Genomic DNA, 71,326 nt, shown 5'->3' on the forward strand with positions numbered 1-71,326 from the left:
AAAACTACACCTATATTGTCTTCTATATTTACCTGTGCAGTCACTTTTATCAGTGCCTTTTATTTATTTGTGTGGATTTGAGTTACTGTTCAGTGTCCTTTCATTTAAACCACAAGAACTTCCTTTAGTATTTCTTATAGAGAAGGTGTTCTGGCAACAACTGTCAGTTTTTGTTTATCTGAAAATGTCCTAACTGCACCTTCATTTTTGAAGGATAATTTTGGCAGATATAGAATTCTTGGTTGACAACCGTTTTTCTTTCAGTACTTTGAAGGTGTCATTCCATTGCCTTCTGTCCTCCATAGTTTCTGATGAGAAGTCAGCTATTAAATTTAGTCAGGACCCCTTGTATATGATGAGTTGCTTTTGTTTTTCTTAATGATTTTAAGATTCTCTCTTTGTCTTTTGAAAGTTTGACTATGATGTGTGTATTTTTGACTGTCCTTGAATTTTACCTAAAGTTTGCTGAGCTTTTTGGGTGTTAGAGTAAGGTTCTAAAATAAATTTGAGAAGTTTTCAGCCATTGTTTCTTCAAATATTCTTTCTGCTTCTTGCTTTCTCTCTTCTCCCTCTGGAACTCCCATTACGTGTTTGTTGGTATGCTTGACGGTATAACACAGGTCTCAGACTGTTCTTTTTCTCCATTCATTTTTCTTTTTGTTCCTCAGACTGAATAATCTCAATTGATTCATCTTCAAGTTAGCTGATTCTTTTTTCTGCTAGTTCAAATCTTGTATTGACACCCTCTAGTGAATTTTTTATTTTACTTATTAAACTATTTTTACTCCAGAATCTATATTTGGTTCTTTGAAATAATTTGCTTCTCAATTGACATTTTCTATTTCTTATACTTTAATTCTTTAGATATGTTTTCCTTTAGTGCTTTGTAAATCTTTATATTTGAAATAATTTATTTCAAATATAAAGTGCCTTTGTCTACTAAGTGCAATATCTTGGCTACCTTAGGAATGATTTCTATTGATTGCTTTTTTCCCTTATACAAAAAGTTTGTATATAGATCATACTTTTCTATTTCTCTGTGTGTCTCATAATGTTTTATTGAAAACTAGACATTTTAAATTATATAAGATACTAACTCTTCAAATCAGATCCTCCACACAATGCTGCGTTTATTATTCTTGTAGTTGCTGTTAATGCTGCTTGTTTATTTAGTGACTTTACTGGACTAAATCCATAAACTCTGTATTCTTGGTCATGTGAAACCACTAAAGTCTCTGTGAAGTTTGCTTCATAGTCAGCTAATGATTAGGCAGAGATTTCCTTAAATGCCTCCAACCAATACTTCTCCTAGACCAGGGGTAAGGAACCTATGGCTTGAGAGCCAGGTGTGGCTCTTTTGATGGCTGCATCTGACTCACAGACAAATCTTTAATAAAAAAAATTAATAACATTAAAAATATAAAACATTCTCATGTATTACAATCCATTCATTTCCTACCACTCATGTTCATGGTTATGGGTGGCTGGAGCCAATCAAAGCTGTCCTCTGGGACACCAAATTTTTATTGGATAATCATAACGTACATGGGTCATTGCAAGGTCAAGAAGTAAACTTCCCTCCTTTTAATCAAGTAGTCAACTAGCTAATTGCAAAAACCCTTTTGACGAAGAAGATGGCTAAAGAAAAAAAGATGAGTATCATACTTTTCAGCAGGAATGGACAGAGGAATTCACCTTTGTGGAGAGAGCAGGTTCTGCAGTGTGTCTAACATGCAATGATAAAATTGCATCAATGAAACGGTCAAATATAAAGCGGCACTTTGACACACACCATACTATATTTGCATCAAAATATCCAGCAGGGGACAGCAGGAAGAGAGCATGTCAAGAGCTACTGTACACAGGGCAATCTAGTCAGCAGCAACTCCATGTTTGAACCCAACAAGGTGACTGGAATTTGGTCAGCTTTGCTGGTGCTTTAGCAATTGTGAGAAACAGAAAGCCATTCACAGATGGGGAGTATGCCAAAACATTCATGCTTGATGTTGCCAATGAACTTTTTGATGATTTTTCGGATAAAGGTAAGATAATCAAATGAATAAAAGACATGCCTCTATCGGCAACTTTTCACGATCATACCATCATGATAGCAAATCAAATTGAGGCAACACAAGTGAAGGACATAAATACAGCACCGCTCTTTTCTCTCACTTTGGATGAGTCAACAGACGTAAGCCATTTATCCCAGTTCAGCGTGATTGCAAGGTATGCTGTTGGTGACACACTACCTGAGGAAAGTCTTGCTGTTTTGCCTATGAAAGAGACAACAAGCAGGGAGGATTTATTCAAGTCTTTCACTGACCAAATTCCAGTCACCTTGTTGGGTTCAAACATGGAGTTGCTGCTGACTAGATTGCCCTGTGCACAGTAGCTCTTGACATGCTTTTTGCTAAAGAAAAAAATCTACCAATGGATAAACTTATTTCCGTGTGTACTGATGGTGCTCTGTGCATGGTGGGGAAAAACAGAGTATTTGTAGCGCTTCTTCATGAACATGAAAAGAGACCCATCCTAAGTTTTCACTGCATCCTACGTCAGGAGGCACTTTGTGCTCAGATGTGTGGCGAGCAGCTTGGTGAGGTGATGTAGCTGGTCATTCGGGTGGTCAACTTTATTGTTGCCTGAGCTTTAAATGATTGCCAGTTTAAAACACTGCTGGATGAAGTTGGGAATAATTATCCTGGTCTGCTTCTGCACAGCAATGTGCGTTGGTTGTCAAGAGGGAAGGTGCTCAGCTGTTTCGCGGCTTCTCTGAGCAAAATCCGGATTTTCTTTGAAATGAAAAACGTCGAGCATCCTGAGTTAGCTAACATTGAGTGGCTCCTGAAGCTCTACTATCTTGTGGATATGACTAAAATCTGAACTAGCTCAATGTAAAAATGCAAGGGTTGGAAATACAGTCTTACCCCTTCAAAAAGCAGTGTTTGCTTTTGAAAACAAGATGGAACTCTGCATCGCCGACATTGAAACAGGTCGTTTACTACACTTTGAAAAACTGGGAGAGTTTAAAGATGCATGCACAGCAAGTGACCCTGCTCAATATCTTGATCTCCAACAGCTAAAGGGCTTCACATCTAAACTTCTGCACTCATTCAAAGTGCGCTTTGGAGAATTTCGTGAGCGCACTTGTCTTTTTAAGTTCATCACCCATCCACATGAGGGTGCAGTGGACAGCACTGACCTGAGTTACATCCCCGGTGTCTCCGTCAGAGATTTTGAGCTACAAGCTGCTGACCTGAATGCCTCAAACATGTGGGTGAATAAGTTCAAGTCACTGAATGAAGATTTGGAAAGACTTGCACGACAGCAAGCAGAGTTGGCGAGCAAACACAAGTGAGGAGAAATGAAAAAAACTTCAACCCACGGACCAGCTGATGGTCAAAACTTGGAACGTGCTTCCCATCACGTACCACACACTGCAGCATGTGAGTATTGCTGTACTGACAGTGTTTGGCTCTACGTATGCATGCAAACAGTCTTTCTCACATCTAAATAACATTGAGTCCAACTTACGATCACGTTTAATCGATGGAAGTCTCAACGCCTACATGAAGCTTAACCTCACCACTTATCAACCAGACTACAAAACCATCAGCAAAACCATGCAGCACCAGAAGTCGCATTAATGGTAAGAAGTACTTCATTCATCATTGGTTAGCAACAGCATAACAATGTTATGAAAAAGAATTCAGAGACGTATTGTACTTTAAAAGTGTTGGTCTTACATAAAATGCACACATTTACTTGTATTTAGTGTTAAAAATATTGTATGGCTCTCACGGAACTACATTTTAAAATATGTGGTGTTCATGGCTCTCTCAGCCAAAAAGGTTCCCGACCCCTGTCCTAGACTTTTCCAAAGGACTGAATGTGTGTCTGTGTGTGCCTTCAGAAATGTGGCAGGCAGTTTACAAGTCTCCTTCTGTACCGCAGAGGTTCAAGGTCAGCTGGTGGTGAGTATTTAGGGCTTTCTCGGGTCTTTCCTGAGCATATGCATGTGGCCTTCTAAATTTTCAAAGAACATGTCTGAGTTTTTCACAGCCCTTATGGGAAAGCACATTTCCCGGTGTTTCATTTTAAGTTTTTAGATAGTCTCTTGTTAACCTCAGTGGGTATCACCATCTCAGGTAGTTGAAATGTTAAAAAACTGCCACTGATATTTTGGACAAACATGGCTGTTCTTAGAGAGCAAGCTCTGAGTCAGATCAGATAATGACAAGCCCTGAGAATGAAGCTTTTCCAGAGAACTGTTAGCATCAAATAATGACATTGCTCTGCCTTTAAAAAGGCATGAAACTTTGGGAAGGTGAAGGAACAAAGGGAAAACTTACAGGGAAAGGCAAGTCACAGACAATAGTATAGTCTGGTAAAAAGCAAGGCACCCAGTCTATAAGTGCAAAATAGGGAAAATCTTAAAATAGGAATGAGTCGTAAAAGTATCTAAAGCTACAAGGAGAACAGAATGCATTTGTGAAATAGAATATAATACTGACAGAAAGACAGAAAAATGGAGAAACTGTAATGATGTACTTTAAATGAAAAGAACTCACGCCGAGACGGGACCTAGCATCTTTAGTTTCAGGACTGCAAGGCGCTGTTTCCATTCTCACACTGTGCTGCCAGGCTGCGTGAGTGTGGGTGTAGGGAAGCTGCTGGCCCTTGGTTTTTTAAAGAAAATTGGATTTTATTTCCCAAATTTTAATTATTTGCTTACAATCTTTCTGATTTTTTCAAAACTATTTCTGTTTTTTTTGTTGTTGTTGTTTTTAGTGCACATGCATGAGAGAGAGAGAGAGAGAGACGGAGAGAGAGAGGGAGAGACAAGAAGCATTAACTCGTAGTTGCAGCATTTTAGTTGTTCATTGATTGCTTTCTCATAGGTACCTTGACCACGGGGGCTCCAGCTGAGCCAGTGAGCCCTTGCTGGAGCCAGCGACCTTGGGTTCAGGCCAGCAACCATGAAGTCACGTCAATGATACCACACTCAAGCCGGTGGCACACACTCAATAAGCTGAGTGAGCCTGTGTTCCAGTCGGCGACCTTGAGGACCTGAACCTGGCTCTTCAGCATCCCAGGTCGATGCTTTATCCACTGAATCACCACCTCATCAGGCATCAATACTATTTCTATCTAGCACTTCTTCAATTCAATTTTTAAAAATTGATGTCTTTTTCAAATTTAAATATCATTATATTTGTAAAATTATAAGTTTGCTATGTTACATTTTTTCTAATGCTCATTAAAATAAACTTCAAACTATTAAAATGTAAAATAGTCCTCCATGTACTAACTTTGGTAAATAATGGGTAAGGTTTCTTCCATTTCTGGGATTGTGTGAATGGGTTTTCCCCGGTCCTTCCTACTTAGATTACCTCTTAGTACATGTCTCTCTGAGGACAAGGTAAACTAGAGTTTAGAATGAAGTTGTTTGAGATTAAACCATGTTTGCAGCAGCCACTGAGTAACTGACCCACAAGGCTGGTAAACAGTGGGTAGAGACACCCCAGAGCTTAGGTCGGGTACAGAAATGTCAACACTTTCAAGAAGCATATGAAATACCTTAATAATTCCATGAACTCCTAGAGCTGAGAGAATACAACAAATAGAGTTTAACAATAATACTAAATCCCACTTAGCTTTCTTTCAGTGCTTACTGTATGCTAGGGCACTGTGCTAAGCACCCTACAAACATTTACTGTACTCCTTAAAACCACTCTGCTAGGTAGACATTCCCATTTTACATATGAAGAAACCAAGGCTCAGAGAAAAAAAACTGACTCATCAATCCCCTCACAATACTCCTGGTGAGTTACCTGGTACTTAATTTGGTTACTTAAGGTAACTCTTGCCATGTTGGGATGGACTGCAGAGAAAGCTCATTGTATGAGCAGAACTCTGCTTCCTTTCGTTTTTGTTTTTGTTTTTTTTAAGCAAGAGAGAGAGGGACAGATAGGGACAGATAGGCTATTAAGGAGAGAGATGAGAAGCATCAATTCTTTGTTGCATGGCCACCTTAGTTGTTCACTGATTGCTTTCTCATATATGCTTTGATTGGCGGGCTACAGCCAAGCCAGTGACTCCTTGCTCAAACCAGTGACCATGGGGTTGTGTCTATGATCCCACGCTCAAGTCAGTGACTCTGTGCTCAAGCTGGCGACCGTGGGGTTTCAAACCTGGCTCCTCTGTGTCCCAGGCCGATGCTCTATCCACTGTGCCACTGCCTGGTCAGGCCTTCCTCTTACTGTCCTATCAGAGACATTGGTTTTGTTCCCTGGAGTCACAGAACACAGATAAAGTATGATCATCCACAGTTTAATTTACTCAATGTATAGATGAAAAAAATGGAGCACAATGTGGGGGTTTTATTAATAAAAGCAGCCTCCAGAAGATGAAATAAACGTGTATTTCTTGTCTACGTAGGTAAGTCCTTCGTGGTACTGGGGGATGCTTGCTCTGGAAAAATGGGGTGAGGGAGGGACCACAGGCTTCATGTGTTCTGCTGTAACCATGGTGACTGCCAGAAGGTTTCTGAAGTTACTCTAAGTTGCTTTCTCATTAGCCTCACATTAAGAAGGATACCACACTTTAATATGAGTATCAGTGAACTATTTGGGATCTAGAAGAGGGTGGCCTGCTAGCAAGGGGCTAGTGACCAACTGAATAGCTGAAGCGAAAGGGTAGTCTAGCCTGGAGGAGAATGGTGAGGGGATGGCATCTTCAAATACCTGAGCAACTGTCAGCATAAAGAAGGGAAATGGCTAGTTCTGCCTTGTTTCAGTGGCCAGACACAGCATTTCTGGGCAGAAATTGCCAGGAAGAAGGAAGTTTGGGGTCCCTAACTAACTAGCTGAGTGACCTTCAGTAAGTTATTTAACCTTCCTGTCATCCAGAATCTTAATGGCACATGGTTCTTGGGAAGCTCCTCTAAGGCCAAGGACCTAGCTCAAGGTGTTGCTAAGTTTAGATGCTGCTTAATCATCCTGTTCAACCTAAGAAAGCAACATACAAACTTAGAATTGATAGATGACGATGGGGTCAACTCATAAGATAGGAGTTCTCTACCAGAAATATTTGAGCAAAGACATCATCGTTAGCGACGTTCTAAAGGGGTTCCTCTGTGGACAGAGGTGTGGACTAGGAGACCCATAGGATTCTTTTACAACCCTAAACTGGAGTATTCTCAAACAAATTTTGCCCCAAGTTACACAGCTTGTGGCATAACAGAGACTAGAACCCATATGCCCTACCCTGAGTCCAGTGCTTACCTCCATGACACCATATGCCACACAGTTAAAAAAAAATGTATAGAACAATGTCTGGAACCTATCCCAAATGTAATTGTTTATTAGCTTTTACAATTTTCTTTTTCTATTAGCCACGCTTTAAGAAGGAAGCATAAACACATTCATTTGTATAGAACATAATTTATATCTTTTTTGCTAAAAATATATTTTAATCATGGATATGATATTCAGCACGTCATCTAGTGCATACTCTTCAACTATTTAAATTTATGATAAAAATTTAAAATGTCGACTCAAAAACAGTCTTTCAACATTCTCTCATGTAGTACAAGTGCAAAAACATTGAAGCCGCCAGTCTAGCTAATTCTTTCCAGGTCAAACTACATGTAAAATTTCTAGGTCTCTTTTCTTCTTCCTTCTCACCAGCCCTATCCCCCACTCTCCTAGCTGACTGTGTTCTCAATCATTATACTTGATAGGAGCCTTTGTTCTTAGTGTTTAGTATTCCCTTTTGGCTTTCCCCAAAATAAAACACACCTAAAAGGCAGAACAGCAGAGAGAGAAACTGTGGGGGCCAGGCATAAAAACCCCAAAGTACTTTCCAAATATCTTGACCATTGTACAAATGAGAGGACAATAATGGATATCTAAGTGAGTTTTACTGGAATACAAAGGACCCTGATTCATGAAGTTTCTCACACATTCAAGTAATGAAAAGTGGGGCACGGCAGAAAGCGTTACTTGCCTGTCCCTAGTCCCTAGAACATGCCAGAAAGTAAGCAAGGATATTGCCTAAAGTTGGGACTCTAGGAAATTTGCCTTTACTCCATTTTCAACAAAGGAGCCATCTGATGCTCCATGAGTTCCATGTAGCTCAGGATGAGCCTCATTTAACAAGTCTCTCACAATGGCTCTGAGCTGTCACTTAGTCACCTAGAGGAGGGTCTGCAAATTAGGGTCCATGCAAAACTGAATGTCAAATGTGCTCTATTGGGGCTGAATTTGAGTTGTAGGTTAGTTTAACGTATGTGCTGGGATTGCCTTAAGTACCCTGGAACAGTGATATATTCCATCTAGTCTTATGTTTCATGTAACTTTGAAAACTGCCATCCTATTCTACTGACTTAAGATAAGGGAAACAGCATTCTCTTTCACCTGACAACATGCACTGTGTCTACCTATGGAAGGAACTGAATTTAAAAGGTTCCAACCTATGATGAGTTAGTATTTCCCAGATTCCTAGGGAGTGAGAGTATATCTAAATCCACAATTTAAGAATCGTTATGTAAAACGTAAAATATATGGAGATGCTGTAAGATGTGATTCCTATTTTTACGATGATCGATAAAGCCATTTGGAACTTTAGAAATCTAGAGCTGAAAGGGAAGTTAATGTCTTTTTCTACAGCTAGTTATATTTTGTAGATGGAGAACTTCAGAAATGAAAGCATTTAAGCTCTCTCCAGGTCACAGTGCTGGTTGGTGGCAGAGTAGGAACCAGAAAGCAAAGAGTCTGACTTCTAGCTTAGTGCCGATTCACCAGTGTGGTGTCAATGACAAGGACAGTATTTTCTGCATCAGTTTTAGAAGACATCCAGGCAGATAATCAGTGGTCTATACTCTGCTCTGCCAATGTCTGGGTGACCCAGGACAAGTAAATGAGCTACTCTGACATTAGCTTCCTTAACCAAAGGAGTGAAACACTAATCAATACCTGTCAGATTCAGGGTGGGTTCGTTCAGACAAGAAACAGATGCTCTGGAAATACAGCTCCTCAAAGAAAGGAATGCTCTCGCGATGGTGGATAGAGAAAGCTGCTCTATCTTAGGCTACTTTAAAAAATCTAATAACAAACCCCAAACATGTGACCCAGACATCCAACCACCTGGTAGTTCCAACAGATTATAAACAAATCAAGGACATAATTTAAGAACATAATAAAAATACTAAGTAATCCAAGTAATAATTACTTGATTAGACTAATTTTAAAGAGAAGAAAAATTTCCATGTCCCTGGTTGAAGGTTGATGGTGTAACATAGATAAAACATAGCATCTCATTCTATGCCCTTTGTTCTTTTTTTGTTTGTTTTTAAGCCTTTGCTTATGGCATATTAATTCTTTCCCATATTAAATCACTAAACAATGTACTTCTCAGGGACAGGGAATGCACTATTTCATTCTTTTTCCTTCCTGCCTGCCTTTTAAAGCATTCATTAAGTATCGAACTACGTGCCTACTGCATCCCCAATGCTTAGCACATTGTTTGGCATATGTTAAGGATTTAGTTTTGATCAAATAAATGAATAAAGCACAAAACCAAAGGCATTTTCAAAGCACAGAAATCTCAGTGTATCTGACTCCTCTGTCAAAACCACTTAAATTGTATCTTACAAATCTGAAGTCTGCCCCCAGCATGGTCTGATGGACCTGTGTACAGACCTGTGATATTGTTATCAGTTTAGCATGTATGTAATCGCTCAGCATGAATAACCTTGGTGTATATCATACAGAATTTCAATCTCAGACTCCAGGACACAGAAGGCATTTCTATGACTGGCCAAAATGTCATGGAGTTTTACAGTCTATTCCCCTGTTTCCAAACATGACCGCACCTACTTACTTTATGGCAGAGAATAAGGCTTTCCTAAATCTGAAAGATTTTTACTCAGCAAAACTTACAGGTAGCCTAAGTAAAATCTTACATATCTAAATGAAAGGTCAAACTTTGATTTCTTAAGGTACATATGGTTTTCACCCTAAGTGTAGCAAATTTCACTGGAGTTCCATTACCAACTGACTTAAATAATTTTCTAGATGACATAAAATTGCTGGTAATTACACTAGAAAGAGTAATTTTATGAACTTTTCTTGTACAAAGGCAAGTAAATTTAAGCTTTATTCAATATTTTGTTAGGGAAATTTTATATTAGATATACGATTTTATTTAAAAAAAAGAAAAATTTGAAGAATATATCTTTAGAAGTAGGGAGTAGAAAAACTTGCTATTTACCAGTTAATTGGTATCACACAATAGAGATCTCATGTGCTGCTCCTTACACAACTAACTTTTCTGAGTTTAAATGATTTCAGGAAGACCCCCAAACCAAATGGCCTGCACAAATCTAACCTATGATCTAGACGCCCCTCTCCCAAAATATTTTTCAAAAATAATGTTTCACAATCCTGAAAGAATTGGTGTCCATGGGATGCCAGATGTAAGGCATTTCACCTGAAACCTTATGTAAACTAATCCAAACCATTTGTTTCAGACATTTTCCTTGACACCAGGAGAGAGTTTGGGTCTTGGGTTTACATTTGCTTGAAGGACTAGCTTCTCTCAAAAACGGAAACATATGTGGGCACGATGAAGGCAAGAATTTGGAAGTTAGGCAAAGAAATTCTTTTGTTCTTTTTTAATCCTGTGTGTTTTTTCTTCACCTAAGCAATGGGTATATTAAATTTTGGTGACTTGTTTTCAAAAATGCAAAATTGAGTGCTTTTAGTATTATTTCCCAGGACAGAAACCTAACTTTAGTATCTGTACTTTCTTTACAAGTTGATGACAATTTTTAAAGAAAATTAAAGTGAAATCTCGGACATAGACTCACTGAAAAAAGAAGATAGAGGAATTATCACCATCATCATCATCATCAAGTGGGGTTTGAAGGAACTTACCTCTATACATCATAAAAAAAGAATTATTTGGTTTCTAGCTGATGGGATCACAAGGAAAGTGTGATTGAAATGGCTAACAGCAGAAATAAATTAGATTCTTTTGCTCTATTTCACCTTTCATATAAACCCCTCGGCTCTGGATTTGTGCTTTTCTAAGTTGTTTACATAATGCATAGGCACACACTTTGTTTCAAGTTCATGGAAGAGCAGATGAGATGCCCTTACTTTAGGCTGAGCAAAGAGGAAATGCATTCCTCTTAAAGAGCCTAAACCCAACCTAGCTGATTGTCTAGCATACTTATACAAACTGCTTGCTTTCAGGTAGATCCTAAAAAAGAAGGAACATATCTATCCAGAGGTGCATATTTTGAAGATTATAAAACTTTAAAAACAATCTGTTTCACATTTCAAAACTCATTCCTTTTAATGCCAACAAAAGACCACCAAGAAAATAATTTTAGAAAATTTTCAAACTGCTTCCTGATATTTGCCACCAGGGTTAAAAAAAAAAAAGACTCAACAAGAAAATTGTTTCTCCGGTTTTTGTTAATTAGTTTTTTAAAAGTTTGGAGAATATGAATTCAGCATGTTGTTGAATTATGTTACGAACTGTACTAACAGATGCTGGCAATCCTTGTGTTTAGATATTGAAAAATAAAAAGGAAATAGGAATATTTATTAGAAATATTTTATATTCCTTCAATTTGGCTGTAACGGATATAAAGCTGAATAAAACCATGAAATCGAAAAAATATTTAATCATACTGAGAGAGTGGACATTTTTTAAGTAAAATAAATGTTTGAACTTTGACAAAATTAAAGTGTTTGTTTAGAAAACAAATAAAAATAACTATTGCTCAAAATATTATGGTAGGGGTTGTCTTGATATTTCACTAACGTCTTAGATCTACAGAGTGCTTGACTTGACCTCCTACAACTTAAATATCTGAAATGAAGCAGGAGCAAAATTTAAAGGATGGTTGTCTTTTTGGTTTTTTAAATACTTCCTTTGGATTCTTCCCGTTTTTTTCCTTCAAGAATTTACCCTATTTTTCTTCCTTTGTACACACAAACCAAGTGTCCACCAAATCAGACACCAAAAAGCGAGCACTGAACTACAGTTTACTTGTGCTGAGCAACCACAGCAAGTATTAACATTTTTATTAATTTTAATTTTTCCTGGAAACAAAACAAAACAAAACAAAGTCACCTGGGTCAGATCAGCAATCATTAAACGAAAAAGAAATAAATAATAGGTTAAAAATAGGAGGATTGTGTTAAAAGGAAGGAAGAAAGGACTACTCATAACCAAACTCTAGTCATCTCAAGAAAGAAATTTTTCCACACTTGAAATCTGATTCTAACAGAAAGCTTCTCCTTCACATTTGAAACAAATAATTCCAGCTTAAATCTACATTTTCAAGGAAGCCCCTAGCTTTCTATATCTGCCTTCTGCCACTATTCCTTTACCTCATTGAGGTAAAAGTCAGTTCACATTTACGATTTTCCTCCCATTCTCACTGAAGCCCCTTGTACATTTTAGCATAATCTCAGAATAGTCAGTTATTTTAGAAATGGCATATTTCAGATATCACCCCCTAGACTGAGAGATTAAAAAGATTTTGCCCATGTTTAGGGGAAATGAAGGTGTGTGGGCTCACTCTGCCGTTGCAGTTTTCAGCCCTTGCATTCTAGAAGGTTCTCCAAGAATAGGATACCACATGGGTATCCAACCAGCAAGTGGAAGGAAAGCCCCCCTGCATTTTTGCCTATCTAGTTGTGGATCTCTTTTAATAAGCATGTTTCTAGGCGAATTTGCTCCTAACACAGCAACATTGGTACAATTTTGCTCACACCATCTTTCTAAGATAGATCTTATCCGTAATTATCAACCAACTCAACTGGTATTTAAATAGTGAATGGGGCAGGAAGCAGGGAGGAATAGGTCGCGCGTGAAACACTCTTGGTGTAAAAGCAAATGCAGAAATCATGACCCGAGGGACATAAAAATACATGCAAGGTCTCCCTCCCTGGAGAGAAGGTAGAACGCCGAGACATGGAGTCGCGACCAGCAATCGCGATATTCAGGCCGATGCCGCAATGGAGTGGGACTGGCCCACGACGCAAAGTGAGCCTTTTCCAGAGTCAAGAGTTACTCCCAATTTCAAAGTAAAATAAAAATAAAAATAAACAAACAGAACACTTTGGGGGTAGAAGATGGCGGGGGGCGGGGACGGCCTGAGGGAGGGTGGCCCGCGGCGGGCGCGCACACAGGCACTGCCCTCCCAGCCCCCGAGGCGGTGGGGCCGGCAACGCCGAGGGGCCGCGCTCGTGCGCCCACCGCGCGAAGCCGGACACGCCGCCGCCGCCCGCGCCGCTCCCCGCCCGCCGGCCCCCGCCCCCGCCGCTTCCTCTCGCTCTCCCAGCCCCTTCCCCCACGTGTGGGTGACGTCAAAATTCCGCGAAAAAGCCGCGTGGTGGCTCCCCGAGCGGAGGCGCGACTCCGCCGCCCAGCGGCCCCCTCCCGAGGCTCCCGAGGGCGGCCGAGGGGCCGGGAAGGCCCGCGGCTTTGCCTCCGGGGAGGCAGGGCCCCGCCGACGGAGCCGGCCAGGCGCCCCCTGCCCCAAATCTCACTGGGAAATTCATTTTTATAAAGTTAGTGCATTTCCAGACCCATTTTCGGCGGTGTAAGGCGTGTCCTACACGCTGAATCAGACAGGAAGAGGGGGAAGTTCGGTCTTTTTACTTTTTTTCCAGGGGAGGGGACAGAGAGATGCTCGGTGGGCGAACAGACGGCAGGCGCACTGCCTCCCGACCCGCGCGCTCCCAGCTGCCGCGCCGGCGCGCAGCCCCCGTCTGACTGCCGCGCGCCCGAAGGCGCAAGCCGGGCGGCTGCACCCCCACCGGGCCGCGCGCCCCGGGGACGTGGCGGGCGGGGGGCGGCGGCGAGAAGGGCCCCGGAAGCTTATTCACACCTGGAATCGCATTGGCCAGGCTTCGAGAAGCCTCCCGTCAGCTCATCCCCACCCACCAACTTTCCCCTGTTTTCTTGTCGCCGACCTTTCCCTCTTTTCCTTTCACACATTTTTTTTCTAGTTTGCTCTTATTCCCTTCTTATTGCCCCCCAAGTCCTCTTTCTGTACTTCCTCCTGGTCCGTCCCGGGATTCCCGGGGCCCAGAGCCGGGACTGGGACACAACGCCATCTACTTTTAAATAACCGTCGGGTTTTCGGTTTTGGTGGTTTGACCACCCATCCCTTAAAGGAGAAACAAATTCCCAGTTCTACTCTTCGGGGGAGGTAGGGAAGGGCGTCGGCCCCATTCCTGAGCCTGAGTGACTCCCCTCCCCCAACCCGCCTGACAGGCTCCACGCGGAGGTCGTGGGGCTTGAACTCCCGCGACTCCGAAGCTAGAAGGCGACCGCAGCATCACCTGGCTGGCCGGCATCCGCCAGGTGAGCTTGGGAGTATGTGTGCTTAGTGTGACAAGTTCCTGCAGAAATGTGCCTATAAACACCCAACACCCGGCTGCACCCTGTACCTACAGGGTTTTGTACACTTTCCAACCGAAACTCCAAAACGCGAAGAGTCGGGAGTGGAGAGCCAACCAGGGAGGGAATAAAATCCAATAAAATTTGCCTTCGCATCATCGATCCTACCAAGGGTAGGATTTCCCCCCCTTTGAGTAGTGAAAAAGGGATAAAAAGAACCAACATTCCCCCCCCCCCCCCGTTTTTACTTCAGAGCCACAGCACAGACACTTGGTTTTTCTCTAAGGGTAAATCTACACTCAAAGAAAACGCGCACTTTTGCCCAGGAGGCAACGTGCACTCCCCCTGCGTGCTAGGTGGAGAGCTTTTTACCAAAGCAAAATCAAGGTTTTTAACACATGGCTGGAGTGGCGACCCAAAGGGAACACTGGGTCTCCAGCCCGAGCCTCCCAGAGACACCCTGCCGGCCTCCGCACCCTCTGGCGCCCAACCCCACGTGCTGGAGCCTGAAACTGAACTGGGGACAGATTCGTCGCGAAGCTGATGTTCAGGAGCAGTCCGTCATAGGAAGGGGAAGTGAATGAGGGAACTGGCAAAGGCGAGTCTGCCACGCGGGAAGCGCCCGAGCCCGCGGGTCTCGGGGAATTGAGAAGGGGGATCCGCCCGCGCCCCTCCCCTCAGCAGCTCCTCGGCCCCGCGCCGCCCCCCGCCGGAATTTCTCTGCGAAAGCCAGATTGCAGCTGGGGTAGGGGTAGGGGCTGGGGCGACGGGAAGGAGCCAGAGGGCCGGAGACTTGAGGGTTCGCCACCCAGGCTTTCTCCCCAGGGTGGGCGAGGCGGGGAGGACGACCACCCTCCTCTTCCCCACCCCTCCAGAAACCCGGGGCTGGGGATGCTTTCCCTGCCTGGAGGAGGAGAGAGAACCGCGCTGGGTTAGTTATCAAGTGATGTCAAGAGGCTGCAAGCGCTTGCCAGTTTCAGCCCTTGCCTGTCGGGGGGTAGATTTATGTTTTAAAAATACCTCTTGCACGCCCCCCTCCCCAGCTTTCTTTGATCTGTTCAAAGGTGGCAGAGGTTAAGTTTGAGTATTTCCTTTATGGGGGTCTTAAAATGTAAGTTAATGTATTTACCCGGAGTGACTCAAAGGGTTGGGTCAGGAAGTCCAAGTTGAGTAAAATCAATAGGTGATTGTGAGGGACCGACTCTATTCCGAGGAACACTGTACTCAGCCCGAGTGTCATCACTTCGAGTTTGTCATCGCCTAGCCTTTCATTTTGAGTTTGCAACTTGGGTTTTTCAGGGAGCTTTTTTTTCCCCCCGAAACCTAATGGCTTCTACAGCAATTAGACATTTTCCTCGCCCGCCCCTTCCCTCCCCTTTCTTTCTGTACAGTAGATTGGACACTAATTCCCTCGCTATTGATAAGGTTGGAGGAGCCCCAGCCTCTCCCCAGCCTCGCCCGCCTGTCCCCGCTCTCCCTCCGCCCCGCCTTGGCTTCCTTTTGATGTAGCAGGGAACTCGTCCTACTAAGAAAAAAAAAAAAAAAGAAAAAAGAAAAAAAAAAAAAGAAAGAAAGAAAAAAAAAAGAAAAGAAAAAAAAGTAATCTGCCCGGTAACAATCAGCGCGCAGTAGCAGGAGCCTCAGAGCTATTGGCTATGCAAATAGAGGGAGGGGAGAGGGCGCCCCAAACTCTTACACACCCTTTTAAAGTGATATCCCCTCCCCCAACCCCTTCCGCCCTACCCTCACTTAGGGGCTGGCCCCCGGCCTGAGTTAATCGCTAGCACCTCAGGTTTATTCACTCCCCGCCTTCTCTACGCCACCACCCCCTCCGTTCAGGGAACCTTGTGAGCAGCGCTCTGCCCCCCCTTCCACACTTGCTCTCTACACCCCAGTTCGGGCCCCAGTTCTCGGTAAAGGAGGCAATCGCTGGACTCTGTGTGTCCAGGTCCCCGACCCACGCCGTGCTCTTTGCACGTGCCAGCCCGGCCAACACACTGGGATGCTGGGCGCACTCCCCTTCCTCCTAAAGCGAAATAACCCTGAAAGTCAAGGTGGGGGTGGTGAGAGGAAGGAGGTGAGGAAACGCCACCATATCCCTTGTGAAAGCAGCCTTTACCCGAGGATGCCTGTGAGCACGTGTCAGAGCCGGCTGCGCGGGCAGCGTCTCCAGCGCAGTCCGGCTCCCGGGGAGAAAGCCTGGTTGGCAAGCGATGCGTGAACCCGAGGGGTCTGCGAGGATGCAGACGAAGCCCCGGGAGTGGAAGTCGGGGGGGCCTCCCAGGAGAGGAAGGGATGGTGTTCGCAAAGGGGAGAAAGGGGGAAGCCAAACCTACTCCCTCCTTCGCCCCCACCCTCCCCGCCCCTCCCCCTCCCGGGCTATTTCCTAGAAAGCTGTATCAGTGTGACCACGCTCCGCGCAGACACCTCGGGCGGCTTGTCAGCAGATGCAGGGCCCAGAAAGTGGCTTTTTCCTGCGTGGCCAGTGGCCGCGAAGGAACCGCTGGCAGCCCTGCCTCCGGCCTGCTGCAGCCCCGGGCGCCTCGCCGTGTCTCCCAATGGCGCCTGTAGCGCCCCCAAGAACAAGATGGTTTTTGCTCAGGGTCACATTCTACCACGTCGGAGAAGCCGCCTCCTCCCTTCTATCACTCCCCCCCCTTTCCTCGCCACACATTGTTTGTGTGTGTCTGCTGGGTCGGGGGTGCAGGGAGAACGTTATTCTGGTCCCTTTAACTAGGCTTTTGAAACAGCTTTGAAATGACCAGGAACATAAATTTCAGTGACAAAACCTTTATCTCTGGGTCTGCGAGGTCGCAATTTTCTAAAATCGCACTCCTTATTTTCCATTTAAGGGATCTATTTCTACATTTTCGGAGCCCACCCCATCTTCAAGTCATCTCCCCATAATTTCTGGATCTTTAATACATGCATGGGCAGAAATGATAGAATGAGTTCTGAAGAAGCCAGAGTTGGAGGGTCCTTTTTTGGTATGATGCATCTACAGAGTGTGCAAAATTCAAGGGAATAAATAGGAATCGGTGTTTTTTGTGGGTTCCCCTATCCGGGGCCCCTGGCATGCGGGACTGGATGGAGGGAGAGGGCCTCGGAGAGCTGAGGAGGGGTGGAGGGGGGAGCGGGGGACCGCGTTTGATGTTAGGCCGGGCCAGCTGCTGTTCTCCTTAATAACAAGAGGGGAAAGGAGAGAGGGAGGGAGAGATTGAAAGGAGGAGGGGAGGGACACGAGGGGAGGGAAGGGGAGGAGGAACCAGAGAGGGGAGCGCAGCGAGAGGGAGGAGAACTGCCCAGCCAGTTTGCGTCACTGCCTCGCAGAGCAGAAGAGGAGAGCGAGCTGGGGAGAGCGAGACAATTTGGAGGGGAGGGCAGGCAGAGTCAGCAGACCCGCGGCTCTCCTCTTCCCATCTCCCATCCCCTTTCTCTCTTCTTTTGCTCCCTTCTCTGCCCTTAACTTTTCTCCGAAAACCCCAATTAGCCAAAGGAAGGAGGCACGGGGAAACTCTTTCCCCTCCCCCCTCCAAAAAACTTTTCCAGTCCGGAGAAAGCAGGGGAGCGAGCGGGCACCCGGCTGGCCATGGAGCTGCTGTGCTGCGAGATGGACCGTGTGCGCAGGGCCGTTCCCGACGGCAACCTGCTGCACGACGACCGCGTCCTGCAGAACTTGCTCACCATCGAGGAGCGCTACCTTCCCCAGTGCTCCTACTTCAAGTGCGTGCAGAAGGACATCCAGCCCTACATGCGCAGGATGGTGGCCACCTGGATGCTAGAGGTAAGTCTGCAGACAGACGCTCTGTCTGTCCCCACCTGCACGCTCGCCCTCTCCCCACGTAGGGACCCCAAAACTGGGAGAAGATAGCCTCTGCGTCCGCCTCCCTGCTCCTGTGAGTGAGGTTACCCCGCGCCCTTTGGCGAGACGCGTGGCTTTATTTCTATTCCTTGATGGATACAAGAGTGACTGGGGGAGGGGGAGGGGAGAGAGGAGGAAAATGTGGGCGAAGCGAGGCAGTCCCGGGGTGGGGGTGGGGGAGCATCCCGCGCGCGTGTGCCTGCATGTGGCAGCTTCTTCTTCCCACCCCCATTCTGACCTGTCCTTTGCGAAGCCGCGCCTGCTTTCGGTGCAGTTAAGAATGTTGTAGGACTGTGAAATCGGGACCCAGAAGTAAAAAAAAAAAAAGCAGCCCCCCAAAAGGCCAGAGCAAATTCCTCCTAACCTCAGGTCCCCGCATGTGGTCACGACTCCGCGTTGGCACTAAGGGGGGGAAGAGGGGGGGAGGAAGGAGGGAGGGGAGGAATGGGGAATTTAGTAGCCCCGGAAGTCCCATAGCAGAAACGTGTGTTTTAGGGGTGCCCAAAAGAACCACTGCTTTACCCTTGCTCCAAAATCTTTACCGAGAGCAAGCCGTGTGCCCACGTATGCACAGCCCTGGACCTGCCGTGGTTTCGCCATGTTGCTTTGCAAAACTCGGGTTGGGAAAGCTGAAAAACATCGCCCGTTCCCCCTCGCACCCCGTTATCGCGGCCACACCGCTTCTCGCAGTGCCCTCGCCCTCAGCCCCCACTTCGCGGTGGTTACTTACAGTTTGGCTTTCCCGTGTCCTCGGTGCGGAGATTGGGTGGGGTAGGAGGGGGAGGAGGTGTGTATAGGGGGGATATTGGGGCACCCCTAAAGGAGAGATCAGAGTCCCCGTGCCGCTCTCCAGCGGCTCCCGGGTCCTCGACTGTCCCCTGCTCGTCACCGTGCCCCCGGGTTTCTGCCCTTGTGGGCCGCAGGCGGACACTCCCGCCGCGGCTCTCACCCCTCCAAGTTTCCCCTCGGGATCTAAAGCCCCAGGGGTCTAAGAACAGACCTTTCCAGCACCCGAAACCTCCGTTTCGGGAAGCCTGGATCCTCTTTGGGGTTTTCACGCCAAAAGGGCTTTTCTAGAATATTTCCTCGATTTTTAATTATTTTTTGAAACCGTCCCCCCTGGCTCCGGCTCCAGCCGCCGCGGCTGCGGCGCTCTTCCTCCTCTCCGCCCTCCCCCACCCGTCCCCACCGCTCCCCACCCACCCCCCCAATAGCGGCGCCTGGACCGCGGGGACCCCCCGGGACATTTTTTCCAATTGTCGGGAATGATAGAGAAGGGTCTGGGGGTCCGGATGGGACCAAGAAGAAGACCCCCGGAGCTTCCAGAATATTTTTATTGATTTTTTGAAAAGATGACGAAATCCAAAAAAGAGAGTGAGTGAGTTAGAGTGAGCGAAGAAGTGAGTGGCCAAAGGGAGCGGCGTGGAGCTGCGGGCGGTCGCTGCGCAGTTCTTTGCCTCCCCGTTTGGATCTTTAATTCACCTCTTTTTGTTTGTTTGTTTGTTTGTTTGTTTCTTTTCAGGCTTCTCGGGAATACCCCAGCACGGACGGGCTATTTAGACTTAGCCCAATTTCCTCATCTTTATTCCTATACTCTACTCCCCTCCCCCATCCACAAAAAATTAATTTTTTTTTGTAATTTCCATAGGTACCTATCTTTTTTTCATTTTTCTCTCTTTTCCTGATAATATTTTCTACCCCTCCCGCCGACTCCTTCCCACGTTGTAGGTCTGTGAGGAACAGAAGTGTGAGGAGGAGGTCTTCCCGTTGGCCATGAATTACCTGGACCGTTTCTTGGCTGGAGTCCCAACTCCTAAGACCCACCTTCAGCTTCTGGGTGCTGTCTGCATGTTCCTGGCCTCCAAGCTCAAAGAGACCATTCCTCTGACTGCCGAAAAGTTGTGCATTTACACCGACAACTCCATCAAGCCTCAGGAACTGCTGGTAATGACTGTCCCCTTTCTCCCTCCCTTTTACCAGGTCCCCTTGGAGCTGTGTCCTCACCCTCTCCTGGCCTCTTAGCTTCTACCCATGGTTCTCCGAACAAATTCTTAGGATGCAGAATTACCCACCACTGGAATGTTCACACTTATGAGAGATTTTTATTTAAATAAGACATTTTTATGTGTGTGTTCCCATTGTGTGAAGGACACTGTGCTAAGTACTAAGGCAACATCCATGAATAAGATCCTCAGGAAGACTTGCATTGGTGAGATTCATTAGCAGTTGAGTGTGCGAGTGTGTGTGAGCGCGTGAGCGCAGGGAATATCATAACACTTTAATAAAATCCCAAATTCTCAATCACTGAATTCTGAGAAAACAGTCTTACTGCCCACATGATAGGAATGTGTTCACATGATAGGACTGTGCTGTGGTGGGTCCCCTAAGAACTTGGGAGTTCAAAGGTAGTGCCTTTTATAGCTATAAAGTCTCAAGATATCTGCACATAATAGCTGTTCACTAAATATTAGCTCACTGACTTTTGAACAGAGTCAAAATGTGGTCTTCACTGAAGGAATCTGAGACATGGGTTCCTGCCTCCAATGGGATTGTGACCTCTACAAACACAGGGGTCCTGCCTTTACTGGTTTTCTGCCAGCAAACCTTTCCCCCACCCAATCTAACTCTTTTCCCCTGCAGCTTCACACTTAAAACGTCCACTTTGCAGCAGTGGAATAGTAGAGTGGCCCACCTTCACCAGTCTGCCCACCTTTCTCTACTGTTTAGAAAAAAGGCCCCCTCCTCCCACCGGTTCCCCCTCCTTACTGGCAAGGCCTTCACAAAGTCCACAGGGCTGGCTGGCTGCTAGAACTGAGCTCTTTGTGAGAGGAGGCTTTCCTTTCTGGGGCTGTGCTGCCATCTAGTGGCAGACATGTGCAAGGGTGGGGGAGGAATTGCCGAGAATGTAGAGGGGCCTGAATGACTTCACCTTTGAATTGCTGCCAGATTTCAGCTGCTGCTGGTTTGGTCTGAGAGGCCCAGAAAGGTGCTTTCTTTTGGGAGATCTGCTTCCTTTAATAATGGTACAAGATGAGTGGTTTATACTCAGATTCCCCTGTGAGAAGGAAGGGCTGGAATTTCAAGTCATTGATGAAGACATGGCTTGTTAGAAATCTACCAGGGATTTTGTTTTATCCCAACACTCTGTAAAAAGTCAAGGCCGACTTTAGAGTTTGTAAAGAAAAAAATTGTTAGAATTAGCAACCAGTCTGTTTTTCTCACGGCAGACCAGGAAAACGCATCTTTCATGTGGTCCATTTGCTTCAACGTGATGGTGGACTAAAGCATTCTTTGACACCACATTTTTTTTTAAGACCAGCCAGGCTAAAATTACATTTCTCCAAACATGCCTTTTCCACTCCTCTTCTCTTGATCACAAAAGTTGGGGTCTTGAGGAGTCCTTGTATTTTGCAACGGAGGAAGCTGAGCCCCCAGAAAGGAACCAGCCCAGGCCTGCGGCCAGTCAGCCCTGCAGGAGCAGGAGCAGCGTGGGCTCTGGCTGCCGGCCTAACAGATGCCAGGGACGCGGCATTCCTAGGGAACAGGAGGGCAGGGGACGTTACAAGCTGGGTTCCGCCTCCCGTGCTTCTGACGATGACCAATACAGAGGCCCGTATGCCCTCCAATGACACGTTTTTAAGGTGTTCTTTTATGGCTTGTTTCTCTTTGAACACAATTCCCCAGAAGTCTCAATAAGGGGAAAAAGCAAGTTCTTTTTACTCGGTGGGCTACTAGTGAAAGGCCCAAAAGAGGGTTGCTTTATGCCCCTCGTCAGCATTTGTACCAAGAGATTCCATGACCCTGGACAGGCACTTTCCCCTCACCCTGAACCACCTCCAGGTGCACAGTGAGATTGCTCATGACCATCCTGGTCCTTCAGTCATGATGGCAAAGGCCTGTGAAACATTTGGGTGAAACACGGCGCTCAGCGGCTGGGTGTCACTGCCCCGAGATGTCTGCATTATGTGTTATGGGGAAAGTTTTAACAGCAGAGAGAAAAATGGCACGTTTTGGCACCAACTACATGCAAGCTAATTGGTTGCGAAGGATTTGCGCCAAAGAACCTTATTTTAAGCTTTATCTGTGTGCATCATTTTTCCGTGAGGATTAAAAAGACTTAACCCAGTGATGGAGACATACACAATAAATTACTTCCAAAGGACCACAATGACCTTGGCAGCATCTTACTGTAGACTCAACTTTCTGGGCGGGTGGGCAGCAGCATTGCACGGAAGTCAGGGCTGGGTGGGGGTGGGGGTGGGAGAACTGGAGAGGAAAAGAAATAGAAAAGTAGAATCTTGGCAACTGCTGCGTGGGCTCTCATTATTTTCAGCGTAGCCTGACATTTGAAGCATAAGAAGAGCCGTCAGCCACTTCAAAGCTTTAGGGACACTTTGACAAATGGGCAGCCTTACAATCCAGCAGCGTCCTAATGAGCATCATTAAAACTGTCTGGATCCCAACCCCCCCAATCCCCGCAATACCAGGTCAGCCTGTGGGTTTTATACTCTTCCCTCCCGCCTTCCCCACCAGGAGTGGGAGCTGGTGGTGCTGGGGAAATTGAAGTGGAACCTGGCTGCCGTCACTCCTCATGACTTCATCGAGCCCATCCTGCGCAGGCTGCCCCAGCCCAGCGAGAAGGTGCCTCTGATCCGCAAGCACGCGCAGACCTTCATTGCTCTGTGTGCCACCGGTAGGAGCAGGCAGGGTGGAGGGTGGTGGTGGGGGGGGCAGACTGGGCTTGGGGCTGAGGGGAGGAGGGGTGGTCCGGAGTAATGTAGAGTCCAAGGTTTCACTCCTGGGCTGTTTTTTCTTTATGTGAGCTGGCATAGTCTCTTTCTCTATTAAACTCATAAATGGTTTATGAGGACAGGTGTGGTAAGGAGAAAATATAGTGCCTATTAAAATATTCTTTATGATGTCTAAAGTGCTCTTTGAAGATTATATATACTATTCTCTGGTTGTGTTTAAATCTCTAATCTTTTGAGGAAAAGGATGGCTTGGAGATAAGCCCAAGAGGAAATTTAGGGGTGGGGGCAAAGGCAGGTGAAAGGAATGCTGTCAAGATAAACACACTGCCGGTCCTGGTAAGTGGTAAGGGCGTCCAGAGGAATTCTTTCTACTGTGGGGCACTTGTTGCCTCCTGGCTGTTCCCTGTGCCAGGTGGGGGAGTGAACCTGGTCCTCTTTCAGCAAGGACTCACTTTCTGAGCACCGAATTCTGACGCCCTCCTCCGTGCCTGCGCTGCTGTTTGGACTTCCATCCCTGCTTCAGTAAAGCAATGGCAACTGGCTTTTTCATGTTGAAACCTTTTACCCACCATGTTAATTCCACAGTTGATACATAGTTCTTACTGGCCCATTTGCTTTGCATTTTCCTAATCAACTAAAGGCAGTGTGGTTTGATACTGTCTCATTAAATTGAACCTTGGCCAGGTTCAACTTTTTTTTTTCTTTTTTCTTGGCAATATCCATGGGAGAGAACCTGACCCTTAATCGTGCAGGAATGAGATGTCAGGAATTCATATTTTCACGGAAATGTTAGGTAAAGATCTGACAGGTCTTTTGCCAAGAGTGGAGTTCAGCTCAAGTATGAATTGCTTAGGTGGGACTCCAAGAGGTTAACTTTTTCAATAACTTGTTACATGTACAGACTATCCTATAATATGCAATAGTGTATATGTTCAGTATTCACAGTCAAACTGTCAGGCTTTGATACTCATCTTCTGCGGCCTTGGACAGGCTACAAAACCTCTCTCAGACTCAGCTTCTTCATGTGCAAGGCATGTTTCACTGCCTTTTCGGGGTGATTAGTAAAATGATAGCCAGAAGGAGGATATGCAAGGAAGTACTGGTCAACCAGTACTGGAATGTGTAAGACAATGCACCATGATACTAATTGTGAAAATGCCACCATCTCCAATGTTTACTGTTCCAACTAAGGGGTATGATTGCTTTTCCAGCTGCCCTCATCCGTTCCAGTGGGACTGCTGGGCCTGCCTTCGCTGGCTTGACTAGAGTCTATGCCACCCACATTTGAGTCCAGGGCTCAGGATTCCTTTCTCGGCTTTTCTTCGATCCTTCCCTTCCAGGTCCCAGCCAGTCCTCATGGTGTGCATGTGTGCTCTCTGCCCCCTTGTGAGGTAGTTAGCAGCCCTTCCTGCAGAGCTATGGGGCCACTCACCAGAGCTCCCGTGGAGTGTTGCTGCTGTTAGACAGTAGCTGTTCTTTTGCTTTTTCCCTTCTGCTGTCTGTCTGGGGCTCTAGAGGTCAGGTCTTACTGACTTGTCATTTTGTCTCCCAGGCCCAGCCGTTTCTTTCTTCTCCCTTGTCAGGATTCACTGGGGGCAAAGGGGGGGGGGGTCAACCAGTCTTTTCTCCTCTGGCATTAGGACAGCTGACCCCAACTCTAAGCTCCCTTATTGCCCAGCTGTTGATAGCCAGAGTTCTACTTTGACCTTGTCCCTTGACTGACAGATCTTTGGGGGATCTGTTCACCCATTTCCCCTGTCTGATCTCTGATTGGGGTAGGCTGGTGGGTGGAATTTCCCGGGCCTGGGCAGAGCCCCAGATTCTGTAAAGACCATTTTCTAAAATTGGGGTCCCCATCCCCCACTCTTGGCCTTCTTACCCAGATCCTTGGGGTGGCTGCCAACATTGGGGCCAGAGAAGGGAGCCTGGGATTCAGGGAGTGAGGACAGAGGTCTGGGGGAGGCAGAGGAAGTCATGACAATTGCCTTTTGGGAGCCTTGAGCTGGCTTTGGCAAGGGATAGGGATGACAGGAGAAAACACTTCTCACCAAATAATAAGGCTCAGGTATGGAGTGGTCAGAGTAGAGGGAGGTTCTCAGAAGTGTTCTGGGTCTGGGAAGGGTGTTCCTATCTCTTTCCCTGATCTGCCCTTGAGGTGATATGAATGACTGAGTCATAACAGAATCCCCACTGTGTGGAGGTTTATGTTGTCAGAAGGACAATATAAAAGCCAAGGGCTGCTTTTCTTGGAGGAAATGCCATCTAGTTAAATGGGATTCAACAATCTGGAGCCAGGGTGTGACAGATGGGTGAGTGCCTCAGACTGCCTGGTAAGGAGCAGGCGCATGGTAACTGAGAACCACAGGTAGGTGACATGGAGAGTATGGGCTGCTGATGCATCACCCCTCCTTCCCCCCAGGGCTGGGTCTTCTGCCACGGAGCTGAGGGAGCACCGGTGGCAGAGGGTCTGGAGGCCCACGGGGGTCTGGAGGAGATCTCGGTCACCAGCACTCAGGCCGTGTGGCTCGTTCATGGGGAGCTGGTTGTGAAAGAGCTGGCAGGGCTGTGCTGCTGCGGAGAGTGTGTGTGTGAAAGGGGAAGGGGGGGGGTGCAGCGGGCCGCGAGGGCGGAGCAGAAAGAGGCCTTCCTTCCTTGTTGGCACTGAAGGCAAAGGTGGGTGCAAGACAGAGAGGTGCCCTCTTCCTCTTCCCTGCTCAGCCCAAAATGGCCCTGGGAGAGAGAGCCTCTCACTAATTTCTCTGAGTTGTCCTGGTTAGTCGGGTCATGGGGGTGAGGGCCCAGTATTCCTTCCCTAGAGCTCTGAGCTTGTGGAAGAAGAACTGAGCCTCACCCCCTGCCCCCAGTTATGGCTCTAACGGTGGAGACCCCCAGGTCTGCACACCAAGCAAGGAGACCATTTAAGATGGGGATTGTACTCCTTGTTGGGAGATTCTTGATGCATGAAATCATGCTCAACAGATGGCTCCAGTTAGTCTAAAAGAGCCAATGGAATTTGAGTTTGAAGCTGATGTAGTTGGGGGCGGGGTGCTTAGCCTCCACCCATGGCACCCACATCTGCCAGCTGTTTTTGCCTGGGAGCCCGATGTCAAGGTGCTCCGCTGAGCTCTCTGTGAAGCACAGGAGAGCCCCTCTCTGGGTCCTGTTCCCAGGGACTGAACCCGTGATGCCGATAGCCATGTGCTCTCGCAGTCCTCCTAACTTGACCAAAAGGACTCTCCATCTCCAGGTCCAATGATAGGAAGGCAGGGAGGCCCAGAGATGGTTGATGGCTTGGCCCCCAATCCAGAAAGGGAGGTTTGCCTTCCTGGTTGCCAGGAAGGAAGAATGGAAACCACCTTTCCAGCCGTGAGCCTAGCTGCCTCTACAGCTGAAAGGTCATAGGGCTGAGGGGAAGTGGTGAGATGAACCCGTAAGAAGAACCCAGAATCTTGGTTCTGTAAGTGCGACCTGTGGGGACAGGCAGGGTGACTTGGGCCATCTCACTTCCTATCTGGCTGTCAGATGAAGGAGCAGGAGGCTGCTTGACATTGTCCAGCCCCTCACACCCTCCTGCTGCCCACCTAGGCCTGTGGAGTTAAACTGGCATTATTAGCATGTCATGGCAGCCCTGCCCCACAGGGATGGGGTGTGCAGAACCGATTCTGAGGGTGGGTGTTAGGTGAGGTGTGAGCACCTTGGGTTTTGGCCTTTTCAACTTTCCTCTGACTGTGGGCTGAAGGGAGGGGGTAGGGGGAAGAGACAAGAAAATGCCTGATGGGGTCCACTGTTTCTCTTCAGCTACCGAACAAGTGGCTCTCGCCCCCTAGTGGTGATCAGAAGCAAAGCAGTCACTCTTGTACTTCAAGGCTTTGGCCACTGGAGCCAAAACCATCCTGCTAATAAATTTACCTGCAAGGCCACGGAATCTGTGGTTTTAAATCAACTCACAAAAATTAGGGGATATTTCCAAATGAATATGAAATGTTAAAAAAGCATTTGATTTTTTTTTATTAAACAAGAACATCAGAAAAGCAAACTATAAGTCAAAGAAAATTGATTATGCAAATGAGATGCAAAACCAACTTTTATTTCATTGGTGAAAATGCACGATCCAAAAGGCTGAAAGTACTGGACTATCTGCACGATCTCTGATCCCCTAATTTTTGTGGACATTATATTTAGCTCATAACTCTTTCTTCAGTGAAATCTTATCAAGAAGTATGAATACCAACCTGACAAATAAGAGCATATCTCACTGCCCTTGCGAGGTGAAGGATTCCAGTGAGGCTCCAGCAGGTCTGGGGTGTCCTTGGGTGATTCGGCAGCTTGTGTCAGTCATACCACTCGCTGGTGCCACGGCTAGGACTAGGACCCATCTCTTTGACCCTTGAACCAGGGCTCACTCTTCTGGGCTTTTCTTCTACTTACGTATTCCTTAGTGAGGTGTGGGAGGTGATCTTGAGGAGTATTCACCTTCTGGTATAAGTTATAAGATCCAAACTCCATAGTCTTGATCTTAAACCCAGGCCCAGCATTAGACATTAGACGTTAGACAAGTCACTTAACCTCTCAAGATTTCATTGAGTCACTAGTACAAGGAAATGTTTTGAGGTAGTTGAGTTTTACATTGTCGTTAATACTTCCCCACCCCTACCAGACGGCTGAGCAGGCAGATGGCATCAGAGCTGTCGGTTCACCTGTGGAGCTGGAGTCCCCTCGGGTGTGCCCCTTGCCAGGAGGGGGAGGTTGTGCCAGAGGCTTCTAGTGTGTGGGCATTATCCTTGGCTCTGGGTGGAGCACAGAGGAATGGATATGCACCACACTGAGAGGGGAGGGGCCACCTTCCGTCTTTCACTTATTGTATGTGTGGGACCCCTTTCAGTTTCCCTGTGCGGCCTCCGTTCCTCCCACTCCTGACAGACCAGCAGGAGGTGTTAGGGACTTGATGAGGTCATTTCTGGGATACATGCACAAGTGATAGTGAAGGGTTCCCCAGGTAGCCCGGAGCCCTGGTTCTCCCCAGCCTCAGCCTGCTCGGCCTGCTCTCACTCAGCGTCTGCTTGCAGTCAGGGGTCCAGGGATGCGGGAACCTTTCCCTCACTCCTGCTGAAGGCCTCCGGCGGTCAGAACTGCCTGTCAAATCCACAGGAGGTTGCCGCGGTAAGGACAGTGATGGTGATGACAGTGATGGGGGTGGTGGTGACGGCTGATACATTGCTCATCATGAACCAGGCTCCATGCTTTTATGTGCATTATTTTAGTTAGTCTTCAGAACAACTCTATGAGGTGGGTATAAAACTGTTAACCCTTATTTTCAGGTGAGAAAAGAGAGGCTCAGAGAGGTCAGGTGACTTGCCCCTCTTGGCACAACTGTAGGTGGCAGGACATCAGCCTCCATGCATTCCACCATCCAAGTCTTAGAGTTTCTTGACTCTATTGTCCAAATCCTACCCATCTTCTTGGACAGTCCTCCTAAGTGTCTCCAATGCTTCTGTCCCCTTATATACCTCCTTTTCTTGAGAAGTTTCTTTAGAAGGTTCCCATGTGTACACCTAGTCATTTGGGATGCACCATGTTGTACCATGTTACTCTTCAGCATTTTGGGGAACCATCCCTGATGACTGGAATGGGAAGGAACACATTGTAATAACTCAGTCTGGATGGATCCCTGGCCAGTTAATTGCTTCTCATTCTGCTACAGATGAAGCAGGGGTCTCAGGAAGTCACAAACATCTCTCCTCCCCAGGTGGGCCACTGAGGGTAGAGATAGAAGAACATCACCCTCAGTGTGCCTTCTGCACCAAGATACAACTTTTTGGAATTCTTGACCAAGAGACTTAAAAGATTTCTGAGAAATTTTTACTTGGTTTTTATTTGCTAACTTAAATAATACTAAAAGAATTTACAAAATTTTCTTCCCTCCACCTAATGCTAGTGACAATTTATATACACTTTCTATGTATGCTCCTAGTTCATCCTTACGCATATATATACTATGTATATATGTGTGTGTGTGTGTGTGTATATATGTATGTGTGTGTGTATATATATATATATATATATTTAAATGTTTATGAAGGTTGTAATATTAGTACCCAGAATGTTTTTCTATGCCCCCCCTACCCAAGGATATTGTGAGCATTTCTTCAGAAAGGCTGAAGGGGTAGAACTTTCCATGGGTGATCATGGGTGAGCGAGGAGGTTGACTAATTAGAGCTAGTCCAAGGACACGACCCTGCAGATGTTTCCTTCTCCTGTTTTTCTCTGTGCTGTTCCCCCTCCCAGCAGGGGGCGCCCCTGTGGTGGTCGTGGGCAGCCCCTGGTGCCGTGCAGAGGGAGCTGCCTTGTGACTGCAGGCGGATGAAAGCCAGGCTACAGTCTGTTGTCTCTTCCTTGCTTTTTTCCTTGGGAGTTGTTTGTATTACAGATATTTGAGTAAAAGCTAGCCTGAGGTCTTCAAACTTTTAAACCTTGAAGGAAGAAATACATTTTATAACAGGGCTCAGGAGACAGACTTACATCAAACTGATACAAAAGTTTATCAAAATGGTATTTACTCTTCCCACATGCACTACTTCCTGATACTTTGTCCTCTTATGTTCCATTAAACAGCAACCAAATGTGCTGGTAATGCCCCACTAATGAATTTCACGACCCATTAATGAGTTGCAACTGGAAGATAGAAAAATGCTGATCTTAATTTCACACCCTCCCCCCATCCCGTACTAGACAAATGAGATTCCAGGGATCGAGGGAGGAAGTGACTTATTAAGGTCCCATACTCTGAACCTGACTTTTTAGTGCTAACATTGCCTCCTGTCTGACTAGGAGGAGCTGGCCAGCTGCTCCATCCAGCCTGTAGAGGCCACTGGTCTGCTGCTGTAGAGGGTGGCGGTGGGCAGTGGCCAGCCTGACCAGCAGCTCCTCGCCGCGGGAGTCCTCTGCCCAGTCTGAGCTGTCAGGAGGCGTCCATGCTTGTGCACATAGTACTCCCGATTCCGGGGGGTAGGGGACAGTGTCCCCAGTACTCCCCACAGTGTTTTCCTAGCAAAACAAGAAGGAAATACAGTCCTGGGAACTCTAGTGCCTGATGCACCCAGGACTACCTAGATATAACTCCTGGCTTCCAGAAGTTAATTAATTTGCTAAAAATAAAAGTTGGTTTTACATGCAGAGGGACAAACAAAATTAGACATGTATGAGGTGAGCTTCTTGATCTGCAGCCTGAGTTGGGGAAGAGGAGGCAGGGATATCCCCCTGCCCTTCCCTGGCAGATGCTCCCGGCCAGGCCTCTGTGGGCCCAGGGCCATGGACTGGCTCTTTGCATTGTGAATGTCCCAGGGGGAAGCTAATGAGGTAACTGGGCAGAGAAACACTCCTGTGACCCCATGTGGACGAGACCTACAGCAGAGCAGCAGGCAGGGAGGCTGGCTGTGTGAGCGTCCATGGGGATGAAGAGGGCACTGGAGGAGCTGGTGGCCAGCAGGCTTTGGGCAGAACAACATAATATATGTCCCTCAAAAGGGAGAAGTGGTGAGTGGGCTAAGGAAAGAAAGCCAAGGAGAAAGAAACGCCGCTGGCCTGCCGCATTCAGGGGATTCGGCTGAGGCGGGAGGGAAGTATGTGCGTGGTTCGGTGGCCCAGCATCGTTTCCAAGAGCAGCACTGACCTGGTGCTGGCCGGTAGGGTTACTGCTGGAAATGCTTCCCCAGACAAGGTTCTAATCGGGCATTGTGTAGGAAGAGGGGGAAATACTAGGTTAAACTGTTTTTGAAGGTTCAACCTAATGTTTTACGTTGCAAGTTGAAATGCAACCCATGTCTTCGGCCACACGCGCCACCTCCCACTTCCACACACGGCAGGTTCACTGGAGTGATGCTGACCCCAGAGATAGGACACGGGAAGATTTGCTGCACTCCAGGACTGTTCCTAGGATGAGTGAGGAAACAAACCTCTTTAACTTACCAACACAGGACAGGGATGGCGCAGTTTAGATGCTCAGAAGTCTCGGTTTTCTCCCCTACAACACTAGGGTAATAACTGTTGTACCTTCTGTGGCTGATATATGGTCTCTCTCCCATGATGGACAGAGCCGTGGTGAGTGATCTTGGCCGCCCAGCCCCTTTGGAGGAGGGCTCAGAGGAAACCAGGGTTTCCAGGCCCCCCAGCGGACCCTCTCCTCCATGTGCTTCTGGAGGTGCAAGGGGAGGGGGCTGGGCCCCGCAGAGCCACTCCTGTTTCATACTTCTCTGGCAAGCATTTTTTGTTTTTTTCTGGCAAGGTGTTAGAATCTTCAGGCCGTAAAAAATAAACCAATTCATCCCTGTGATTAGGGTGCAGTGGTTGATAACAGACGCTTGGATAAATTCCTGTGCACTCTCCTAACGTCCTGAGGGTCTTTGAAGTCGGGGACTGTGTGAAACTGGCCGCCATCACACCACCCCCTCCGCTGCTGCTTCTCTTACTTCATTTCCTTTTTTAAAATAAAATTGTCTTTGTCTTTTGGGTCATATTAGTTCCTGACGCCTGTCCAGAGGATATGGCAAGATCATGCCAGGATGTTGTTACTCTTCACTGTATTTGACCTGCTTGTACTTGTCTCTCCTTCCATCTAAGGCTCGCTCTTTGTTTCACTTGGGTGGCACATGGGTTATCTTACCTGCACTGGTCTCAGACTTCCTTGCTCTGCTCACGCCATCACCCCCAGAGGAGACTGTGTCAGGAGAGAGTGCGTCTGTAGGGTCGGGGTCACCTGTGCAGCTGACCCACCCCCGTTTTACTTCTGAGTGTCTTCTGGTTGGGGAGCTGCTGGGGCCCGGGTCTTCCTGTGCCCTGATCTTCTGCCTCTCGTTTTGCAGACTTTAAGTTTGCCATGTACCCACCATCGATGATTGCGACCGGCAGTGTGGGAGCCGCCATCTGTGGGCTGCAGCAGGATGAGGACGTGAGCTCGCTCACTGGCGATGCCCTGGTGGAGCTGTTGGCCAAGATCACCAACACAGACGTGGTAGGTGGCGGCCACCTTCCTGGTTGAGGCCAGATGTCTCTTTTCTTAGCTCAGGGAAGGAGACAGTTGTTTTCTTTTTTCTTTTTCTTTTTTTTAAGTGAGAAGAGGGGAGATAGACAGACTCCCGCATGTGCACAGACTGAGATCCACCCACCAACCCCTGTGTGGGGCTGATGCTCAGTCAGCTGAACCACTGGCTACGGGAGGGGAAGAGAGGGAGAGAAGGGGGAGGGGAAGAGAAGCAGATGGGCTCTTCTCCTGTGTGCCCTGACCGTGGCTTGAGCCCAGGACATCCACACGCCAGGCCAATGCTCTGTCTACTGAGCCAACCAGCCAGGGCCAAGAGAGTTGGTTTGATGATGATGTGTCAGAGGTTATTTTTGTTTTCATTGGTTTCTGTTTTCTAAGATCTACATCCAAGGAAGTAAAAATCCAGCAGATGAGACCTCCTCTGAAGGGTTCAAAAGCCCCTGGGCCATAAACTAGAGAAGAGAACTTAGCAGACAGATGCAGCAGGGCGAGTAGGCTGGTTACTGATTTTCCTTTGTGGCCCGGGCTTCCCAACGGGGCTGAATCGTCACTTCATTTCCATTTATGTACACGTTAGAGCATCTCTTCTCTACAGTGTCTGCTCACTGTAGGGCCTGCAGGCACAGAGGGAAGGGGCACCCGGAGCAAGGACCTGCTGTCCTGGAGGGAATGGACATACAAGAGGCCCCCACCATGAGAATGGTGTTGGCCTGGGCAAACCTCTCCATCCTGCCTGCCTGTCACTTCCCTAATGTTCAATGTGGTCATGTATTTAAAAGCACTTTGAAAAAAATCAAGTGCCCTACACATTGAAGGAACTATTATTAGATATAGATTTTTCCATGCTGAGTGCCCTGTGGAAGGCCCGGAGGCTGTAATTCTGGTTGTCAGCATTGGAAGCTCCTTACAAGAAGAAAGGTTTTGGGACAGACCAGGGTCAAGCGAGGCTCTTTGCAGCTGGTAGGAAATTACAGTCCTTAGAAGGTCCACCCCAGAGTTCTGAGAGGTCAGGGAGGTGCAGAGAGTTGAGGTGGCCCCCTGGGAGTGGAGAGGTGGCAGTGGCATATCTGGGACAAGGACCTGGGAGCTCTGACGTGGATCTGGGGACTTTGCACTCCACCCAGGCTGCAGCTCAGGGATCTTTTTGTTTGAAGCAGGCCTTTGGTTTAAAGGCAACTCAAGAGGCGGGTGTCAGCTCTGAGGCCCTTGTGAGTCACCATGGAGAGGCTCAGGAATGCAGGGGAACTTTATGATGGCCCCTCTGGGTGTTCCAGGGGGGTTCTGAATGTCATGCGTGGGAATGTATTGAGTTAAGAGGTAATGGCGGTTGACAGGCCTGTGGCCCGTGCCTCCAGCAGGGTAGCTGAGCAGAAGGGGAAACCTGAGCGAGACTCAGGCTGCCGCTGGCCGGCGCTCTCCCCCACCCAGCTCTAGTTGCCTTGTCATTATGACCATCTCCAGGAAGTGACACGGGGAGGCGTTGAAGGGGATGAGAGAACCAACAGGGTCCTCTGAAACAGTTCTTAGAGAAGCTTTTAAGATGCCGGCTCCAAAATGTAGGCTTCTGAAACATGATTCCCAAAATATAGATGGAAATAACCCCTCTGGTGCAGCTTCAGGTGAAGGTTTTTTGAACCCTCAGAGAGAAATCTTGGAGAGAATTTAGCATTTCTAGAAATGATTTGCTTCCCCCCTTTTCTGAGTATCTCCTATTTAGGCTGCCTTGCAACAAAGACTCCCAGCCAGCATAAGACAAGCCCTTCCTCCACTCCCAGAGACAAAACGTCAGTGACAAATTTGAACCCCTAGGCATTATAACCCCTGGCAGATACTTACATTCTCCAATTGACTGATTACCCCACCTGGTGGGCCTCCAGCCTTCTCCTGTCTCTTTGTCTCCCTTTATTGGTTTCAGTTGAACAGAGACCACTCCTCACGTACCACAGAGGCTTTTGGGCCTCGCTCTTCAACACCACAAACCAGTCTCTCCTTTCATAATGGAGAAACTTGCCCTTTTCAGATACAATGTAGCCAGTCCATTCAAATCAGCTGTCAGATTAGGTTCAATGGATGCAGACCCCCTCAGAGTTCTATAAATCCCAGCTATTGAAGGGGAGATACCTGGACATGCCTCCTTCTCACTAGTGGGCCTGAGGTTAAACATTTCCATATTAGAAACCAAGCATGAACATAGTTGAATCTAAAATTTATACCATTTTCCTATATAACCAATTGAGCAGCACCGGGCCAGGCTCCCTGTGTGCGCCTGATTTTCAAGTGCTAAGTCTCCTCCCACCCACCAGCCTGTGTTTTCTGAAGAGCTGATGCTCAGAGTAAAGGAAAATGTAAGGACTAGAATGCATTAGATTTTGGAGGAGGTGAGTTCTACTTCCTGAGCTCCGTTTACCGCTTTGTGAGTTAAAGTGGTGCATTTCCTTCATGGCCTTACCCCCCGTTCACTTCTGAAATTAGTTAGTGAAGACCCACTTGTGGCAGACCCATTGCATGAGTGAGGCATGGACCCAAGGCACCATGGTAGATGTTGAGGGGTTGGGTAGGGCATGAAAAATAAAAGATAAGGTTCCTGCCTTCAAGGAACTTAGCAACAGTATGGAGAATCAAGACTAAAGTTTATAAAACCCCCTTGCAAATGCAGATCACAAGCAAATGAACGGTCAGGAACTAAAAACGCAGAAGGAAATCAACTCACAGGAAGGTGCTCACCAGGCCTCATGCAAAATGCAGGCCTCCCAGCAGAATACACTTAATGGAGATTGTCCTAGGAATGGAGAACCAAATGTGCTCTGTCCATACAACGGAATATTAGTCAACCGTAGAGAGAAATGAAGTTCTGACACAATGCTACACCATCAGTGAGTCTTGAAAACATGGAAAACATGCTGAGTGAAGTAAGCCAGACACAAAAAGACAAATAGGTTATCACTCCACTTAATGCAAGGTGGAAGAGAGGTTACCAGGGCCAAGGAAGCGGAAGGAACGGAGAGGTACTGTGTCATGGGTACGGTGTTTCATTCTGGGCTGATGGAAATGTTCCGGAGACGGACACTGGTGACAGTGGCTCAACTGAATGTACTTCATACCACTGTGCACTAAAAAACTGACTGAGATGGTAAATTTTATGATACCCATATCGTCACATAAAACATACATGCACACATACACATGTGTACAGTGTCCTCGGGCCACTCTGTGAAATGCCCATAGGTTTGTACTGAGCTCTCCCACAGGGATGTCATGTACACAGGACAGCATCGTGTCCTCCCTCCCACACCAGGCACTGAATGGGGACTGGAGGAGCCAGCGTCTAGCCCTGGAGTCCCTGCAGCTCTGTGCCTGCCCCGTGCACCTTGTTATTTGTGGTCTCTTTAGGCTTCCAGTGTTCGCTATGCAGGGATTGTCAGGGATCAAACTGTTGAAAAGGGGGTCCCCTTGATTGATTTGAGACAGCCGGACAAGCTCCTCTGGCTCCCTGGCCCGCGGCAGAAAGCTTTGATAGGAGGGACCCATGCGGCTCTGAGAAAGTTGGTCTTTGTTGCTCCCTCTGGTTGCCAAAATAAACCGGAACGCTTCATTCCAAACAGAAAGCTGAGTGAGAAGCCTGACAGTTTTACAGGGAATAAAAGTCTCAGAGGGTGGTATATTTTAAGTACTTTTTCCTTCCACTCACAAGTGTTGCTAAAAACAGACACCAGCCAGAGAGGCAGTTCTGGCTTTTGGGGGAACCTCTACGGGGCTTCCGTTGCCAAGGGTAAGTTTGAGGGGAGGGATCGGCTGTCCTGGTTCCCCATGAGCCTTTCCCCGCTTCCCCAGGCAGAGTCGGGGTTCCTCTTCCGTCCCCCGGGCACTCTGCTCGTGCCTTGTGCCAGCGTTTATCTCACTGTTCACTTGTCTATAGAACCTCTTGAACAAGACCCAGCTTTTACTCGGCTCTTTCTCCAGAGCCCCTGGCAGTCGCTGGGGAATGATGCTGGAGACAGGAGGAAGGAGGAAGGAAGGAACGAACAGAGGACAAAGGGTGGGCACATGGGGGTCGAGTGTGTTTCTAAACCTTTGGTCTCTCTGGGTCTTTTCAACGGCTATATATTTCATTTTCTCTTTAAACAATTTATTTATTGATTTTAGAGAGAGAGAGAGAGAGGGAGAGACAGAAAAATCTATCTATTCCTGTATGTGCCCTGACCGGGGATTGAACCAGCAACCTCTGCATATCAGGATGATGCTCTAACTAAGTAACCGAGCTGTCCAACCAGGGCAGTTATATAGTTCTTACCGTTAATTATATGTCAGGGTCCTCAAAAGGTCTTACCTGACTTTATCTTAGAGCAAATCACTTCATTTTCACATGACACAGTTTTTGTAAATCACTAATGAGAATGTAGACTTGAGACTGGTGGGCCACGCAGATGCTGTGTAGTTATTGAAAGCTATTTAACATCACAAGCACAGGCTTCAGTCATCTGGTCACTGTATTTATCTTTCTCCACCTAGTTTACATCAAAACTCACATTCTAAAATATCACCCAGAGAAAGCTCTGAGATGTCCCTTCCTTAGGGTCATCCTGGTACGTTATAATCCTGATTGTTAGTGAGCTATTAAAAGAGTCAACAGTGAAGTGAAGGGGGTCTAAGGGGGTCTCTATTTTGACATGTGTTCCTAGGGTCCCTAGCACATCCTCCTTAGCTAAAAGCACCAACGCCTCGCAGTGCACCTTATCCTAAAGGCCAGTCTTGCTGTGACTGTCTGTTGTGGACTTTACAGGGCCTATGGTCAAGAACCTTGCAAAGAGTTGCTGGACAGGAAGCTGGGGGTGGGAGGTGAGGGGGCAATAGAATTGGAGTCTGATGCTTCCCTCTCTTGCCTTATTTTTTCTATGGGCCTCATTTGGTATGCAAGGAAATAAGCCAAACAGCCTGTGAAGAAAGGAAGAATGAGATAGTTTCCTAAGTTGTCTCTGCCTGAGTTGGCTGCGGGTCTGGGGCTCATTCAGCCCTTTGTCCCCCTGTTGAGTGCAGTGCGTGTGTGGTGACAATGGAGTGATGCAGTTACACTGAGGGCTAATGGTAGGAGTTTCGTTGGCCCATTCATGGAGGCAGAGGAGGGTGCAGGGCGCAGAGCCCGAGCCAGCAAGCGGAGGAAGTCGGAGGCCCGTGTAAGGAGCCGGAGATCACAAACACGGGCTGTCAGGGCTCCGGGGCTGGGGGCATGGGCAGTGAGGGGGCCTATCATCATCGGAGCTGGAGGCTTGCCCGACCTCCAGCGCTGTGGAGTGCCACCTGTCCAAGCTGACAGATGAGCATTATGGCTCTCCTTTTAATCAGCTTAATTTGGGGCATCTTAACACAATGGCTGGTGCTTTTGAAGGCTGACGGAAAACAGGGTCTTAGAGCTGTTACACTTTACATGCATGTAGCATCTTTCCATCGGGGGTGCTGTCAGTTCTCTCCAGACACGAGCTAGGTCTCCTTTTCTTGGAGAGTCTCGGGCCTTCGTGTCTTTACTTGAGGCCGAGAAGAAAAAGAGGCACACGAAAAAGAATTCTGAAGCTGGAGGCTGGCCTTTATAAGGCCAGTCTTAGTTTTTAACTAGTAACTGGGAGAACAAGCTGGCTTCAGTTTCTAGCTGTAAAATGGGGGCATGTAGCTGTTTAATCTTGAAAAGCCCCTTTGGGCCCCCAAAGTCTCAGGTTCTGTAATTATCTGTGCATGTCCTCTTATAATTCTGCCCTTTGGGAATACTTGATCCCACGCTTCTGAGCTTTGCTTTCTTTCTCCTTTGGACTCATCCGCTGGCCTCCCCTTCTATTTCTTTCTCTCAGCTTGACCTCCTAGCGCAAACAGCTGTGCCAGGTGGCAGGTAGGGCTCCTCTCTCTCCCAGGTCCCTGCCTGCCCCACTCCAGTCCTAGGCACCATCCTGCACTGTGGCCGAGGAGCTGGGAGCTCCTCGGGCAGGAAGGGGACTGGGCAGTTGGCACACTGGTTGCAGGTAATAGCACCACCACGCCTCTTTCTTCACTTTCCATCGGTTCCCAGAAAATTCGCATGCTCCCTGGCAGTCTGCAGCGGGATTGAAATACACCAGGGTGTCAGTAGGCAGGGAGCAAGCTCTGTCTCAAGCTGGGGGTGCTGACCTCTTGTCTTCCACCATCAGAGGGTAGGACATTTGACATCATTTATACAAGACAGGCTTTTGCCCTTTAGCTTCCCATCTAGCTAAGAGTGAGATTCATGCAGTTGAAACTCAAGCTGATAACGTCCAAGTTGTGAAGAAGTGGAGCCTATGAGAGGGTGAGGCGGAGACCCCTAACGTCTTTCCAGGAAGGGGGACATGATTGGCCCCAGGAAGGTCAGCTTCCTGCTCTGTCATGGATGAATCTAGACGAGACAAGGGAGTGGCATTTCAGGGTGCCTCATTTCTGGGTAACTGCTTTAGTCATCGTTTTCCCTTCAGGTAAGGGAGTCAAAGACCGAGAGCTGGCCAGAGTCAGTAATGATTTTGATTGAGACTAAAAAGGGGCTAAAAGAAGCAGAGAGTGTGTGTCTTGTATGAAATCCCAACTTATTTCATTCAGAAAAAACTGTGCACGTGCTGTCCGTCCCAGCTTAAGAAGGAAAACCAATAGAGTTGGCTTCATTAGCCATCTCTGCAGGACCTTCCAAAGGAAGTCAAGACTAGTTTTGACTCATCATGTCATATTTTGGTTTATATAACTACTCACAAAAATTAGAGGATATCTCAAAATGAATATGAAGCGATAAAAAAAGAAGCATTTGCTTTTCTTTTTATTTTTTATTTTTTATTTTTTTTTATTTTTTATTTTTTATTTTTTTTTATTTTTTATTTTTTTTTATTTTTTTCATTTTTTCTGAAGCTGGAAACAGGGAGAGACAGTCAGACAGACTCCCGCATGCGCCCGACCGGGATCCACCCGGCACGCCCACCAGGGGCGACGCTCTGCCCACCAGGGGGCGATGCTCTGCCCATCCTGGGCGTCGCCATGTTGCGACCAGAGCCACTCTAGCGCCTGAGGCAGAGGCCACAGAGCCATCCCCAGCGCCCGGGCCATCTTTGCTCCAATGGAGCCTCGGCTGCGGGAGGGGAGGAGAGAGACAGAGAGGAAAGCGCGGCGGAGGGGTGGAGAAGCAAATGGGCGCTTCTCCTGTGTGCCCTGGCCGGAATCGAACCCCGGTCCTCCGCACGCTAGGCCGACGCTCTACCGCTGAGCCAACCGGCCAGGGCTGCTTTTCTTTTTATTAAACAAGAACATCAGAAAAGCCAATGACAAGTCAAAGAAAGTTGTTCAGTTATGCAAATGAGATGCAAAACCAAAACCAACTTTTATTTCATTGGTGAAAATGCACTATACAAAAAGCTAAAAAGTACAGGAGTATGTGCATATTCCCTGATCTCCAAATTTTTGTGAGCAGTGTATGTTAACCTCCACATTAACTTCAACTTTTAGATTTTTTTTCTTTTCCAAGTGAGAGGAGAGGAGATAGGCTCCCACCTGTGCCTGGACCGGGATCCACCCAGCATCCTTCATCTGGGGCTGAAGCTGTGCCTATCTGGGGCCATGCTTGCAACCCAGCTATTTTTAGCACCTGAAGCAGAAGCTCCACTGAGCTATCCTCAGTGCCCAGAGCCAATGTACTTGAACCAATCGAACCATGGCTGTGAGAAGGGGAGAGATGGGGGGAGTAGATGGTCACTTCTTCTGTGTGCCCTGACTGGGAATCAAACCCAGGACATTCACATGCCGGGCTGATGCTCTACCATGGAGCCAACTTTCCAGGGCCAGATTTTTTTTTTTTTTTTAAGATTGTAAGGCCCTAAGGTTTTCAGATGTCTCCTACTAAAATGCCAGTGCCCTTAGAAACATGATGCCTTTTGTGCCTTCACCACCTAGACCTTTTGACAAGTGATGAGCGACTTAGGAGCCCCAGCACTCTGCCGTGTGTCTTTGTTGGGGGGAGGGCACAGGGCAGATCTGAGCAAGGAGGCGGGGGAGGCCCGACAGCTTGCTAATCACCAGTGAGGGAGGTGGGACAGGTGGAAGGCGTCACCAGGAGATGCCACAGGGAAGCTGAGAAATGTCAGGAGGTCTCCTCATTGTCAGTCCCTCACTCCTCAGCTTGTTCTGGATGGCACAAGGACCTCTGCCACTGGGTTATGTCTGTCCTATTGGACCTTCAGTCCCCCGTGCCAGTCTCAGTGCCCCCTTCGCCATTCTTGAGCAAATGCTAATGCATACCTCATTTTCAAGGAGTCTAAAGAATTCCTCAGACTCATGGACTGATTATCTGTTGCTACTCATAATTAATAATTACCACTTATTGAACTGCCACTTAGCACTTCCCACATAATATCACTTGCTCTTCACTCTGTGAGCGTTTCACTATCCTGATTTTATAAGCAAGGAAACAGAGAGCAGAGAATTTAGGTAACTTAGCTGCTGACCACAGTATGGCGGGAAGACAGCAGGTACCCGCCCTTCCTCTTTCCGTTCTTCTTACATTCTGGGTGATATTTCATCACTGCTCATAGCACCCACCTGCTGCAGTTCCTAATCTGAATTTTCATAAAAAGCTGTAGTTAGAAATGTGGAGTGGAGGAGCAATAGGAAAGAAAGTTGTGGGGGTGGGGTATGGAAACTTTGTTTCTGAGTAGTTCATCCCAACTTCATTTTTGATCTTTGGAATATAAAGATAAATCTTTCTGTGCTGGGCAAACAGTCACCTCTGTTAGTGAAAATTCCACAGTGATACCGACCAATTGGAAGCATCCACGAAGCTGTGGACAGAGCCGGGCAGATTCAGTGGACTATATTTTCCATGTGTAGAAACTGTTGATGAAAAGAGTGCAGACAGCAGCCTTGCAGAGGACAGAGGTTGAAAATTTGGAAATAGCCACCAGGCAAGTTCTTCAGCTCACACCCTGCTTGCTAGTGGGAGCCACAGCCTCTCCCTGGTGACACTGATGACTTGCCGCTGCTTCCATGTCAGCCAGCTAACAGAAGCTTCTGCCTGGGGCACACACACTTGGAGTTTTCCCTACCAAATATAGAGTAATATCAGAGCAATCCTGCAAATCCTTGCTTATACCCAAATTAGCGCAAGTGTCCGGAATTTTGTAAACATTGTGCGTTTTATTCTTAAGAGAGTTAAGAAGGAAAAGGTAAATAAATAAGCAGGAAAACAGAATTTTTGTTCTAAGCACTTGCACAGTGTATATGAGGGTCAGTACAGCTCAGCCCCTTCTCTTCTTATCCCTCAGGTGCTATGTTTGCCTAGTTTGATAGCACTGTCTGCAGCGTGCTGGCCTTCCCCTTGTCTCTGTCACCTCCCACCTCCCCAAGCAGAAAACATCCTGTGGTGCTTAGATTACAGGCACTCCGTGCCCATCCACGGCTCCTCATCTAGAACAGGCTTCTCGGATTCTGCTGGACACACGAGTGCCCTGAGACTCCAGATTTCTAACAAGCTCCCCGGTACCACCGATAGACTTGAAGGAATGTGGTTCCTTGGCTCTTCAAGAATGCATCTCCTTTCTTTCACATTTATTTCTCCTGGAAAACTAGCCTGGAACTAGGGGAGGCTTGAACTGTGTATGTCTTCTTCACCAGGCACTCTGTGCCCCCATTGATGTTGCTAACGGCTCTCTGGACCCTTCTCCTTCCAGGATTGCCTCAAAGCCTGCCAGGAGCAGATTGAGGTGGTGCTGCTCAGCAACCTGCAGCAGTTCCGTCAGGAGCAGGGGGATGGATCCAAGTCGGAGGACGAACTGGACCAAGCCAGCACCCCTACAGATGTGCGGGATATTGACCTGTGAGGATGTCAGTTGGGCCACATGGGAGAGATGTGTTCAGATCTGCTCTCTCCTTCTCTCTGGTTGTTTTGTTCTTTATGTTTTAGGATGAAACTTAAAAAAAAAAATTCTGCCCCCACCTAGATCGTATTGAAAGGTCTTTTATAAGTGAGAGAAACAGGTCCTATAAAAACAGAATAATTAAAAGCATGTGGTGCCTATTTGAAGTACAACAGAAGGGAATCCCTTGTGTATGCGAACAGTTATTATTTTGATTATGTTAAATGTAATAGTTAAAATGCTTACAGGAAAACTGCAGAGTAGCTAGAGAAAATGTATGCCTGCAATATGGAAATGAATTAGAGGAGACTTTTTCTTCATGTTATCAACTAGTACATATACCCTGTTTAGTATAACTTCAAGGAACTGTGTATGCCCTTGATGGCATGGTTAGATTGCAAAGCCATGAACTCTAGAAGGAATTAGAAATAAGGAGGGACACAGTGGGGAGGGAGGACAAAGCGATCTCTCTCGGCGTGACTGAACCAGTTTGGACGCAGAAGCACCTATGGTCTCAACCACCTATTACTAAGTCAAGAGCATTGCTGGATCTCTAGTTAGGAACCCTTGCTGTCTACAGTAGCTGCTACCTAAAAAGATATTTTATTTTCCAGTTGGTCACAGGTGATTATATCCTGGGTTTTATGTTCTTTGACATCTTGCTTCTTCTTCCAAACATGGTTCATTGCACACACCACCGTATTTTTTTTCTAAAGGGGCAGTGTAGCTCTGGGACATAACCAAAACTCATATGAAATGGAGGCAGATGGAGACCAAGGGTGGGACCTGAAATGGAATCTTTTAACGTATTCAAGAGAGTAGTGTGACCTTGGCATCCCTTATTAGGAGAAAACTAATTTTTGGTGCTGATTGGCATGTCTGGTCCACAGTTTAGCGTTGTTATAAACCATTCCATTCGAAAAGCACTTTGAAAAATTGTTCCTGAGGGATAGATGGGATGGTTTATGCAAATTATGCTGAATAGACTCCTCCCTTCTCCAGTGCCTCTTCCCCACCCACCCCCAGTCTCAGTACTATTCGCTTCTGGTATCTGACATTGTCTGGTATACAGTTCTGGTGTCCCTTAGTAGGACTGAAGAGACAACCCTTTCCACTGACATTCCCATCACAACATTCCTCAGAAAAGCCTAAAAACAAAGATCTGTTGCCAGTTCGACAGCATGGAAGGATCTTAATTCCCACCTATATACTTCTCCTTTGGACATAGAAAGGAAAGTTAACGCTGGTGCAAAGACAGACAGCTGAACATCGGTGTGGTGTCTTGTTCCCTTTTCCGTTTTTTTGTTCATTTTATTGCAAGGTTGTATTCAGTGTACTTGAATTTTCCTCTCCATTTCTTAAACACATCCAGTTCACTTTTTTTTTTTTTGCACAATTATAATTGACAGGTGATGAAGCTATTTGTTGAAATATTTGCCTTTTTTAAGTAAAAAAAAAAATCAGAACAAGGCTACTTAGAAGAATTATTTTATACACCGATTCTGCCTTGTTTCGTAGTATGAGGGTTAAAGATGGAGAAAAATCTAAGGGTCTCTTACTTTTCATTTTATTGTGTTCAGTTTTTTATTATTATTTTTTTTTGCGCTGCTAAGAAGCTAAGATCATTCATCCTTATTCACATTAACAGTACGTAGCTGTAATGTTTTTCACAGTGTGCTGCTATTTTATAAACATGTTTATAATATATTATTTTACTGCTTAAATTCCAAGTCTCGAAGTAGATGGTTGAGATATGAGTTCTTTGTACTGGAAAAGCCTTTCCATAGTTTTTCTTCTGGTAGCGTATTCAAGGTTGTTGTTTTTTTCTTTTTTGGGTTTTTTTGGTTTTTGGTTTTTTTCCTTTCTGATCACATTCTTCAAAGACAGACAGAGTATTCTTTACCTCAGGTTTACTGGACACAATCAATAGCTACAAAAGAAGACAATTCACATTTTTGTTTTCATAATACCTCACAGCCGTACAGTTTCTGCTCGGGAGCCCGTGTGTGGGGGGAGGAAGGCAGGACGGAGGCTGCCTGCCCTCTCAGGTGGAAGGCAGGGTTGGTTTGGTCCCGGGTCTCACACCCAGGAGGCTGCCTGCCCTCTCAGGTGGAAGGCAGGGTTGGTTTGGTCCCGGGTCTCACACCCAGGAGGCTGCCTGCCCTCTCAGGTGGAAGGCAGGGTTGGTTTGGTCCCGGGTCTCACACCCAGGGACCTTTTCAGTAGTGAAGGTCATCAGGATTCTATTTTAACTCTGGTATCCTCCTCATGATGGAAAAAATACAATTGAACCAAGGGATTTCCCCTCCCCTCCTACCTCCCCCCTTGGCCCCCCACAGCAGACATTCAGCACATTTTATGCAATGGATGAAGAAGTCATAATTTTGCACTTAGCTGTCAGGTATCAAGAGGCAGGCTAAAGAATTCCAGCAGGCTACTTGGAGACCCTTGTCTTAGGGCCCTTTCTAAAGCAGGGCTTTCATCTCTAGGGTCCTTTCATCTTGCGAAGACCTTTCCCTCTCTCCCCTTTCCCTGACATGGGCATCCCCAGTTTGCAGTGATCACAGAGGTTTTTCTAGGTCTGCATCTGCAGTGTGCAGTGTTGCGGGGGTCCCTCCCTCCATCTGTCTCCGGACGGGGGCAGCCAGCACTAGGTAAGACCAGGTCCTCTACTAAGTGGTGCTAAATGTTTTCTTGGTTTAAATGGCATCGAATTGGCATGATTGGAAAAAATAGGTCAGATGATTACTGAATTGTAGTTGAAGGGAAGTGGTGAGACTGCTTCTCTACAGAGATGCAAGTCCAGATGAAGGAGGCTTTCTTGTAGGATGTTTAGAAGGGTTCAGGACTTGGTGAGTTAGCATAACCCTAAATTCTAGGGAGTTTCTGGTGGAGTAGTGGGTGGTGAATTCTGAAGTTTTGGGAGAGGAAAGCTGAATAGGCAGTCTTTTATCAAGAGTCGACTTACACAAGACACTCTCCTGAGCCCTGAGGAGTTCCACAGAATGGAAGAAGATGTGGTCCTTCGAGTTCTTGGGCGTCTTGGAGCCTAAAGACAAAATGAGGCACAAACTGATTCCATAGTGACCAGCCGTTAAGCTCAAACGGAAGGAGCAAGGAGGAGATAACCTGACAAAGAAGGAAACAGGCCAACAGGCTCTCCCTGCAGTCTGTAACTTTCCACTTTTCCACAGCCCTTGATGCTACTCGGGCCTTCTAGCTTTTTCTGCTTCCTGTCTTGGGCTTAGTGTGCTAAGAGGTATGGGGTTGCTGATGGGGGTGGAGGTAGGTTGTCTGGCTTTTCCTGCCTGTCCCTCCTTCGAACAAAAGAAGGACCTCTGATTTTCCAGTGGCTGATACCCTCTCCTTGGATCTAGTTTTCCTTGGTAGGAGATTTTGCCCAGAGGAGCTCAGTTCTCCGTTTTGGGTTTTTTTGTTTTTTTTTTTCTCTTTTCATGTTCACCTCCTAGTAAAGGGGTTCTAATCCTGTTAGAGTCTTTTTCAACCTTTAAAATTTTTTTTCATCTTGACTTCCTCCTCTCTGTGTTTTTGCTTTCTCCATCAGTGGGGGCTAAGTTGTTCCCCTAGCCTGCCAAACTTTGTTCCTTCCCCTATTTTGGCCAAATCCTAGTGGGGGACATTCTAGTATGCCAAAAATATATGCTAAGCATAATTTAATTCCATGCGGGTTCATAACAGCCAAGAAGCCTGTAGGTGGAAGCCGGGGACAGATCCCACAGCAGAACACGTCCCATGTGCTGAGAAGACAGCTCCTCAGAGCACGGGCTGCTCTTGGAGGAGCCTTTGTGCTGGGACTGCCGCCGCACCCTGCCCGAGAACTCAGCCTGTCTCACAGCCAGGCCCTCCTCGGTCTGCGTGCTTTGTACGAGAGGCTCTGTTCTGCCTCTTAGCATCCTGGTTAGGGACACGCATGGCTCGGATACCCGCAGGGGCTTAAGTGGCAGGGCTGGCGGAGGCAGCAGTCTTGGTGGCCCCACCCTGCGTCCCCTCACCAGCAGGGTGGGCTCCCCTGCAGAGGCAGCTGTTGCTTTCCTGCAGCCTGGCCCCGTCGGGCCTTTCCACACTGCCCTGGGAGCTCTGGGACTGAACAGGTTAGGAAAATTAGGCAGGATTGGATGACTTTTCTCAAAGAGGGCAGGAGAATTTTCTCTCCGTAGGCCAAAGGGGCAGGGCTGGGAGACGAAATAGACTTGCACCTTATATCATGTAAATAATAATTTTTCTAGTTCAAGAAGATGGTAGTGTGGGAACGGGAGGTTAGGGATGAGGAGGAAGTCTGAGTAAGCCAGTTGGCTTCTAAGCCAAAAGGATTCCTCTTTGTTTATCTTTGAAATAGTCCAGCCCCGACAAGAGCTTTAAAAGGGAAATTAATGCTGAGACAGTAAAGTCCCCTTAAGCCAACAAAACTCTAGCTATAGAATGAGTGTGGGCTTCTACCAGTGTGGGCTGGGAGCAGTTTTCAAGAGCTGCTCATGCCATGTCAGTTTGTACAAAATAGGGCAGGAAGACTCCAGAGGACGTCTATGACTTCCTCACGTCATGTGGCTTTTCATGATTCTAGATTCTAAACCCAAAACATCATTTAGCCTACATTTCTCAGAACTATCCTCTTCACGTTTGTGTGTGTCTGCTTTAGACTTTGCTGGGCTATCAAACCTGATTCTTGGCTCAGGTTTCAAGAAGCCATTGGCCAGTGTATCCATGCATGCTGTGGCTGCACCATTCACTCTTCTGCCTGCAGCCTACTTTGGGAAAAAAGTGCCTTACTGACTGTAGCCATTACAGTATCCAATGTATTTTTACAGGTGCCTGTCCTTTAGAAAAAAAAAAAAGAAGAAGAAGAAGAAAACGTACTATTTTTAATGGGGTTTTAGTTCTGATTGCTGGCCAACTCTTAATTCCCCAGCAGACCACCAGGCCATTGAATTTTTTCCATTATGTTTATTACCCTTGTACCATGTACCTCAGATCTTTCTCTCTCTTTCTCAGTTACAGTTTCTCGTCTTGGACTTCTTTTATTATTATATATATTTTTTTGCTTTAAACGAGTGTGATTCCATATCAAGTCAATGTAATTCTCTCACAATGTACTTTATAAGAGGTGTGGGTGTTTGTTTGGTCGGGATGCTAGCAAGTGCTAAAGTAGCATGATCGGTATAAATAAAAAGGTTTTTAGGAAGATTGGAAAAGTGTTTTATTAGCTATGATGGTGACATGGTATATAGTCAGCTGCCTTTTAAGAGGTCCTATCTGATCAGTGTTAAGCGGTTTTAAGAAATAACCTGTTATTCTGACTAGCTTGAAGATGGATTTGGAAATGGTTTTGGATGAAATTAGGTAATGCTGTTTGGAGAATAAACTCACCTTGACCTAAATTCTCTGGCCATTTTGAATTATTTGTAGACTGGAAGTCTCCAGAATGGAACACATCTTTATTAGTGATGTAAAATACAAGTCCTAACCTGGAAGGTGATCTACATGTGCATCTGTGTTAACTGCGATGCAGTACTTGATGACAATTTTTTCCCTTTCGGGACACCCAGCTACTGTCTTATAAACTAGAATCCTCAGCCCATCCTCATGAGATGGGTAAGTCACTGCTATTATGACAAGGCCTCAGATGCTGGCTCCAATTATTGCAGTTTACTCACTCTTGGCTGGGGGTGAGCATCTCCTGGGTTGGGAGGTGCCAGCAGGCCTCCGTGCCATCTCCACATTCTGGGGCAGGGGGTGTCTGAGGCTTCGACTCCTGTAGCATTGCTGGCTTCCATCTTACCCTGACCTCTATGTCCCTCCCGGCAGAACAGGGCCACAACTGTCCTTGGTGGAGAGGCAGTGAGGCAGCGCCTGGGAAAGGGGTCGGGGATCAACACTTCTGGGAATTGCTAGGTCCTGTTTCCAGCTGTCCTGGACCTCAGCTCCTCAGACCAGCTTCCTTTCCAAGGGTGGAAAGGCAGTGGCAGAATAGCCATTTTGATGTGACTATTGACAACTTTTCTCTCTAGTCTTCACTTGGTCACTGATGGCTGTTTTCTAGTTTGATAATGATCTGACTTGTCAGCAGTAAGATTAATGCTGCTCATTGGGAACATCCAGATTAAGACAGTCCCTGTTCATCTTGAGTAACAACACCCCAATAGTATTTTTTTTTTCTGAAGTGAGAAGTGGGGCAGAGAGACAGACTCCCTCATGTGCCCGACCAGGATCCACCCGGCATGCCCACTAGGGGGTGATGCTCTGCCCATCTGGGGCATTGCTCCAGAGCCATTCTAGCACCTGAGGCGGAGGCTATGGAGCCATTCTCAGCACTCAGGCCAACTTTGCTCCAATGGAGTCTTGGCTGCAGGAGGGGAAGAGAGAAGAAGCGGAAGGATGGAGAAGCAGATGGGTGCTTCTCCTATTGCCCTTACTGGGAATCAGACCCGGGACTTCCACACACTGGGCCGTCTTCCACACACTGGGCCGACGCTCTACTGATGAGCCAACCAGCTAGGGCCCCCGAATAGGATTTTTAATCCTACAATGACTAGGAATTCCCCTTTGTCTCTGTTCCTCCACTGGCACCACTGTTCTTGCAGACAAGCAGGGATAACTTTTTTTCTTGGGTTTCTGCCTAGTGGAGTCTGCTGGGCCTCCTCCAGGGTGTTTCCCAGGGTGTCACTCTTACCCATTCTTGGAATTTCCTCTGTGGCTCCTCTCCTTCCCCTCCCCCATGGCTTGCCCTGCAGTATTGGGGCTGTATCTGTTAACAATGCTACAACTCCACTCCTTCCAAATGCCATTCCTCAATACCTCAACACCAGGGCTGTCTCCTACTCAGAACTGTGGATGTTTAAGGGTGGGAGGGCAGACGAAGGGAGCGCTGCACGCCTCCCAGGGGGCTCTAGATGCATTGAACGGCCCCTTTGCGTGTCTATCAGACCCATTTCAAGTTACAATTGGAAAATCTCAAATTTGAGGCAAAAATGTCTCTTCTGAAAGTGGAAATGAGTAATAGACTGAAGACCTAGGCACCCAAGGTCTTTTGTTTGTGCTCTAGTGAGTGTGTTGCCTGCATTTCCAACGGTTTTCCTGAGATCCAGTACTTGGGTTCAGTACACAGAGATGAGATCAAAGTAAACGTTTAGTAATAGTCCCAACGGACTGTCCTGAAGCAAGTATTCAAAGCTGAGCATCGCACCAGAGGATTGCTCCCCTGCTCCTAAACAGCAAGAGCAATGGTAGCAACAATGCTGGTGACTAGGCAGGAAGGCTCAGAGTGTCAAGAAAAGGAAAGCTGAGCATCCGTAGGCAGAGCCTGTGTGCAGGGCCTACAGCGGGTCTTCAGGGAAAACAAAACGAAACCCCAGGCCCCATGGTTTAAGGAACTTTCCATGGGGAGACAAAACACGCAGGCCTGGAAGACTGCAACAGCAAGTGCTAATTCCCGCAGAGTCACTGAGTTCCCGACGTGGAGGGGTGCTTTCTGAGGAACTGGGACGGGTTTTCTCAAGCAAATGAGGTGAAGGAAGACACTTTTGATAAGATGCAATACAGTTTGTAAACAGTAGAAACAAAGTTTGACTTTTTTCCAAAAATAAAGGGATGAGAGAAGTGATCTTAGAATTGAAAAAAATAAGCAGCTTCCTGAGCACACACAATAAAGGAGTTTAACACTATAAACAGATGTTATCCTCCTGAAGCAGGATAAACGTAGCCACAGACATTGATTTGGGATTCCCACCAGCCTAATTTCTTCTGAGGTTTAAAGAAATAAAGCTGACCATTTCAAGATGATGACTTCAGTCATGACTTCCATATTTCCTGTTCTTGTCTCTGGCTCTGGGGGCTTTCCCTGAAAAGGAGCGGCAGACTGTCAGCTCTGACCTCGGGCTTCGTCAAACAGGACTGTGCGGCCTAAAAAACAGCAAGACGGAGCCCCGCTGATTTCCCTCTGACCCTACCTTGGTATTCCACTGCAGCTTTGAGCTGATGCTTACCCAAAACACACTTCCATTTCATTTGTGTTTACTTTGGCTCTGGATTTTACTTGTCACCCTAGTCCCTCACCACCCTGTGGCCTCTACAGGACCCAACTTGAAGGTCTAAGTATAGAGTGCTTCCTGGAAAGTCCACTAGGTGTCACCAATGCCACAGACAGGAGGAACAAGGACCGATGCAGCCAGTTGTAGGATGCCCAGAACCGAAAGCCTCTTTGCAGCAGACCAGCAGGACCAGCAGTTCCCTCCCCTGCTTCTCTCAGCACGACCACCATCTGACTCCATTTGGGAGTGGCTGGTGCAATTCATGACTGCTTTCGATTCTTTTCAGTGTCTAATTCAGAGAGGGCATCCTGGCAGCCTGCAGACCAACTCTGGCCTGCAGTTGTATTTAGTTTGACTCCCACCATGATTTAAATTGCCTTGGACTTTCTTTCTTGCTAATATCAGATGAGAGCTCTCACATCGAGTCAGGGTTTTAACTCCTTGGGAGATGTATGTTCTGGCAGACAGGCCTGAGGGGCAGTAGGGGCTGCAGCTGAGGACTCTGCTCCCCGCCACCCCCAGCACCCACCATGGACATCACCTGCCTGTCCCCAAATGAACTTGCAGTTCTGCAGCCTAAACTGTGTCCGTTACACCTCTCTGGCTATGCAATAGGATTCCTGTAAGCCTCAGGTGCAGCAAAAAGGCCCGAGACTCTCCCTCCACTTCTCTACCCAAAATAAAAAAGAGCTGCACTCCCTATTAGGTTTGCAATCACCTTTACCTTCTTAAGGAATTTTAGTCAAGGCTGGACCATATATATTTTTTAAGATTTTATCTATTGATTTTATAGAGAGGAAAGAGAGAAAGAGAAAGGGGAAGGAGAAGAGTGGGAAGCATCAACTTGTTGCTTCTCCTATGTGCCTTGACCTGGCAAACCCAGGCTTCAAACCAGTGACCTCACCATTCCAGGTCAATGCTCTATTCACAGGTCAGGCAGGGCCAGATTTTTGAAATTCCTTTGGGACCTGTGTGAGTTGTCAGCCCACACTGAGGTTACCAGGTGGGCTGGATTAAAGATGTTTTTTTTTCCCTCTGCTGTTTGTTTTTGCAGTCATTTGTTTCCAGTTCTCATGACACCATAATGAGCCCACGAGAAGACAAAGCTGTGAGACTCTTGAATCTGTGGAAGAAGTACAAATGCCATGGCTACACTTCAATTATCCCATCCATCAATAACAATGACTTTTCATCGTCCCCTTTCCCACGTGGGGCTCCTGGCCTCTGTTCTTCATTCAACAGAGGAGGGCTGGTTGTATGCCAGGCACTCTGCACCAAACACCTCATTCAACAAACGGTCCTTCGGCGCCTGGGTTTCCAGGCTCTCCTTGATCTCAGTGGGTAATGGCAGAAACAGACAAGTCACAGACGGCTGCTACTTAACTTGGTAAAGAACACAAGGGCTCCAGCGGACTGCCTGCCCGGGGACGCTAGGCACATTACTGAGCCCCTCAGTAATTCATTTCCTTCATCTGTGAAACAGGGTGACAGAAGAACAGTACCTCCTGGGTTCATTCATTGTAGCACTTCCACAGTGCCTAGCACATAGCCAGTGCTTAAGAAATATTACCTGTCCTCAAAGCTAACGAAGACTGCCAGAGGGCACCTAATTCAGGCTTTTTAAGAGTTAATTTTACAGACAAGTATCAATCTTTCAGCTACTCAGTATTTCCAATTTAGGCACAGAAGATGGGGGAGACTAGATAATTAGCAGCCAAGTTCCATTTTGTAGTGTTAAAAGAGCTGTCCACAAGCATGTCATGCCCGCCTCACAACCCCTCACGGAATGTGATACCTTGTTCTGTGCTGAGTAAATTGAGGGTCACACAGCTCACAGTGAAGAGTCAGGATGGGACTGGAACCTGGATGTGGCTGACTTCAAATACTACACACCCTACACCACACAGCGCTGCTCGATTTATTTCCATTTTGCTTACTGAGCTGTTCAGCAAAGGTGGGAAGAATTGGATGATGATATTACTGTTGAAATCATCAGAAGATGGACTGTCTGTCACCTTCAATGAGGACAAGTCCAAGAAAAAAGAAAAAGGCCTTATAATTGCAGGAGAAATTTGTCAGGGAGTCATTTTATAGTCTGGAAATAGTGTTTTCTTTTTCTTCCCCTCCCCCACCCTTTTTTTCTTTCTCAAGTAGCAGTTTCCTTCCAGGCATTTTTTGCATCGCTTCCTGGTTATTCAGAGTATTCTGTTCAGGTTTCTCCCAGGACCTGTGTGGCCACTATGCTTCTCAGCCCAGAACTCACATGTACAAGAGTGAAACTGTCTTCCGCTAAAGCTCCTTTGGACAGGAAGACTCTGACTCTCGGGCCATTCATAGTTGGTTCTCCCTCCTCCCCAGGTTTGCTTTCTAGTTTGGGGTCACCTAGTTACCACACTTGGGTGGGATGGAGGGCTGGGATGGGCATTCAGTTCAAGCCTGCAGAGCCTGCTCAGGATCAACAACTTTTTACATACTGATGTAAGTCCATTCTCAAATTCTTTTGATTGATATTTTAAGTCACTAAAAATTTAAAGTGGGTGAGTGTTGGACATGCCCTCAAATTTTTGCTATCAATTTACAATATAATAAAAGCAAAGTTGAGACTAAATTTTGCAGAACATCCAAATTCTAGCAGACCTTCTGTCCCCTAGTGTTGTGACACCCCAGGGCTCTGTCTCAACTACAACCTTGCATGAAAGAGTCACTGCTCCAGGCAAATATTTTAAAGGTAGGATATTCTTATTTTTGGAGTCAGCAACAAGCAAGCAGAAGGCCTCCTGATCCTGTGGCTGAAGGGAGGGCTGTTGAACAGACAGTCTCAGCAAGGCCGAGGCTGCCACCAATGTCCCTAGACTCCTCACCCTGAGGAGGACCTTCACAAGCTCTAAGTAAGCCAGTACACCTGTCTTGATTTCAGCGAGGCCCGTTTCTAACTCGCATAGTGATAGTAGACAGGTTGCTGTTTTCACCAATAATATCGCATTTCTGAAACTCGGGATACTAATTAGTAAAGCATGCATTATCAAGCAAGATACAGTTTTTGTAGACTATGGGGTCTTCCGGTTAGGACACCGGTGGACCACCCTTAGATTGTACATTCTGATTAGAATAGGTTATTGTTTGTGCACCTCCCCCTCCCCAATTCATATGTTTAAACCTGATCCTACCCCACCTGTGGTAGCACAGTGGATGGGATGTCAACCTGAAATACTGAGGTCTCTTGTTCGAAACCCCAGGCTTGCCTGGTTAGGGCACAAACAAAAAGCAACTACGACGAGTTGATGTTTCCTGCTCCTCCCACTCCTCTCTCTAAAATCAATCAATAAAACCTAAAAACAAAACAAAACCAAAAACTCAACAGAAACCTAATCCCAATGAGATGGTATTTGGAGGTAGAGCCTTTGGGAGGTCCTGAGAATAAAGCCCTCATAAATGGGATTGGTGCCCTTATTAAAACCCAGGGAGCTAGCTGGCTTGTTCTTTCTGCAGCCCGGAAGAGGGCTCTCACCAGAACTCGACTGTGCTGGCAGCCTGATCTCAATTGGCAGCCTGCAGAACTGGGAGAAATAAGTGTCTGTTGTTTAAACCCCCCCCCAATCTGTGGGATTTTGTTATAGCAGCCTCCGCTGACTAAGACAACGCTTGTAACATCTGGGGTGCAGCTCACCTAAGTCACCCATACAGGCTGTATATTCTGAAATATTTTAAAGAAAATCACAGACATTGTAACTTTAGCTTTCCTGGCTTTTTTTTTTTAACTCCCGGATGTAAAACACACGTTGTGCTGCTCCCACACCATTGCTGGGGCTTAGAGCCAAAAGGTTACCCACGGCCCTATTTAGGATGCTGCACAGCCACTGCTCCGGGATCTCGCCAGTCCAGGAACGCATGTGGCAAAGGGGTCTGGTTCTGACTTCCTCTCAAACCCCAACATATGTCATTTGCCCCTACTGCTCAGGGATCCACCAATGTCTATGCTCGTATCTAGTGTCCTCTTAACACCCCTGTCCCACTCGGCCCAGAGCATCTTTCTGGTCCAGCAGTCAGGGAAGCCTCACTCTCCTCATCACAGTCTCTCAAGCCTTTGCTTACATCAAGATTCTTTCCATTATCTTCCAGCGAAAGAGATTCCTTTTCTTGGCTCTTTGGCCATCTTCCCTTCCCTGAAAAGGGGGACAGAGGATTAAAAGGTCAAAAAATGCAGGGGAAAAACACTGGAGGAAAAATTCAGCTTACTATTTCAAAATACATCCTTCGATGGTGGATCCAATACCCTGACGTCCTGCAACCACTCGTACCCATTCCTGGTTTAGGATCACCCAGCCATGGAAACATTGATAAAGTGGTAAGAGAAGTCTCGGCTCTCACAGGTTTCCATTCATGGCTCAGTTCAGTGAGCCTCTGGACATCCTGGTTAACACTTCCCCAGAAAGTCTTGATGCCACAGATGTTTTTAAAGCAATCATTTGCCTGACCTGTGGTGATGCAGTGGATAAAGCATCAACCTGGTACACTGAAGTCACTGGTTCTAAACCCCAGGCTTCCTGGTCAAAGCACATATGGGAGTTAGTGCTTCCTGCTCCTCCCCCCTTTCTCTCTCTCTCTCTCTCTCTCTCTCTCTCTCTCTCTCCTCCCACCCCTCTCTAAAATGAATAAAAAGCTGTATAAAATTAATCATTCACTTATATTTTTCATGTGTCTCTGTGAAATCAAAATGAAGGGACTATGGAAGATTTGCTTTGATGTGGCACTTTCTACTACCTTATTTATTTTATTCCCCACATCTCTGCAGGAATTAGGGCCAGGGGATCAGGATTTTAGGGCCATAAAGGTCTTCTCTTTTCTTCAGTATTCTGTCAGAGCTGTGGCAAAAACAAGAGCCTTGGCCTTCTCAAATAATACCCCCCAGTACATGCTATCTACCCAGAGTATTGCTGACTTTATCATATATTTATATACTGCATACAAATTGTCATAGTATTGTGACAGAAGGGATCAGGATGCTGTGGTGGAAAGGGAATTTCACTTAAGCACGAAGGTCTTGGTCTGAACCCCAGAGCCGCCACTTACTAGCTGTAAGAGCTCTGAGCCTGTGCTTGTTCTGTTATAAAATATGGAACCTCACTGGATTATTAAGAGCATTAAATGAGGTAGTCTAGTAAAATGTCTAGTGCATAGGAAGCTTCAACAAGAATATATGCAAACACATCAAGTACCATGTTAATTATTTTTTAAAGAAGTTATAGATACAAATGTTAACTTCCCAAAATGGCGGGGGGAGGTATTGTTTTTTCTGTAGGTCTTGAAGGAGGAGACCACTGCTGATGATCCTACAGTAGTAAAACCATAAGCATTTACAACTTTCCTAGTAATCCCTTAGTGCTTCGGCCATTCTTCCAAAGAGCAATGAACTTGGACTTGGGGAGAAATCTTTTCTCAGTAAGTGACAGTCTAAAAGGCAAGGCATGAAAAGGGATTAGTGGATGCATGTATTCAAAAAAGGGGAGTTCCCCAGAAGCACGACAGGTCTAAAAAGCATCCTTCGACTGTCCATCAGCAGAAAAGCTGTTTGACTGGCAGGTATAATTTTTTGGAACCAGCAATAATGGGGAACTATGGGTGACAGATGTCAGATGTAGGCAGGGCAGCTGCCAAAACAAATCTCCCTCCACCTTCAGACATCAAGCTGATGGAAGACTGGGCACAGTTGGACTGGCAGCCTCTTCTCCCTTGGATCATTGGTCACATTATTATTTTTCACTTGCTGGACAAAGCAGATGGTTTGCCATGTATTTGTGATTTTCTGTTGGCCGAGAAATTCTGTTCTTCCATCAGGATACACAGCATGTAATCAATTATGACAGTGGGCGGTGCGAGAAAATCCCTGCCAGTAAAAGTTCAAGACTTTCTCTGTTATTAAATTTACATAAACCATTACAATTTCCAACTTAAAAGAAATAGAAGGAAAGAAAGCAAAGTAATGGTGTTAGAAATAAATTGGGTAATTGAAAAACCACAATTCTCAGTTGGTCCCAAAGACTCTCAGTTTATATTAGTATATGTTGTCAGTTTTGTCTGTCTATTTTAAATTTTAAACTTTTTTTTGTCTCTGTTCTTGTGAGTTTTAAAGAACTTTATATCAGAATCATAAACTGACATAATCAGAAGTAAACAGAATACCAAGAACACAAATTCCTATCAACTAAACTTTTTTTAATATTCAAAGCTGTACTTTATTAAGTAGAAATAATAATAAGTTGGCTTGCCTTAGTATGTATGAGTGGCCACATACATAGAATAATATATTGTTCTCCACTATCCACTCTAGATAATTTTCTTTGTGAAAGACATCTTGCTTAATTATATATATATAATTAATTATATATATTGATATATATATATATATAGCTGAAAAAAATTTTGGTAATAAAATAACACAGGCATGTTTAACATAAATATTACCTACAGAAACCCTCAACACAAATGACATGTTTTTTCCTGTCTTTTTCTTTAAAATATATTTTTTTTCTTATAAAATCAGGCTTATAGTGAATAGTTTTCTATCCTACCTTCCCCCCCCCCATTTAATCACATATCAGGGAATTATTATCATATCATTAAATATTATTTAGGAACATGATTTCTAATAATGACAAATATTGATTGGGCTTTTCCAATATGTTTGGCACTGGAGACATACCTATAAGAGAAGAACAAGATATCCCTACCCTTAAGGAATTTACATTCTAGCAGAGAGAAGAGAAAACAGGCAATGAACCTGTAAAAACAGTAAATAAATGGTGTAATTTGATATCTAATTGCTATGAAACAGGATGATAGTGACTGTGTGGGCTACTTTGCTGAGTGGCAGACCTCTTGGGGAGGTAGGTGACTTTTGAGTTAAGAGCTAAAGGCTGGCAGGACTAGGTAACCATGCAAATTTCTTGGAAAAGAGCTCTGTAAGCAAAAGAAACAGAACATTCAAAGGTCCTGAAATAAGAATGTTCATGACATATCTAGGAACAGAACTATGGCTGGAGCTTGTGAACGGACATGAAGAAGGAAATGGGACTAGAGACCTAGAGAGGGGCCAAGTCACCTCGGCCTTGTAGGTGTTGGTTAAGGAGTTGGGGACATTATTGTAGTTACAATGAGAAGTCATTAGAGAATTTTCTAGCAAGTAAGTGACATGACTGTAGAGACATCACTTTGACAGCTGAGGAGGGGACGGTGCTTAGGCTACAAGAGTACGGCAATGGAGCTGTGTTAACTGGCCACCACAGCCTTCCAGAAGAATGGGACAGATGATGGAGACTTAGTGTAAGATATAGTGAGGTCACAGGAGGAGAGGTGGACTCAACGTATAATTTGGTGATAGAGCCCACAGACAGAAACTTTTTACTAGTTTTTTAATTTATGTATGTATTTATTTATGAATATTTGCACACCACAATAAATAACTTGATTCAGACATATATAGACTTCTGCACCCAATAATGAGTGAATCACACTCCTCCCAAGGGCACATGAAGCATTTATACAAAATGACCGTGGACTAGTTCACAAAAGACGTCTCCACAAATTTTATAGATGTATACCTATAAAGATCTTTTTTTTTTCCCCCTATAAAGATCTTTGGAGGAGAAAAAACAGATCTTTGAAGTCCTGGAGATTTAAGCCTTTAACTATTTTATTTTAGTCTTATTGTCAGAGTAAGAAGAAAACCTGATTAACCAACAGGCCAGCATTTGATCACAGTGTAATTAATTTCACTCTAAAAGCTATCGTCAAAGGCATTTTAATGCCTGGGAAAGTGATGCCAACTCGCACTTTCTTCCCCAATCCCGCATTCCAAATAGATCAAGTATGATATTTTCACACGTGGCTTATCTTCAGTGAAGACTGTAATTAAATCTTTATTTAATTGAGTAAAAGTCTAGCACTCACTGCATTATTGAGCCTACAGAAATTTGTAATGAATTTTTTGGAGAATATAAAGTTAAAGAATCAAGGATTACATGTAAATAGGTAGGTGATTTTGCCATTTATTGAAATGAGAAAGACTTGAAGTGGAGTAAGCAGTCTTTGGAGGTAAAAATAAAGGGTTTTGTGTAGACAAAGTTAGTGTGAGATGCCTACTAGAGATTCAACTGAAGATACTGAGTAGGTAACTGAATAAATGAATGGGGAGATTGGGAGGAAAGTTGCAGGCTGGAGATATAAATAAGATCTGTACACTGGATAAGATCACCTAAGAGACTGAGTGATTGAGGAGAAAAGAGGGCCAACAGAAAAAAATATCGGCATATTCCAACATGTGCGGTACTAGCTACTCACTGAATATTTGTGTGTTCCCACACACTGCTCATCACCTTGGAGGTTAGAATGGGCCACATGCAGAGCTGTGGGCAATGAATAGAGGAAGCACCTTAGAACTGATTCAAGACGCTCACTTGTTATTATCTCCTAGCCAAGTAATTATCAATCTGCGTGTTGACATCAATGTGTCTGTCAACCCTAGTGTCTGGGTGACTATACAGAGCAGAGCCCGTTTTCTGGTTTTTTTTTTTTTTTTTTTTTTATCTATGTCAGACATGTAGTATGAGACAGAAACAAAATGTTATGTTAAACAACAGAAATTTCAGGGTTAATTTGTTACATAAGCATAGCTTGGTTTATCCTGACTAATTAAGAATTCCATCTTAGGAGATACCACAGCAAAGCCCCTTTTTCATTTTTCAAGAAAGGACATATGTGCTTGACCAGGTGGTGGTGCAGTGGATAGAGCATCGGACTGGGATGCCAAGAACCCAGGTTTGAGACCCCGAGGTTGCCAGCTTGAGTGCGGGCTCATCTGGCTTGAGCCAAAAGCTCACCAGCTTGGATCCAAGGCCGCTGGCTCGAGCAAGGGGTTACTCGATCTGCTGAAGGCCCACGGTCAAGGCACATATGAGAAGGCAATCAATGAATAACTAAGGTGTTGCAATGCATAACAAAAAACTAATGATTGATGCTTCTCATCTCTCCGTTCCTGTCTTTCTGTCTCTGTCTATCCCGCTCTCCAACTGGAAAAAAAAAAGAAAAGACATATATGATTGGACAGCTTTCAATAAAAGTATATCTGATTATTTCTTTTTTTTTTTTTTAATTTTATTTTTTTAATGGGGTGACATCAATAAATCAGGATACATATATTCAAAGATAACAAGTCCAGGGTATCTTGTCGTTCAATCATGTTGCATACCCATCACCCAAAGTCAGATTGTCCTCTGTCACCTTCTATCTTGTTTTCTTTGTGCCCCTCCCCCTCCCCTTTCCCTCTCCCATTCCCCCCACCCCCCCGTAACCACCACACTCTTATCAATGTCTCTTAGTTTCACTTTTATGTCCCACCAACATATGGAATAATACAGTTTTTTTCTGATTTACTTATTTCGCTTCGTATCATGTTATCAAGATCCCACCATTTTGCTGTAAATGTTCCGATGTCATCATTTCTTATGGCTGAGTAGTATTCCATAGTGTATATGTGCCACATCTTCTTTATCCAGTCATCTATTGATGGGCTTTTTGGTTGTTTCCATGTCCTGGCCACTGTGAACAATGCTGCAATAAACATGGGGCTGCATGTGTCTTTACGTATCAATGTTTCTGAGTTTTGGGGTATATACCCAGTAGAGGGATTGCTGGGTCATAAGGTAGTTCTATTTTCAGTTTTTGAGGAACCACCATACTTTCTTCCATAATGGTTGTACTACTTTACATTCCCACCAACAGTGTATGAGGGTTCCTTTTTCTCCACAGCCTCTCCAACATTTGCTATTACCTGTCTTGCTAATAATAGCTAATCGAACAGGTGTGAGGTGGTATCTCATTGCTGTTTTGATTTGCATTTCTCTAATAGCTAAAGAAGATGAGCATCTTTTCATATATCTGTTGGCCATTTGTATTTCTTCCTGGGAGAAGTGTCCTGTTCATATCCTCTTCCCATTTTTTTTATGGGATTGTTTTGTTTGTTTGTTGTTGAGTTTTATGAGTTCTCTTTGTATATTTTGGATATTAGGCCCTTATCTGAGCTGTTGTTGAAAAATATCATTTCCATTTAGTTGGCTTTCTGTTTATTTTGTTCTCAGTTTCTCTTGCTGAGCAAAAACTTCTTAGTCTGATGTAGTCCCATTCATTAATTTTTGCCTTCACTTCTCTTGCCATTGGAGTCAAATTCATAAAATGCTCTTTAAAACCCAGGTCCATGAGTTGAGTACCTATGTCTTCTTCTATGTACTTAATTGTTTCAGGTCTTATGTTAGATCTTTGATCCATTTTGAGTTAATTTTTGTATAGGGGGAGAGACTGTAGTCCAGTTTCATCTTTTGCATGGTGGCTTTCCAGTTTTCCCATGCACCATTTATTGAAGAGGCTTTCTTTTCTCCATTGTGTGTGTTGGCCCCTTTATCAAAAATTATTTGACTATATATATGTGGTTTTATTTCTGGACTTTCTATTCTGTTCCATTGGTCTGAGTGTCTGTTTTTCTGCCAATACCATGCTGTTTTGATTGTCGTAGCCCTATAATATAGTTTGAAGTCAGGTATTTTAATGCCCCCAGCTTCATTCTTTTTCTTTAGGATTGCTTTGGCTATTCGGGGTTTTTTATAGTTCCATATAAATCTGATGATTTTTTGCTCTATTTCTTTAAAAACGTCATTGGAAGTTTGATGGGAATTGCATTAAATTTGTATATTGCTTTGGGTAATATAGCCATCTTGATTATATTTATTCTTCCTAGCCAAGAACAAGGTATCTTCTTCCTCCATTATACTTTTGATTTCCCTTAACAATGGTTTATAGTTTTCATTATATAAGTCCTTTACATTCTTTGTTATGTTTATTCCTAAGTATTTTATTTTTTTTTTGTTGCAATCGTGAAGGGGATTATTCTTTTGAGTTCGTTCTGAATTGTTTCATGTTGGCATATAGAAAGGCTATTGACTTCTGTATGTTAATTTTGTATCCTGCGACCTTACTGTATGGCTTATTGTTTCTAGTAGTCTTTTTGTAGATTCTTTGGGGTTTTTCGATGTATAGGATCATATCATCTGCAAAAAGTGATACACTTTACTTCTCTTTTCCGATCATGGATGCCTTTATTTCTTTGTCTTGTCTGATTGCTGTGGCGAGAACCTCTAGTACCACATTAAATAAGAGTGGAGAGAGGGGACAACCTGTCTTGTTCCTGATTTAAGGGGTAGAAAGGTCCTCAGTTTTATGCGTTTAATAGGATGTTGGCTGATGGTTTATCATATATGGCCTTTATCATGTTGAGATATTTTCCTTCTATACCCATTTGTTGAGAGTCTTAAACATAAAATTGTGTTGTATTTTATCAAAAGCCTTTTCTGCATCTATTGATAAGATCAGTGTGGTTTTTGTTCTTTGTTTTGTTGATATGGTGTATTACGTTTAACGCTTTTGCGTATGTTGAACCATCCTTGAGATTCTGGGATGAATCCCACTTGATCATGATGTATTATTTTTTTAATATGTTGTTTGTATTCGATTTGCTAGTATTTTGTTTAGTATTTTAAGCATCTGTATTCATTAGAGATATTGGTCTGTAGTTTCTTTTTTTGTGACATCCTTGCCTGGTTTTGGTATGAGGTGTTCTGTTGGCCTCATAAAATGTGTTTGGAAGTATTGCTTCTTCTTCAATTTTTGGAAGACTTTGAGTAGAATAGGAATCAAGTCTTCTTTGAATGTTTGATAAAATTCGCTGGTATAGCCGTCAGGCCTGGACTTTTATTTTTGGGGAGGTTTTTAATGGTTTTTTCTAATTTCTTCTCTATCTGATAGGTCTGTTAGGCTTTCTGCTTCTTCTTGACTCAGTCTAGGAAGGTTGTATTGTTCTAGGAATTTATCATTTCTTCTAGGTTGTTCAATTTAGTGGCATAAAGTTTTTCATAGTATTCTACAATAATTCTTTGGTATACTCGGTGTCCGTGGTGATTTCCCCTCTTTCATTTTGGATTTTGTTTATATGAGTTCTTTCTCTTTTTTCCTTGGTAAGTCTTGCCAAGGGTTTGTCAATTTTGTTGATCTTTTCAAAGAACCAGCTCCTTGTTTCTACTAATTTTTTCTATAGTTTTTCTGTCTCTAATTCATTATTTCTGCTCTGATTTTTATTATCTCCTTTCTTTCGGCTAGTTTTGGGTTGTCTTTGTTCTTCTTTTCTAGTTCCTTAAGGTGGGAAGTTAAGTGGTTCACTTGGGCTCTCTCTTGTTTGTCATATATGCCTGAAGTGATATGAACTTCCCTCTTATCACTGCTTTTGCTGCATCCATAGATTCTGATATGTCCGTATTGTCATTTTCATTAGTCTGTATATATCTTTTGATCTCTGCACTTATTTCTTCTTTGACCCATTCATTTTTTAAAAGTATGTTGTTTAGTTTCCACATTTTTGTGGGATTTTTTCCTCTTCTTTTGCAGTTGAATCTAGTTTCAAGGCTTTATGAATCAGAAAATATGCTTGGTACAACTTCAATTTTTCTGAATTTGCTGATGTTGTTTTTGTGGCCCAACATATGGTCAATTCTTGAGAATGATCCATGTACACTGGAGAAAAATGTATACTCAGTCACTTTGGGATGAAATGTCCTGTAGATGTCTATCATATCCAGGTGCTCTAGTGTTTTGTTAAGGCCACTATGTCTTTGTTGATTCTCTGTTTGGATGACCGATCTAGAGCCGTCAGCGGTGTATTGAGGTCTCCACTGTATGATTGTATTTTTGTCAGTTTTTGTTTTTAAGATCAATAAGTAGCTGTCTTATATATTTTGGTGCTCCTTGGTTTGGTGCATATATATTAAGAATTGTTATGTCTTCTGATTCAGTGTCCCCTTAGCCATTATGAAATGGCCATCTTTATCTCTGAGTACTTTTCCTGTCTTGTAGTCAGCATATCCGATATGAGTATTGCTACACCTGCTTTTTTTTTTGGATGTTATTTGCTTGGAGTATTGTTTTCCAGCCTTTCACTTTGAATTTGTTTTTATCCTTGTTACTTAGATGAGTTTCCTGTAGGCAGCATACAGTTGGATTTTCTTTTTTAATCCGTTTACATTTAGTGTAATTATTGATACTTGTGAGTTCCCTATTGCCATTTTATATCTTGCTTTCTGTTAGTTTTGTGTCTTGTTTGATCCTTCTCTTTAATTTTTCTATCTTTTGTTTTTTATTTGGTTGTATTCCATACATCTTTCCTCTGTTGCTATCTTTTTATCTCATGTGCTTCTGTGGTGGTTTTTTCAATGGTGGTTACCTTTGAGTAATGAAAAGGGGTCCCCTACCCTGTTCATTGTAGCGAACTATTTTGTGAGTACTTTTGCACTCCATTGTCCTTTGCTACTGTTAATCTCCATCTTCTCCCCCTCTTTCTTTTTGTTGTTGTCACAGTTAAAATTTGGTTTTATTGTGTTCTTCTTGGAGCTTTGACTTGTGGCTCTGTTTTTTTTTGTGTTCTTTGTATTCTGATGGAGAACCCCCTTTAGTAATTCCTGGAGTGGGGTTTTCTGATGATAAATTCCCTCATCTTTTTGTATCTGTGAATGTTTTTATTTCTCCTTCATATTTGAAGGATAGCTTTGATGGGTATAGTATTCATGGCTGAAAGTTCCTCTCTTTCAGGACTTTAAATTTTGGGGTCCACTCTCTCTAGCTTGTAGAGTTTCTGCTGAGAAATCTGATGATAATCTAATGGGCCTTCCTTTATATGTTGTATTCTTCTTTTCCCTGGCTGCCTTGAGAATTTTTTCTTTTGCTGTTGGTTTGTGTCAATTTCATTATGATATGCCTTGGAGTAGGTTGTTGGGGTTAAGAAAACTCGGTGTTCTGTTTGCTTCTTGAATTGGGGCTTTAGTTCTTTCCACAGCTTGGGAAGTTCTCATCTATTATTTGTTTGAGTATGTTCTCCATTCCATTTTCTCTCTCTTCTCCTCTGATATACCTATTATTCTTATGTTATTCTTTTTGATGGAGTCAGATAATTCTTGTAGGGCTATCTCATTTTTTTAAATTTTTGAGTCTCTTTCTTCTTCTCTCTGTTGTGCCTCAAGTTGCTTGTCTTCTATTTCACTAATCCTCTCTTCTATTTGACCTGTTCTATTAGCTAAGCTTGTTACTTCGTTTTTCAGCTCGTGAATTGAGTTTTTCATTCTGTTTGATTGTTTTTATTAGTTTAATTTCTTTGGGACATATATTCTTTGTGTTCTTTGAGTTGTTTTCTGAGCTCCCTATATTGCCTTTCTGTGTTTTCTTGTAATCTCGGAGGATTTTTAGGATTTCTATCTTGAATTCTCTGTCATTTAGCTCCAAGGTTTCCAATATATTAAATATTTCTCCATAGATTTTTCCTCATCTAGCTGTGTTACCTCTCTTTCTTTTGTATCCATGATATTCGATTTTCTCTTCCTTAATGGCATCTGAGGGTGGTTTTGTTGATTAGTATTAATGAGATTTAATAAAGTATAAAAAGTTAAAAATAAAAATCAAAAACGAGTTGTTTTTTTTTAAAAAATTAATAATGAAATAAAAATAAATTAAAATAATAATTTTTTAAAAAAGGAAATTATTCCCCCCCCTCCTTTTTTCCTCTCCCTTCCCCTTTTTCTTGAGAAAATCTTGTGGTGAACTGTGAATTATAACAAACAATGCCTGTGATGGAGGGTCCTGAATTGGGGAAAAGTAATAGAGGGGCAAAAAAAAAAAAAAAGGTGGTGGGGTTGGTATGGGACCCACAAAAAGCAAATTAGGAAAAAATTTGGGTCAAGAATAAAATGATTACTTTAGGTGTTTGGTTGTCTAAGAGTTATGATGAGAGGAATAAGAGGAAAACAGAAAAATGGGGGGACAAATTAAAAAAATACTATTGTATTTAGTGGGAACAAGAACTAGATAAATGGAGAGCCAGGGATGGGAGCACTGCTAGTGAGTTAAAAAGGTGAAGTCAAAAACCCCCAAAATGCCACAAACATAAGTTTGAGTCCAAGATAAGAGAATTTGTTTGTTATTGAGGTTTGAATGAGAGGAGATGTAAAGGAGAAAGAAGAAACTAATATAGTGGGAGAAAGAAAGAGAGAGAGAGAAAAAAAAGAAGGAACCACTAAAAGAAGAAAAAAGAAAGGAGAGAGAGAGAGTTAAGGGTTTTGGAGGGCAACCCTCATAGAGAGAAAGGAAGAGGAAAAAAAAGATAATGGGAGATGTAACACTTATGGGATAGTGTAGTTCAAGGAGAGGAGAGTAGTAAGACCAGCAAGAGAGTTAATCGGCCAAATTGGAGGAGGAAAAAAAGTATCAAGAATGAAGATAAGAGAAACAAACGAACAAATATAATAAAATGGGATAGGTTATAAAGTCAGCAGATTATTCTTGATTTTGAGAGGTTATCTTCTTGCTTTTTCTTTTCTCTCCCTCTTCATGGTCGGTGACTCTGTACCCCGGGTTTTCTGCCCCTTTGGCACGCTCAGGTAGAGGTTTGCAGTGATAGTCTCTATGGCAATGTCATGTATTGTGCTTTAGTCTCGTTGGGATTCGAGGCTCATTAGCATTTATAGGCTCCAACAGTGAGAGAGTCCATGTTCCTGGAGCCTTTCTCCTAGTCTTTCCTTCCTCAATTAGTAGCCTGATAATTCCAGCTATGGGGTTGCTGCTGCCTCTGCCTAGATAGTAAGAGGTCAAAGAGCTGGCAACTCCCACTCTATTCCCACTCAGCACAGGGCTCTGGGTAAGCTCAGTCAGTCAGAGCTGCTAGCATAATCAGGCGGGCTTTCCGCCCACTCAAAGACCTCTGGCTCTGCACTCTGTCCGATAACACAGGCGGGCTGCCACTTCCGGGCGCTTGGAGGGAAACTCTCATTCACTATCTGCGCGCGAAGACCAGGATATCCGGCCAGCAGTCTCATGCTCTGAGTGAAACCCCCAACCGCATGGAAAAGTTGCAGCGTTGGAATTCGACTCTCGCTCTCGTCCCCGTGCGCGGCTTTTGCAAGGGCTGGGGGCGGCCCGAGATTCCGCTTTTGCCCACACAAAGGCCCCTGACTCTGCCCCTCTGTGCGATAACACGGGCGCGCCCTGCCGAGGCACTCGGAGGAATTGCTCACTACCTATCTGCGCGCGCACACCAGGATATGAGGCCGGCTGCATTTCCCTGAGTGAAACCCTCACCAGCACGGAAAATTTCCACCGTTGGAATTAGTTCTTGCTTCCTCCCGTGCACGGCTTTCCCAGGGTGCTGGTGCTGCCCAGAGATTCTGCTTTCGGCCCACAGAAAGGCCTCTGACCCTGCCTCTCTGTGGGGTAACACGGACACCCACTTCCGGGGCTTAGGAAGAAATCTCTCGCCCACTAACTGCGCACCAACCAGGAGAACGGGTAAAATGGCTGCCCCGCTTGTCTTTCTTTGTTTGGGTTTGGCGCGAGTGTTAGCTTGTATTGCCCGGCTTGTCACAGGATCAGTAGTTCCTCGGCTAGGATCTCCGTGCCACAGCCTGGTTCGGCCCTTTGTGCCGCAGCCTGGATGTATTCACCCCCTTTGTCCGCCTCAGTTTCTATATTCACAGTTACCAGAGAAAGCCGCCCTGTTTAGGTTAGTGAGGAAGGCGGAGCATTTCTTACTCCCTATTTCCTTCGGGGTTTGGTTATATATTTAGCCAATTTTTCACTCGACCATACCTTCGGGTGTATTGTGAAGCATCTGGAAGCTCCAAGTATAGGTTTTTCTGTTTCTGGTTGAAGATCTTGTTGAGTTTTGGGGGAGATTTATCGGTATCGCTTCCTACTCCGCCATTACTCTGACATCATCCTCCATCTGATTATTTCTAACTTCTATCTAAATGAAGTTGAAACAAACTAATTTTATACGCTAAAGGACAATCCTTTAACCATTGTGAACAATGCATACTTAATGTTAGTTCTTTCAAAGATCTGCATTTCTCAATTCCCTTCCCCCCCAATTTTTAAATGTTATAAAGACAATGTTTTGTACACATTTCTTGGATAATTTTTAAAATAAATATTGGTGCTTAATAATTTCCTAAATTTCTTCTAATTAAACCTCTCCCATTTTACCTGCTCTTTTAGATATATAATTCATTTGACAAATTGACCGTAACAGATATTCTTCATTCACTCACTTAAGAAAATTTAACTGAGTCCTTACTATGTTTCAAACATTTTGATAGGAGCCAGGAAATAATGAAATAGAGGGAGTACTTACCGTTATAGTTATATTTTTGATACTTACCTGATGCCAAACTCAGATCTCAAGAGATGAATTTCTGTATGTGTAAAGTGGAAATAACTGAGAACTTGCAGAGTCACTATATTAAACAAGACAAAGTAGAAGGCTATTTATTGATAGTTAGGCTTTAGAAATGCACTCAGGGCCCTGGCCAGTTGGCTCAATGGTAGAGCGTTGGCCTGGTGTGCGGATGCCCTGGGTTCAATTCCTGGTCAGGGCACACAGGAGAAGTACCCATCTGCTTCTCCACTCCTCCTCCTCCCACTTCTCTCTATCTCTTCCCCTCCTACAGCCATGACTGGATTGGAACGAGTTGGCCCTAGGTGCTGAGGATGCCTCCATGGCCTCTGCCTCAAGTGCTAGGAAGAGCTTGGTTGCTGAGTAACAGAGCAATGCCCCAAATGGGCAGAGCATTGCCCACTAGTGGAGTTGCTGGGTGGATTCTGGTCCAGGTGCATGAGAGAGTCTGTCTCTCTTCCTCCTCTCCTCTCACTGAATACTTTTTTAGAAAAAATGCACTCAGGCCACTTTAAACAGAAAGGGGTTTTTCTGTAATAACTAGAACCTACTAGGGATCCAGTACTATGGCATCTTGAAGGAACAAGAACAGGGGATCTCTCCATTACTCACTGTGTCTGCTTCTGTCTTTGTGTCAATACAGTCCTTCCATTACCTTTGCTGGTTCTTACCCTCTACAAATATGTTCTCAAGCTTATATTATTTGTGGTTTGTATTTCTTCATTGCTTCAGTCTATATGCTTCCTCATAGCTCTACTCTATCTTGTGGTTCTGCTTTAGTCCTCACAGATAACTATCTAGGTCCAGAAGGATCTGTTGATTAGTTCATTCATTACATATATATGGAGTATCTACTCTGTAAAGGCACTCTACCCTCATGGTTATCTGGGTCCTACTGGTAGGGTCCCCTGAATGATCCTTCTACCTTTATCCAGAAAATGCCTGTTCTTTCCCTGAGAGCTTGTTAGAGATGCTGAATTTGGCCCTCACTCTAGACCTATTAAATCAGAATCAACATTTTAACAAGATTCCCTGATGGTTCGAGTGCATGTTGAAGTCTAGGAAGTATTACTTTTTTTGAGAGAGAAAGAGAAGCGTCAACTCATAGTTTCAATACTTTAGTTGTTCATTGATTGTTTTCCATACTGGGGGGCTCCAGCCAAGCCAGTGACCCCTTGCTTAAGCCAGCGACCTTTGGTCTTAAACCAGAGACCATGGGATCATGTCCATGATCCTGTGCTCAAGCCTGCAACTTCAAAATCTGGGTCCTCAGCATCCCAGGGTGAGAAGCACTGCTTTAAACTTCTAGATCTTAAAACTGACTGCACATTGGAAACATCTGGGGATTTTAAAAATTGCTGATGCCTGGGTCCCTCCCACAGAGGTTCACATTTAATTTTTCTGGGATGTAGCCTGGAATTCGAAAGGTCCTGGACAGTTTGAACATGCAGGTAGGTTTGAGAATCTCTGAATTAGTTCTGTGTCACCAGTGACCAGCTGTGAGCTCAGACAAATTGCCCAATTTCTCTCTAGGTTAGATTTTTCATCTTTTAAGTGAAGATAATATAGCTTACTCGCCTGCCTCAGAGTTGTTATGAGGGCCAAATGGGACTGTAAATGTGAACTTGTTTTGAAATGTGTGCCTAGCGGTCAAAGTGTCCCATGCACTACTTAAGTTCTCAAAATCCCATCTTCTCGTATGTCATTGGGAATTCAATGAAACAAATGCATTCGTAAATGTGAGAATTTAGGTAAAAAACGCATAAAGACAGTGTAAAGGTCACATTGTAAAGCTTTGCCAATGTAAAGCGAACATTATCAAACTTTATCTGTGTCATGGGCACTGTTTTCCCATTTTACCTATCACTCAATTGAGGGTTTGAGAAGTTACATAACTCTTTCAAGACCCTGAAGGCTGTTAAAGAGGACTTCTTCACTAGATGCTTGTTGGGCAGATAAAATATATTATGCTCACTTTGTTAAAGATGGCACTGCCCACGTGGAAGCCGTCACCCAGGTGATATTAATGTGTGTTGGGGGCAGGCTGTGGGCAAGCAGGATCCTTGTAGCCTGGGGCTTGGTTTTAGGACTTGGTTTCCCACCCTTTTGGATGTGGGGTGGTACAATCCCATCATGCCCCAGATAAGTGACTTTGTATTAGAGACTTCGCTATTTTGTATATTGGATTAAAGCTTTGGATTTCTACACTATAAAATGGGGGCAGAATGGGAGCTTGCTCTCTCTCAGTTCCTGAGATTAGCATTAGAGAGAAGAGCAGGAGAAGCAGCCAAGATGGTGGAGTGCAGAGTTTGTACAGGGAGAAGGAAGGAGATGGGGAACAGAGGTGAAAAAGTCTGGTGAGCTAGAAACCTTTGATTCTAGGAAACTTGGAAACGTCAGTAGCTTTGTGAACACTGAATGAGTGGGTTTTGGAGCCCAGTGTGTGTTTTTACTTGCCCACCGGGTGCAAGCTAGGATTAAAGATGATGGCCCACCAGTTTTTGGCTCCGTTTCTTTACTGACTGTCCGAATCCAATGCGAACCTGCATGTGAATGGCCATGATGGCGGCTCCTGGCTTTACAATGCTTAAAAACAAAACAAAACAAAAAAAAACAGGAGCAGGGAAGACTCCAATCCAGATGACTGCAGTAGAGGTCAACTGTTGCAACAGGGGAAAGAGTTTGTATTCAACTCCGAATACACCAGGGACCAGTGCAGATTTATAACTAGGGGCCAGGGTGAGAGAGAGAATAGAAGATTACTAAGAATAACTGGGTTAGTGTTAGGCAGATAAAATATATTATGCTCACTTTGTTAAAGATGGTGCTGCCCACATGGAGGTCTGTTGCCCAGGTGATATTAATGTGTGTTGGGGGCGGGCTGTGGGCAGGCAGGATCCTTGTAGCCTGGGGCTTGGTTTTAGGACTAAGCCTTTCCCACCCTTTTTAATGTGGGGTGGTACAATCCCATCATGCCTCAGATAAGTGACTTTGTATTAGAGACTTCCCTATTTTGTATATTGGATTAAAGGTTTTGATTTCTACACAATAAAATGGGGGCAGAACAGGAGCTTGCTCTCTTAGTTCCTGAGATTAGCATTAGAGGAGAGAGCAGAGAGGAGAGCAGGAGGCCACGTGGAGGAGGCCAGGAGAAGTAGCCAAGATGGCGGAGTGTTGAGTGAGAAGCCAGTTTGTGCAGAGTTTGTGCAGGGAGAAGGAAGAAGATGGGGAACAGAGGTGAATAAGTCTGGTGAACTAGAAACCTTTGATTCTAGGTGTAAAGCCAGTATCCACGGCCAGGGCCACCATCACAGCAGCCCAGCCCATGCAGGTTCGCATTGGATTCGGACAGTCGGTAAAGAAACAGCGGAGCCAAAAACTGATGGGCCATAGTCTTTAATTCTAGCTTGCACCCGGCGGGCAAGTAAAAATACACACTGGGCTCCAAAACCCAATCACATTCAGTGCTCACAAAGCTACTGATTTATCCGAGTTTCCTAGAATCAAAGGTTTCTAGCTCACCAGACTTATTCACCTCTGTTCCCAATCTCCTTCCTTATCCCAGATACAAACTCTGCACAAACTGGCATCTCACTCAGCACTCCACCATCTTGGCTGCTTCTCCTGGCCTCCTCCACGTGGCCTTTTCTGCTCTCCTCTGCTCTCTCTTCTAATGATAATCTCAGGAACCAAGAGGGCAAACTCCCGTTTTGCCCCCACTTTATACTGTAGCTTCACAACCTCTAATCCAATATACAAAGTAGGGAAGTCTCTAATACAAAGTCACTTCTCTGAGGCATGATTGGATTGTACCGCCCTACATCAAAAAAGGGTGGGAAAGGCTTAATCCCAAAACCAAGCCCCAGGCTACAAGGATTCTAACTGCCCACAAAGACACACATTAATATCACCTGGGCAACGGCCTCCTTGTGGGCAGTGCCGTCTTTAACAAAGTGAGCATAATATATTTTATCTGCCCAAAACTAGGAAACTCAGATAAGTCAGT

At 45.2% G+C, this 71,326-nt stretch overlaps 1 protein-coding gene across 2 annotated transcripts; it reads left to right on the forward strand.

The window, feature by feature from the left end:
- Positions 1-17,739: 17,739 nt before the first annotated feature.
- On the forward strand, positions 17,740-47,360 carry CCND2 (cyclin D2). 2 transcript variants are annotated; one of them, XR_010729117.1, is made up of 6 exons: positions 17,740-18,214; positions 20,021-20,236; positions 22,826-22,985; positions 31,902-32,050; positions 41,779-44,012; positions 44,074-47,360. XR_010729117.1 is itself a non-coding variant. In XM_066257720.1 (5 exons), the coding sequence occupies exons 1-5, from the start codon at positions 18,020-18,022 to the stop codon at positions 41,926-41,928; spliced, it is 870 nt and encodes a 289-aa protein (XP_066113817.1). In that variant the 5' UTR covers positions 17,740-18,019; the 3' UTR covers positions 41,929-47,360. The 2 variants fall into 2 exon arrangements, 1 of the variants encoding a protein (XP_066113817.1); XM_066257720.1 differs by having other exon boundaries at positions 41,779-47,360.
- Positions 47,361-71,326: the final 23,966 nt, after the last annotated feature.

The sequence above is a fragment of the Saccopteryx bilineata genome, chromosome 2 (genome assembly GCF_036850765.1).
Source record: "Saccopteryx bilineata isolate mSacBil1 chromosome 2, mSacBil1_pri_phased_curated, whole genome shotgun sequence".
In the NCBI taxonomy this organism is placed as follows: Eukaryota; Metazoa; Chordata; class Mammalia; order Chiroptera; family Emballonuridae; genus Saccopteryx; species Saccopteryx bilineata.

What these genes read in the sequence shown, in the direction of transcription:
- CCND2 (XM_066257720.1), top strand. Translation starts at nt 18,020, where the DNA reads ATGGAGCTGCTGTGCTGCGAGATGGACCGTGTGCGCAGGGCCGTTCCC. An exon ending in TCAAGCCTCAGGAACTGCTG is followed by an intron (nt 20,237 to 22,825) that starts GTAATGACTGTC and finishes CTTCCCCACCAG; the next exon opens with GAGTGGGAGCTGGTGGTGCT. An exon ending in CATTGCTCTGTGTGCCACCG is followed by an intron (nt 22,986 to 31,901) that starts GTAGGAGCAGGC and finishes CTCGTTTTGCAG; the next exon opens with ACTTTAAGTTTGCCATGTAC.